The 72,089-nt window shown below is 40.5% G+C and overlaps 1 protein-coding gene across 1 annotated transcript; it reads left to right on the top strand.

Annotated features, from left to right (window-relative positions):
* The first annotated feature begins 38,126 nt into the window (after nt 1–38,126).
* LOC124556844 (dynein light chain Tctex-type 5-B-like) lies at nt 38,127–62,540 on the top strand. Its single transcript, XM_047130862.1, has 3 exons — nt 38,127–38,215; nt 49,084–49,266; nt 62,204–62,540. Exons 2-3 carry the CDS (start codon nt 49,085–49,087, stop codon nt 62,367–62,369), a joined length of 348 nt encoding a protein of 115 aa, XP_046986818.1. The 5' UTR covers nt 38,127–38,215; nt 49,084; the 3' UTR covers nt 62,370–62,540.
* The last annotated feature ends 9,549 nt before the right edge of the window (nt 62,541–72,089 follow it).

Here is a 72,089-nt window from a genome sequence, read left to right as displayed (position 1 = left end):
GTAAAAGTTTGAGTAGTGGCGAGGAGATGCGCAGCGACAGCAGATGTGTTTCGGGTCAGAGCTAGATGCCTGCAGGAGGCAGCCGGGTCGTGACAGCATCAAAGTAAGAATTGGCGCTACACACATAATAAGCTATATATTGAGCGAAACTCGGCACATACCTAGGGAAACTAGAAAGAATAATTAATAAAATAGGTTTTCTTTGGTTAAATAATGTCTAAAAGCTAGATAGAAATCCCATTGTTGATGCAATAAGCGTTTTGTGAAACTTTCTCGTAAATCCATGCTATAGAAGTTTTTTTTAGTTTTTCACATGTGCCTTAAAATTTTGAACAATAAATATTTTTTAGATAAAATTAGAGTTTCGTCTCACACCTTATGTCGTTTTCCGCATCCTGTGCTTGCATTGAACCAAAAGGTACATTAAAGTAAAGTTCCCATGAGTAAAGCTAATAATTTCATTTACAGAGTAAAATAATCTATATGCCATTGCACAGTTGGCAAATTATTCAGATCAGGACAGAATTTTTATTAAGTAATAAACAGGGCCAAAATGAGTAAAGTTATCTAGAATGACAATTTTATGCCATTGCACTAAGGCTGAGTTGAATGTCTGTTTTATTATCGGCTAAACGGGAAGGAGTGCACGAGCTAAGTCCACAGACGCAGTCAGATGCAGATTGGTGACTTTCATTTATTTTTACCACTAAACTTTCATGCAGTCAGATGTGTATTTTGAGTATTAATTTTCCAACAATATTTTCATGCAGTCAGATAAAGTTCAGTTCAGTTAAATACGCAGTCAGATGCAAGTTTTATTACAGACTACAGCACTCACATGCAGTTCAGTCTAGTTTAAATAGAGAAGTTTTATTAACAACACTTTCACAGTATACAAGTACTTACGAACAGTAGAAGCAGGTTTGCAGCGAGCTGATCGCTTAACCAAGTGCAACATAAAGTACCTGTGTAGTGAGTCATTTCAGCTGCATAGCTGACGGTAATATTTGTCAAGCAATTCACTGCAGAATTAATGTAATACCCGCACGATTATCTCTGTAGTAGTACTGTATCATCAGCAACTCGTGAATGGAGTACTAAGTTCGTTAAATCAGATTACTCAAGCTGATGCCAAATAAAGGGAAGCGACGACGCCACCACACTATCTTTACTTACGTAGGTAATCAGCGCTAGATTATGTGCGCCTTACCTCTACTATTATCATCACACAGTTGTTACTCGCAGTGGTTACAAGTTGCTGATGTTTCTCAAGAATAGCGGAAAGCGACTCATGAATGTGAAATTTCACTTGCATTACGCCTAGGACACAGAGAATCCTAAATAACACTAAGAATTACCCAGCGAAGGGAAGAGTCCACGTAATGTCTCGAGTTCTTGCAGTTTCATATTAATGTAGTTCCCAGTGGTTTCACGCTAACGGGTTCTCTTGGCTATCGGAATACTCATATGGGAATTATCAAATTGTAATTGCTAGGTAGCTCAACTACCTTAATAACACCTCATTTTGGATTGAATATGACTCGGAAAGCGACGTGAATTTGACGTTTCCGTCCGTCTCCTGACGACTTACTGAATCAAGTCTGAAGTGCACACACAGTTGCGTTGCCTGCCGCATGAATTCTGTTAAGTGTTGCGGCAGCTGGCAGTCACTGCTGAATACAGACATCTGCAAATATCTTCACTGCACTAGGGGAACTTGTCTTTGTTGCATTTTTTCCGTACCGTAATTAGCACAATAACTTAAGGCTCATTCTGTTGAAGAACTTAATGCCAAAAATAAGAATTTGCGAGCAGTAGTAATGCATGAAAGGAAACAGACTGTTGGACAAAAGAATGGAGAGCTCCCTACTTTTTGCGTTTCCGTTAGGGCCTGCGATGAGAATCTGGTGTCACATTATGCTTCAGAATTTTTTCACTTCATACTAAAACAAAAGCCATATGAGAAGAGGAAATGACTTATATGCTTCTCAGAAACTATAGTTTTTTGTGTTTATTTTCTCACTTCATACTAAACCAAGGCCCTTGATATGAGAGGAGAAAATGAAATATACGCTTCCTTGTGTGCTAATACTGCGTGCATGAAAGCTCTGCTGTTAATTTTTGTGTTTTGAATAAATTTTGATATCACCTCACACTGCTTTGCGAGAAGGTTTCTATTTTCTTGGGATTCAAATAGAGAGGTCATTTCATCACTGGTTAGTGTTCTGAAGACTAATGACATGATACCCATTCCAATTGCTCCATGGCACCTGTGAGTAGTCTCACGTTGGTTACTATAAGAGAATGTAGGCAGTGATGTCCACTCACTGCAGTCAGAGCCAAGGTGATTTCTTTCTTTTTATGGCGACGCGTCAGCTGCAGTGTCCACGCTCAGCCAACATAAACAAATCCCGGTGGCACTGGGCACTGCTAATCGCTGCACTTTTCGCGAGCCTTGACAACAAGAGTGCACTGTCTCTGCTGACGATGTTATGGAGTTCATACATCTTACTTACTTAACGTAATATACAGGACATGGGTTGGGTAAAAATTCAGTTTGTAACTTTCAATCGCATTAAAATATTTAGTTATATTTGATGCAATATTTATTGTTGCTTGTCTCTCTAATGTTAACAGTATTGATTCAGATTGTGCGTGAACACGAAAACACACACACACACACACACATTTTGATAGTGTACCCCACTCATGGTTACTACAAATATTGGAAATATGCAAAGTAGATCCTAAATTGATACAGTTCCTAAACATAGTAATGAAAAATTGGAAAACCACACTTAATATCCAAACAAATTCAAATAATATCACATCACAGCCAATACAGATTAAGTGTGGAATATACCAAGGAGACTCATTAAGTCCTTTCTGGTTCTGCCTTGCTCTGAACCCACTATCCAACATGCTAAATAATACAAATTATGGATACAATATTACTGGAACATACCCACACAAAATGACACATCTGCTATACATGGATGATCTAAAACTGCTGGCAGCAACAAATCAACAACTCAACCAATTACTAAAGATAACATAAGTATTCAGCAATGATATAAATATGGCTTTTGGAACAGACAAATGTAAGAAAAATAGCATAGTCAAGGGAAAACACACTAAACAAGAAGATTACATATTGGATAAGCACAGCGACTGCATAGAAGCGATGGAAAAAACAGATGCCTATAAATATCTAGGATACAGACAAAAAATAGGAATAGATAATACAAATATTAAAGAAGAACTAAAAGAAAAATATAGACACAGACTAACAAAAATACTGGAAACAGAATTGACAGCAAGAAACAAGACAAAAGCTATAAATACTTACGCTATACCAATATTGACCTACTCATTTGGAGTAGTGAAATGGAGTAACACAGACCTAGAAGCACTCAATACACTTACACGATCACAATGCCACAAATGTAGAATACATCACATACATTCAGCAACTGAAAGATTCACATTAAGCAGAAAGGAAGGAGGAAGGGGATTTATCGACATAAAAAACCTACATTATGGACAGGTAGACAATTTAAGAAAATTCTTTATAGAACGAGCAGAAACTAGCAAAATACACAAAGCAATCACACATATAAATACATCGGCTACACCACTGCAATTTCATAACCACTTCTACAACCCTTTAAATCACATAACATCAACAGATACGAAGAAAGTAAATTGGAAAAAGAAAACACTACATGGCAAGCACCCGTATCATCTAACACAGCCACACATCGATAAAGACGCATCCAACACATGGCTAAGAAAAGGCAATATATACAGTGAGACGGAAGGATTCATGATTGCAATACAGGATCAAACGATAAACACCAGATATTACAGCAAGTATATTATTAAAGATCCCAATACCACAACAGATAAATGCAGACTTTGCAAACAACAAATAGAAACAGTAGATCACATCACAAGCGGATGTACAATACTAGCAAATACAGAATACCCCAGAAGACATGACAATGTAGCAAAAATAATACATCAACAGCTCGCCTTACAACATAAACTTATAAAACAACGTGTTCCCACATACAAGTATGCACCACAAAATGTACTGGAGAACGATGAACACAAATTATACTGGAACAGAACCATTATAACAGATAAAACAACACCACATAACAAACCTGACATCACACTCACCAATAAAAAGAAGAAATTAACACAACTAATCGAAATATCCATATCCAATACAACAAATATACAAAAGAAAACAGGAGAAATAATTGAAAAATACATCCAATTGGCTGAGGAAGTCAAGGACATGTGGCATCAGGATAAAGTTGACATTATACCAATTATACTATCAGCTACAGGAGTCATGCCACACAATATCCACCAGTACATCGATGCAATACAGCTACATCCAAACTTATATATACAACTACAGAAATCTGTAATTATTGACACTTGTTCAATTACCCGAAAGTTCCTAAATGCAATGTAACATATACCGTACAGTTAAAAGGAAGTCACGCTTGATCAAGGTCCGCGTCACCTTCCATTTTTAACCAGACATAACGTCTGAGACAAGAAAGAAATAATAATAATAATCCCGTGTGAGGTTGTTAGATCCTCCATCGAGCGCCTCCCCAGGTGGCGGATAGGAGAAGATTCCTAGACATGGGTGATACCGAGGAAATCAAATACGTGGGGTGGACCAAATGCTACCACAATCCTCAACGGCTATTCAACCCGTTGAACCCAAAATCTAGACAGGTCTGAGTGAGAAATCACCGGTACTCTGGTCGCCGTTTGTTAGCTCGGCTGAAAATATTTGGTTCTAATGGCTTCAAGAACCTATCTGGTCCTGGTATCATCTAGGCCATACCAATGCGACACAAGCAAACAAGAACTGTGCAAGTAAATTCAACTTTACGCCAGGTGGTACACAACCCGCCCGTCGACAGATGACAATTGGACTTTCGGACTCTGGGGAGTCCAGGCTAGCACGGCAGAGAATATCGGAGATCTCTGGTAAACTTCACTGGAAGCAGAAAACATTCATTGAAACACTAAATATCAGCAGCGCGGGATTAGCCGAGCGGTCTCAGGCGCTGCAGTCATGGACTGTGTGGCTGGTTCCGGCGGAGGTTCGAGTCCTCCCTCGGGCATGGGTGTGTGTGTTTGTCCTTAGGATAATTTAGGTTAAGTAGTGTGTAAGCTTAGGGTCTGATGACCTTAGCAGTTAAGTCCCATATGATCTCACACACATTTGAACATTTTTTGAAAAACTAAATATCAATACACTGATCACAACATTCCCGCGCGGATTGGAGCGTCATGTGACGGACTGCGCGGCCCCTCCCGCCAGAGGTTCGAGTCCTCCCTCAGGCATGGGTGTGTGTGTTGCTCTTAGTATAAATTAGTTTAAGTAGTGTGCAAGTCTAAGGACCGATGACCTAAGCAGTTTGGTCCCTTAGAACTCACACACATTTAAACATTTGATCACAACAGGAAAACTAAAAAATCTCAAATAAGAAATCGACAGACCAAAATTTCTCATCCTTGCTGTTCAACAAACATGACTAACTGACAATGAAACCTTGAATTACGAAACTATCGCATCTTCCAGAGCAAAACACAACAAAAGATAGCGAAAGGCGCATCAACTTCGGCATGAAACTTCTCGTACACAGATCCATCATCAACTCTGTCAAAGTAATCACACCCATCAACAATCGACTTATGACGATGCGCATTCAGAGCCCCGTTAAAAAATATACACTCGTCAATGCACATACCTCCACCAACATCGAAAATAAGAAAAAACCCGAAAATGTCAAATTCTGGAACACATTCGAAAAAGCCATGAACAAAATTCACCAAGATGACGTGAAAATCCTAATGGAAGACTTCCAACGTTCAATATAGGACAGAAAAAACCTATATAAAAATCATTGTTAAAAATTCAGCGCACCGAAACAACGGCACACGTCTGATTGACATTTGCCAACAATTCAACCTCAAAATGATGTCTACCCACTATAGGAATTCGCCTTTCGAGACTCGCTAAAGTCAGATTTTTAGTACTCTTGTAGCAAAGCTATAGGCAGGCCGATAGAAACTCAGTCAGGGAATCGTAAGACAACGCATGAGCAAAATTCGTCTTGCTACTTCAGTACTCCTAAATGTCGGAGCGAAAACCTTATTGTACTGCAAAATTCATAATGCCACTTTTGTTTACTGCCGACATATTTTTGCTGTTGTGGATACATAATTTTATCTATGAACTTCCACATTTTCATAATACTTGAGTATGATACAGGACATGAAGTAAATACAGACCTTTTCGAAGTCAAAAGTTGATAATATCCCACTAATTCGTGTTAAGATAGGCACAATCACCTTATAGTCACTTAATGCTTTATTAAGATAGACTGCCGTCGTGATGTTTCTGTGGTAAGTTAAATTTAATTTGTATTAGTACAGTGAATATTTTAATTGCGTTTGCCATTAGTTTATTGAACACAACAGTAATCATCAAAGAGAAATTAATCAGCAACAGTATATTCTGTCACAATGTCTAAAACAATCTGACAATGCTAAAGTAGTTCACAAATTCTACGCCTGTAGAAACGTGCTGGTTCTAACGATGTAATTAAACCAGTGTAGTTTGAAGAGCATTTTCGTCTAGAAATCAATTGCCTTAATGGTTGATCGATCAAGAGCGGGAAAGGTAAAATTTTACGAGTTTACGATCAGATGGACCAGTGTCTGAGAGATGACTTCCCTGTCAATACAAGTGCATGAGAGATGACTTCCCTATCAATCTCCTGGATAGTTTTGTTTCTCAAATCAACAGGGTGCGTTATCACGCAGTAGCACACGTGATGTAGTTTTGTCGGTTGATTTTGATACACTACAACCGAAAGGTGTCTCAATTGTTGGCAACAAATTCCAGCTGTGATGGACACACCCTTGGGGAAGAATTCGTAGTGCAAAACACACTTTTGGAGACATCAGAATGAAAATATTATGTTCAAACTACTCTTTGCTCGAGTATGCGTTTTTTGGTGGGGCTCAGCGTTTCATTTCTTCTTAGGAAGTTAACGATAAAGGCATCATAACTGGTCACCAGTAACAATATTGCATAGGAATGCTCAATGAGCGACCTGATGACGTTCATGCAAAACTGCAATAATAGTCACTCCGTTGATTTTTGTTGTTCCGAATTAGAGCCTGCAGTACTCCTACACCAGACTTCTGAACCTTGCCTGTTCAATGCAAATGTCGCATGATGGTTAAATGATATCCATCACTTATATCAGTAGTCGAGATTCCTTAATGTGGAAAATCATTCATGCCAGAACAATCTTTGTTGAAACAATCTTTTTCTGGCGTATTTTTCCCAAAAGCAAGTACTCAACACACAGTTAAAATCTTTCGAGGTGCCTCCTCTGCATTCACCCCTCTGTTACACAAAAAGTAAATACTGTGTTGCAGTTATTACACCTTTTTCCACTTGCAACCCAATTTTAAAACGCTTAACCATAGTTCACGATTTTCAAGTATGCAAAATCCAGTGCTTAACTGCAAGTTGATAACTAGAACTTCAAATTAGAAAATGACAGTTGATAAATACACTGACAGCGTCGCGCCGCATTCACCTGGGCGGCGCCCGATTTCAGGCGGCGGGTGGCGTCTGGCCGGTGGCCGGTAGCCGCTGCAGCGCGAGGAAATGTTGAAGCGCAAGCTGTTCTGATCGTGACGTAGCCACGAGCTGTCCAGCCGGAAGTACTGTATGTGTTATTACTGATGTGTAGAATGTGAAGCGAATTGTCTTCTGTGTTCAATCAGACTCGTAAACTTAGACGATGGTCGAAATGTGCCAAAAAAATAAAAAAAAAGGTATGGTTGGACACGAACACGCGAATATAAGTTTAGAAAGCACAACGATTACGACTTCTTATTTTTTTGCGTTTTGGTAGGTATTGTTCGTTGCGTTTGGTCTGAGCGGACGTCGCAAGGCATCCGTTCTAGTTGATCGTTGATTCCTTTACTCAGTTTCTTTCTTCTTTTTTTTTTTTTTTATTTATTACGGAGAGCAAACAGCTGACCGAACACGCTGTGCTACCGTGCAGTACATTCACATAAATGTTCAACAATGTCTCCACCGAGTTCAATGCATTTAAGTGCACGTGTATGAGGAGATTTTGTTGCTCGTTTGTTTCACAGGGTTGTTCTTAATTTCGTCTATTGTATTCATAATGCGAGCAAGTAATGCCTATTATGTATTGGCTTTGTCCTCATGAGCTATGTCTTTCATCCATCCCCATACACAAAAATCCATTGGTGTGTGTGGGTGGCCACAGAAGTGTAGCACCACGACCAATCCATTTCTGGGAAAAATGTTCATTTAAATGTGTAGTAACGGATTTGGTGAAATACGGGGGTGCACCGTCACGTTGAAAATTCGTTTGCAGTCGCGTAGCAAGTGGAACATCTTAGAGCAAGTGTGGCATTTCTTCTTGAAGGAATTGTAAGTACGCCACGCCAGTTAGACATCCTGGGAAAATGAAGGGTCCAATAAAGTGTGTTGATTATACCACCCCACACATTTATGCTAAATCGCTGCTGGAAATTGCGTTGCACTGTAGCCTGTGGGATTTTCTCAGACCATACGTTATCGTTATATAAATTTTTTATACCATCTCAAGTAAACTGTACCTTATCTGTAAATAAAATGTAGCTGTGTAACTGCCGATTGCTATTTAACCAGTTGCACACCTCCAAGCGAAGGTCAGGATGTCCCAAATGTAAAAGATGCGCTTTTTGTTTATGGTAAGGATACAGATTATTGTACTTCAGTGTACAGCACACCTTAGATTGTGAAACGCCTAATCGTTGAGAGCTACGTAGTGTACTGGTACCCGGGCTACGTTGAACAGCATCTATAATATCCTCAGTATCGTCTTCACGTATCCAGCTCTAGTACTGACTATGAACGCTAGATAGAGAACGTGTCTCCCATAACATTCGAAATACTCCGCTAATCGTTCGTGCATTCGGAATCCTCCGAGTTGTATAGCGTACACGATATTCGTTAACTGCAGCCGTAGCATTACTATCACATTTTTCCATAAATAAACACCACATCTGCGTATTCATTTGTCGAAAATTTGAAAGGCATCCCTATTTCATAAATAATCTACAAACTACAACAGTTACTATGTGGTTTCACTTAAATACACTGCTGTTATGTTCTTTCACTGAACAATACAGAAAATTAACTCGTTTCAAGATTAGGAAACGACTGAAACAACTCACTAACGGTTGCCAACAATGTCATAAACGTTTCTACATTATAAATGGAAATTAAACAAATTTACTTGCATAATAATCTTTACTTCTCTGGATGTTCGGGAAAACTACTGCAGATACATGTCTGGGACATGTTTTATTAGATTCACCAGACCAATAGCGCGGGATTAGCCGAGCGGTCTCAGGCGCTGCAGTCATGGACTGTGCGGCTGGTCCCGGCGGAGGTTCGAGTCCTCCCTCGGGCATGAGTGTGTGTGTTTGTCCTTAGGATAATTTAGGTTAAGTAGTGTGTAAGCTTAGGGACTGATGACCTTAGCAGTTAAGCCCTATAAGATTTCACACAAATTTGAACATTTTGAACACCAGACCAATAACAACAAAATAAATGGTTCAAATGGCTCTGAGCATCATAGGACTTAACATCTGAGGTCATCAGTCCCCTGGAACTTATAACTACTTAAACCTAACTAACCTAAGGACATCACACACATCCATGCCCGAGGCAGGATTCGAACCTGCGACGGTAGCAGTCGCACGGTACCGGACTGAAGCGCCTTGAACCGCTCCGGCACCGCGGCCGGCTAAAATAAATGGAAATCGTGCTTTACTTTAACCTTGTACAGTTTTGCGATGGCTTCATATTATCGAAGTTGCTAAATTTCAGGCAAAATCTTTTATTAGCTGTAACTCCGTAACTAAACATTTGCTGACCTATGTTTATATGAACTTTTTTCTATAGTTTTACTTGCAGAATAACATATTAAAATAATTGTATATCTTTGTGAATCACCCAGTATTTTACTGGAGCCCATCTACATAGGGAGAAAAGTTCATCAAAATTAAAAGAAGAGAAATCAACGTAAGTGTTCGTTTTTCCTCTTGTCCTCAGTCGGCCGGTGTGACCGAGCGGTTCTAGGCGCTTGTCTGGAACCGCACGACCGCTACAGTCGCAGGTTCGAATCCTGCCTCGGGCATAGATGTGTGTGATGTCCTTAGGTTAGTTAGGTTTAAGTAATTCTAAGTTCTAGGGGATTGATGACTTCAGATGTTAAGTACCATAGTGCTCAGAGCAATTTTTGAACCTCTTGTTCTGTTCGAGAGTGGAATGGTAGAGAAATATCTTGAAGGTGGTTCGAAGAGCTCTTTGTCAGGCACCTGACTGTGAATTGCAGAGTAATCATGCAGATGTACACGTTGACATTTCCTTAGTTTTATATTCCACCAGTAGTTTAATCTTTTGGAGCTGTGTCTTGCTAGTGTTCAGTTTTAGTTTTACTTCTCTCTGTTGTTCGATACAATTGCAGGTTGTTTCTGACATCTATTCCTTTCTCTTTGGGTTCCTGAACGCAGTAATTTTTTTCAGCTCTAACTGTAAAGTATATTTTCACATTCTCCCAGTGTTCATCGATGTCCTTTCTTCATCTGTGCGAAGGCACTTAAACCACTTTGTTAGTTCCGGTTTGCACTCTTGGGTCCTACTTTCATTTTTCAATTTTGCAACATCACATCTCTTGCTTTGAGAGTGGAATCATTTTTTGATAGCGCTATCTTGATGCGAACAGGTGCAGTGATAAGATGGTGGTCATTGCCTATGTCTGCTCCCCTTCAGTGCCTCAAGTCTATGAGAAATGTTCTCCACTTTCCGCTAAAAGGTACATGGTAAGTTTGATTCTGAGTGTGAAAAATTGGAGACACCTATGATATTTTACAATATTCTTTATGAGGGAAGATCGTGTCACCAATAATTATAGAAGTTCATTACTGGCGCAGAAATCTACAAAAAGGTCTCCGTTATTATTCATGTTGCCCACTCCATGTCGTCCAATTACTTGCTCTAATCCTAGATCGTCTGCTGTCATCTTTGGATTAAAATGCCCATCGTAGTCAAAATATCTTTCCTGCTGGCGTTCTCAGCTATTTTCTAGAGTTCCACGTGCAAGTTGGCTTCAAACTCCTCACTAGCCTCTTCAGTTGGTGCATAACATCGCACTACCAATATATTTCTCCTTCTTCCAGTGATCCTTGTGAAGAGAATTCTTGAAGGCACAGGCTGTTGTTCTTCATTCCTTTACTTAGGAACGATCCTACTCCCTCCCACTGTAGATCATCACAATTTGGTTTTTCAGAATATAGAAATGTAGGCCCACTCATGGTCTTCATTTCTCCAAAATGTGTAAGTTGAGGTGCTTATGGGCTTCTTGAAGTAGCTTCAACAAGTTCTAAGACATCGCTTGAAGTCGTCCGGGATGTCATAATAGTCCAACGAAGGAAAATTAGGGTAAAAAATTGTGTAGTCGCAAATTTTTCTTCAGTGGTAGGAGGAAATGTCACGAACAACATATTAAAAATCCTGACCGGTAGGGTATGAGCGAAGGGCTGGTAGGAGAATCGGGGAAGGTTGTTGGAGTTTAAAGGTCACTTTTTGTAATGTTTTTCTTGAATAACTCAAAAAACGCGGCTTCTAGCGAAGATGTTTCTCAGTACAAATGTATACCACATTAAATTTCCTGCACAACAGGTCCTGTTCATCTTTTCTCTATGACTAGTAGTTTCGGCTTTGCAGTGGATGGAAAAATAGCATATAATTAAAAACTATGTTTTCATGGTATAAAATTAATCTTTACTATTAACTGTTGTGGGTTAAGAACAAATGTTAAATGTGTGTACCACGTCTAACTGCATAGAGCCGTATTAAGGGATAAATTGTGTTCTAATGGTGTAACAGGGTGGTGGGCGAGAGGGTGGAGGGGGGGAGGGGGGGAGGGGTTGGCAGACTCGTACGGAGTGACTTACAATGGCCAACGGTCAAATTGTCCTACGTGAGCGCGCAAGTGCGAAGCAGGCGAGTTGGCGAAGCGGACGCGATCAAATTGATATTTCCGGGCGAAGTGGACGCGGTTTGCAGTGTGTTTCTCATCTTAAAATGGCTGAAATTCTGATCAGTGCTGTTCAAGAACGGCGTGTATTGTGGGGCAAGAAAAATAAAAATTATCATAACCGTTTAATATCATACCGTGAATGGGAGGAATTTGCGAAAATAATTGGTACTACAAGTAAGCACATGTGTAAAAACATAGCCCGCCCGGTTGGCCGTGCGTTCTAACGCACGGGTTTCCAGGCGGGAAGGAGCGCCTGGTCCCCGGCACGAATCAGCCCTGCGGATTTGTGTCGAGGTCCGGTGAACCGGCCAGTCTGTGGATGGTTTTTAGGTGGTTTTCCATCTGCCTCGGCGAATGCGGGCTGGTTCCCCTTATTCCGCCTCAGTTACACTATGTCGGAGATTGCTGCGCAAACAAGTTCTCCACGTACGCGTACACTACCATTACTCTACCACGCAAACATAGGGGTTACACTCGTCTGGTGTGAGACGTTCCCTGGGGTGGGGGGTGGGGGGGGTGGGGGGAGGGGTCCACCGGGGGCCGAACCGCACAATAACCCTGGGTTCGGTGTGGGGCGGCGGAGGGGCGAAGTGGACTGCGGTAGTCGTCGTGGGGATGTGGACCACCGGTTGCGGCGGGGACGGAGCCTCTCCGTCGTTTCTAGGTCCCCGTTTAACATACAGTACAATACAATACAATACATGTGTAACATACATTTATTGAGCCGTGTTGTTTACTTTCTGTGCGCAGGATTTTGTTCAAACAATTTAAAATTTTTCTTCATTGCCAATATAAATGATACTGCAAGTAACAGCACATAACACATTTTTAAGCAGTGTAGTCCACATTCTTTGTACAGGATTTTGTTCAAAATACAATTTAAAATCATCCTTCACTTGCACAGCTGCTCGTGATGATGCATTGTATCTCGTTTGTAAATTGTCTTGTGCTGCATTTGGTATATTTCGGTACACATCTTGAGAAAATGCCTCCTCTAGCTCGTTTATTGATTCAAGATCACGGACGATGTTGTGTAATAAAGTTATAGCTTTAACAATATGTACTGCATTTTCCACACTAGTGTCGATAGGTTTATGTAAAATTCTAAATTTAGATGTTATAGAACCAAATGAGCGTTCCACCACCATGCTTGCCCGAGATAACCGATAGTTGTATATCTCTTTACCGTCACCTTCAGTCGTTGTTCTTTCTGGGAAGGGCCTCATTAAATATTCCTTTAGTGGAAATCCTGCATCACCTAGGAAAACATATGGATACTTGATAATGGATCCTGGCAAAAATTCTTCTTCAGGTAGTTTGTCTTCCCTTTTCTATTGCATGTCGGAAGGGGCATTCATCAAACACACTTGCGTCATTGTCTTTGCCGTAGGAGCCTACATTCACCATGACAAACCTGTAATTTGCGTAGGTGACGGCTAATAATACAATGGGAAAGAAGGATTTGTAGCAGTAATACATGGAACCAAATTTACTGTTTTTTTTTGTTTTTAATGCGAATGTGTTTTGCATCTATACTTCCAAGACAGTTAGGGAATTGCCATCTGTCCCAAAATCATTGTGCTATTTTTTAAAATCATCTTCTGTTGGCTCAAGCATGTGCTTCATTAAGAGTGTTGTCCAGATAGCTTTACAAACCTCTGCAACGATTGTGGAAATAGCCGTTTTAGAAATAGCCGTTTTAGAAATTATGTTAGCTTCACGTCGCGGCCATCGGCGGTTCATGGCCTTATCTCCGGCTAAGGACGTCGCGCCATTCAATAGTTCTTGCTTGCAGTTCTCTCTATGGCCACAACATATAACGGGAGTACAGACCTGACGCGACGGTCACTCGCTCTTGTTCGATAGCTGTGTTAATATCGAAGTGTTATTGTGTAAATCTTATGACAACCTTGGGCTTAGAACTTAGTTACGATTTGGATTGCACTGTGGATTTGTGAATTGTATTGTGAACTTAATTACGTAGCTACTTGCTATGGAGCAGTAGACGGTGCCTGCTTCAGTGTGGAGAATAAAGATAAGTAATCTTCTTGATCGCTGGCGCCTTACTTTGAGCCTAATCTTTTCTCGGCCATCAGATCTTGCGTCACAACCCGGTCACGTTCTGCTACCGATTCCAACCTATGTTTGCACTCCCGGCAGACATAAATTCACCATAGTATTCAGAGTGATATCCTGCCATTATGTGCCATTAACATCTTTTGCAATAGATCGACGGCCGGAGTGGCCGAGCGGTTCTAGGCGCTACAGACTGGAATCGCGCGACCGCTACGGTCGCTTGTTCGAATCCTGCCTCGGGCATGGATGTGTGTGATGTCCTTAGGTTAGTTAGGTTTAAGAAGTTCTAAGTTCTACGGAACTGATGACCTCAGATGGTAAGTCCCATAGTGCTCAGAGCCATTTGAACCATTTTTGAATAGATCGTCAACAAGCAGCCAGTTGTTATGATATAGAGAGATTCAGTCGAAAAGCAATTATAAATTACGTAGGTCAAATTTGCCAGAACACAATAACTGTGGAGTAAACGTCTGCAGCATCTCATCAGTTATTATGTCATTAAACGATCGCATTAATTTCCTACGCTTCTATGTACAAGGATGAATCAGTAGTATGGAGAGTTTGGTACTAAATTTGTCTCATGTTCGCTCAGCTCATATAGCGTATGGAAAGTTCCATTTTCACTGAGAGAGAATATACTGCTCGCCATTAATTCTAAACATTCAAGTCAACAATTCGTAGCGTTCCCCACTGAAACAGCAATTGTTAAAGAGACATGATAACAACCTTTTAGTACCGTTATGCTTTGAAGTCTTTATCTTTTTCAATTTTTACTTCGGGTGATGCGGCAAAGAAAAAATGGAAAAATATAAGGGACACGTTTGCAAAAGAATTGAAAAAAGTACCTAAGCCTCGTTCTGGAGCTGACGCCGACAGTGAACCGGTATATAGAGGCACTTCGCCATATATTGAGTCCATGCTATTTTTAAAAGATATTTTGACACAACGAAAAACAGAAGGGAACGTTCAGCCAGAACACTCGGCAGCGAGCACGTCTTCGGATTTTTTGAACTCTGCATGTGCTACTACTCTGAAAGCCCGCCCCCCGTAGCTGAGTGGTCAGCGCGACAGACTGTCAATCCTACGGGCCGGGGTTCGATTCCCGGCTGGGTCGGAGATTTTCTCCGCTCAGGGACTGGGTGTTGTGTTGTCCTAATCATCATCATTTCATCCCCATCGACGCGCAAGTTGCCGAAGTGGCGTCAAATCGAAAGACTTGCACCAGGCGAGCGGTCTGCCCGACGGGAGGCCCTCGTCACACGACACTACTTTGAAAGACGAAATGGATGTGAGGAACACAGAAAATGCCTTTGAAAGTGCTACTGTCAGCATCAGTTATGAGACTCTCAGTGACAGTGGTGTTGACGACAACGATGAGCCTGAACTTCAGGTTCCTGTATTTGAACAGTCAGAGCAGGCCATGCCCCAAGCAACAGGATACTTGTTTTGTAAATAAAACTGCATTTTCCTGCTGCTAGTTACTTTATTTATCCCATACGCGTTTCGCCTTCTCCTGTTCTAAGGCATCAGTGGGATCTATAACGATACAGTTTTGTTAGTTACAGATTATCAAACAGTTCACTTCGCGATTTTTTTGTAAGGAGTTGTCGAAGCTAAATACGCCACAGGTGCCACAAGTTGATCGTTCAGATCTTACAAATGTTTGAGAAATGTAAAATATTAAATACATACAGTTATGGGAATAAAGAAGTAAAAGGACTGATTTGTTATTTGTGTTCTTACCTTAAAGTCACCATCGACCGTTGCGGCCCCGGTAGCTGAGTGGTCAGCGTGATGGAATGTCAATCCTAAGGTCCCAGGTTCGATTCCCGGCTGGATCGGAGATTTTCTCCGCTCAGGGACTGGGTGTTGTGTTGTCCTAATCATCATCATTTCATCCCCATCGACGCGCAGGTCGCCGAAGTGGCGTCAAATCGAAAGACCCGCACCAGGCGAACGGTCTACCCGACGGGGGGCCTTAGCCACACGACATTTCATTTCATTTCAACTGAAATAGGTCGCTGGAAATTAGTTGAATTCAATGCCAGAACAGGTTTTATAGCGTCCACGATATAATCAAACGGTGTAGGTAACATTCGAGCATACTGCTTGGATAGCAAAGGTTGACATTTCAATTCTTCATACAAATGGTGAATATGCCTATCCAAATATATAATATTAGTTTCACTACTTTGTTGTAGACAATATTTCTTCAGTATTTGATACCTGAGATACGAGTTTTCCATTAAAAATATCTTCCTTCTGTTCATAATGAATGTAGTGTACTGAAAGGGCGGGTGTGCTGACACCAGAATAACGCGTCTGCTTCCACAACTATTCACGACTGAGCTGCAAGCTGCTTGCAGGCAGCGCGCTCGGCACCTGCGCCCTCGAATAAAAATACTTCAGCATCTTTCTCCATTCTGTAGTGAGATATTGCTATTATTTCAGCTTTAAAAACAATTTCGATATGTCAGCTACATTTTATACGCAGGAACATATCACCTAAAATTAACCAAACGTAAAGTAGCCAGCGACAGCATTTTTCACTGTAAACATTCTAAATTTGATGAGATAACTTACTTAGAAATTGATTATCACAATGACTATGACAAATATCGAAAAAAATTGACACTTCATCATCAAGCTGCGATATGATACTGTAAGATACGGAAAAATCAGATCTTTGCAACGATTAGTTTTCTTATAATCGAATGAGAAGTATTATATTGTGAAGAAATGGTTCAAATAGCTCTGAGCACTATGGGACTTAACTTCTGAGGTCATCAGTCCCCTAGAACTTAGAACTACTTAAACCTAACTAACCTAAGGACATCACACATCCATGCCCGAGGTAGGATTCGAACCTGCGACCGAAGATGTCGCGCTGTTCCAGACATGTAGCGCCTAGAACCGCTCGGCCACTCTGGCCGGCTGTTGTGAAGAAAACTCCCAAAACGGAAAGAATGGGTTTTTAATTTTTTAAAGGAACAGGAGAATCTCTACCGAAAAACTAACTACAGGAGTTGATGTAGCTTTGCTTGATTAACACACAGTATTTTTCACTGCAAGAAAATCGGAAAACACTTTTTTCTCTTGAACTGTTATCATTCGCCGCGCAGCTGACAGCTCACGTAGGACAGAACGACCGTACCGCACCGCTTCGCTGTGTGTAGCCTGTTCACGCGGTCCGGTGCCGCGCCGAGTTCGCATTTGACCGCTCACGTAGGACGTGGTGTATAAGAGATGCAGTACAGCAGAGCTACTCGTGCGAGCCGGCCTGCGCTCACACCACACGGTGAGCAACCTGTATCGCTTCAGGGCGGCTCATTAATGCTTTTCGTGGTAAATTTATTTTGAAGACTTGTATTAATGAGCCGGCCGAAGTGGCCGAGCGGTTCTAGGCGCTACAGTCTGGAACCGCGCGACCGCTACGGTCGCAGGTTCGAATCCTGCCTCGGGCATGGATGTGTGTGATGTCCTTAGGTTAGTTGGGTTTAAGTAGTACTAAGTTCCAGGGGACTGATGGCCTCAGAAGTTAAGTCCCATAGTGCTCAGAGCCATTTGAACCATTTTGTATTAATGACAACTTGGAATGAAATTCAACATAATGAGCAGTGGCAATTAAATTCACATCTCTTTTAATATTTTTATGCTTCAAAGAACAGAGGGGGAGCAGCTAAATATGAAACATGGTAATTCTTACGACTATTTCAGTCTTATGACGATTGCCATTTTAGGATGAAATTTCAATTGAAAAACTTATATTTCATTACCATTACACGTAAATGTTAAATATAAAAACACAGAATGTCAAAGAATATTACTTATTTTACTTTTCGTTAAAGGATCAACGTCTGGTGACATTTTATGAGTAATGCTAATTCGAAGCCAAGCTCTTAAGTCCCCAGTGAGCTTGTGTGGGCGGATTTCGTTCTCTTAATTACGCATAAAAGCAGCATGTACATGTAAGTCCAAACATCGACATAATCGTAACTGCAGAATGCTAAATGCGTGACAATTTACATTAAAGAAACATAAGTCGACGAAACTAGTCTTACTATGAAACTATAATCACCCAAACATTACATTGCAGGTGTATGTATGATGAATACTTTCTTCAGTCATATCGCTTAAAAGCGTTTTTCTTTCTTTATTTATTTTCCACATCAGTTTCTCTCTGTTCGCCTTCCATGTGCCCGTAATCTTTTGCATGGAAGCTATTGTAATGTAGTTGTAACCTCAACTTTTTCATTGTGTTCAAAGTTTTGAAGCAGATTGATAGAACACAACGTATCAAGATACCACCTCATACAATAAACATATAGACTAGGCACCCTGCTCTGGTACACTGATGTTAATATGTCTGACTGTTTTGAGGTTCCTAACCCTACCATTATGCTACTTTCCGCCCTTTAAAAACAGCTACTCTCTATTTTAAGGGGAGACGCACCCTAAAACTTCATTTTTTCAAAAGAGATTTACTGTTTCAATCTTTGGAGTGTTTACTCTTAGATCCAAAAACGATTTTGCTACATTCGAATTACAAATATGTCTAAGAAAAGTTCGAAATACGGACTGCATTAGGGGGATGTGGCACCCCGAGAGATACCAAAGACAATTTTTTATTTCTATCACCATCAAACAGAGCCAGCCCCACACCGAACTTGGCATAAACTCAAACTGGGAAAAACAAGTTGCAAGCTTTCTTAAATTATGCGTGCTCCTTGGACGTCAGATCTGGACTCTGAAGAGATCTGGAGAGATTGAATAAGAGTCCGTAACCGTTCTTTCCACCAACCTGTCGTCTTCTAAAGCTGCGTCCCTAGCGCAGAAGACAGCTCGTCGGTCATGGGATCTTCTTCGGCGGAGGCTGCTTGCTGTCAACTTGAACCTGTGATTGCGCATTTCATGGGATGCCACTTGCCCAGGTTAGTCTCCGTATCTACAGAGGGAAATATCTGTAGTACTGACAATGATGGTAGACGACGCTTCTCATTACTGTAGACCGCAGCTCGTGGCCGTGCGGTAGCGTTCTCGCTTCCCGCGCCCGGATTCGATTCCCGGCGGGGTCAGGGATTTTCTCTGCCTCGTGATGACTGGGTGTTGTGTGATGTCCTTAGGTTAGTTACGTTTAAGTAGTTCTAAGTTCTAGGGGACTGATGACCATAGATGTTAAGTCCCATAGTGCTCAGAGCCATTTGAACCATTCGAATCATTACTGTATCCTGTTTGATTATATTTATAATAATCACACATTTTATACTGTCTTTTGCCGCGCGGGATTAGCCGAGCGGTCTGAGGCGCTGCAGTCATGGACTGTGCGGCCGGTCCCGGCGGAGGTTCGAGTCCTCCCTCGGCCATGGGTGTGTGTGTGTTTGTCCTTTGGATAATTTAGGTTAAGTAGTGTGTAAGCTTAGGGACTGATGACCTTAGCAGTTAAGTCCCATAAGATGGTTCAAATGGTTCAAATGGCTCTGAGCACCATGGGACTTAACATCTTAGGTCATCAGTCCCCTAGAACTTAGAACTACTTAAACCTAACTAACCTAAGGACATCACACACATCCATGCCCGAGGCAGGATTCGAACCTGCGACCGTAGTAGTCCCGCGGTTCCTGACTGCAGCGCTTAGAACCGCACGGCCACCGCGACCGGCTAAGTCCCATAAGATTTCACACAACAACAATAGTGTCTTTTACAACACTCGACATAGCTTTCTTAATTGTACGGTAATTTTTATATCGGCTTTCGATATAGAGTACAACATGTCCGCCCGAAATAGAAATACACGTCCTGCCCTCCGGAACACCCGAAACAGAGTGAGTAGCTCAACCGAAGTACCTCGTCTCCCAGGCGCGCTAAAGCGACCCGAAGGTGTCCGAAGAACTTCGGTTGTAAGATCGTCACTCTTATGTTTCCCATAACTAGTGAAATTTAATAAACAAAAACGATGAAGTCGTGAGATTGTCGTACTGAAAACTGGGTTAAATACAATGAAAAGTATGTAAATAACTAATAAGGGAAGTTAGGCGCTTTGGCGCCTAACACCCGAATGTGCCGACCAATCAGAAGCAAGTTCAGTAAAATTGGCGGACCCTCCAACGGGACTGGTACCTACTGTACTATCTTACGCTTGTACCTCACCCCACTTTTGTACCATATGCTACTTCACCTGTATGAAGCTGTATAAAGGCGAGCTTCTAGCAAAATAAAATACTGGCGGCCACAGCCAGGAATATCACACTTTTCAGAAAACTGAAGAGAAACGATTGGCAGTCAGTCGTTGGAAATTAGTTCGTTTGCCTGTCGACTGTGTAAATATAAGTTTATGGAGTACAATGAAGTTCTGTTCAGTACAATCACAAGCTCCAAGGAAATAAGCACTGGCCTATGGTCATATATTCCTGCCACAGTGCCTCCTCAAGAAGACTGTGAGTAGGTTTCTGTTCACAAAAGCCGGCCGAAGTGGCCGTGCGGTTAAAGGCGCTGCAGTCTGAAACCGCAAGACCGCTACGGTCGCAGGTTCGAATCCTGCCTCGGGCATGGATGTTTGTGATGTCCTTAGGTTAGTTAGGTTTAACTAGTTCTAAGTTCTAGAGGACTAATGACCTCAGCAGTTGAGTCCCATAGTGCTCAGAGCCATTTGAACCATTTTGTTCACAAAATTCAAGAAAAAGGCTTCCATGATCTTAACATTACAAGGAGCCTTGTATAAGCAAGAAGGAAAAACGTTATAGCGCCGGTGAATTGTAATGGTTATGTGCCTTGTAGTAAAGTTCAGTTTTCCATTAAATGATAAAATCCGTTTTACGATAAGTTTGTTGTTCTAAGCTCAATGCTAAATTTATCATAAATATTAAGCAGTCTGAACGAAATTTTTGCAGGAAGTAGTCTTGATGTGTTTGCGTACTTCTATGCAAGCCGGCTGGTGTGGCCGAGCGGTTCTAGGCGCTTCAGTCTGGAACCGCGCGACCGCTACGTCGCAGGTCCGAATCCTGCCTCGGGCATGGATGTATGTGATGTCCTTAGGTTAGTTCGCTTTGCGTAGTTCTAAGTTCTAGGTGATTGATGACCTCAGATATTAAGTCCCATAGTGCTCAGAGCCATTTGAACCATTTGAACTTCCATGCATTAATATTATCGACAATATGATTTGTTTACTGTAGCATCACATTTATGTACTGCTAAAGAAAATTTAAGACTGAAATTAACACTGAAAACAAAATTATTAATATTTCTTATAAAATGAGTGCACAGAACCGTTGAACTATGTCTTGAGATTGTATCTACAAAATCTGCCATGTGAAGATTGTGCTTGAGTACCAAAAGATGTTTTCAAGAATACCATTAAAATCACGTTAAAAATTCAAAACTCGAAAACCAGTGAAGTTATGGACTTCTCAACTTGGGTGTTGTTACATGTTTACATAGTAGACACGATTTTAAAAGTTGGTTGCTATGGGCAAAGTGAAAGAAAATTTAATTTTTTGGGTGGAATTTCCCCTTAAGCACTGCGCCGTATGTACTGTATGTTCTTATCTAAGCCTTAACCGATCCTAATTATGATATTTCTCTGAAGGCAGCACACTGTTTGCACTTCTGCGCTATCAATCAGCCGTGCTGCGCTACGTAACGACGTCTGACCCATTTTACCGCGAGCACTCACACACAGGCGGCGAGTGAGGGTGACAGCTCTTGTTCGCCTAGACGTAACCTCCAAGATGCTTGCTGTAGTCTGTCACTAGAAATTATTTTTAAAATATGTTGAAAGCTTGCAAAACTGCAATCAGTCACTTTTTATGATAATTTATTTTGTCTTTGCTAGTTTCGTGCTGGTTTGCTCGTCTTCTAACGGAGGGAGAAAGTATGAATTTCACTGCGTGACATTTGCTTGCGTTTCCATTGCAAAGATCTTATATTCGATGTCTGGTCACACAGATTTTGGTTCTAAGAACCTCCCAAGGCGAATGCTGCGATTACTCCCTAGGAAAAGCTTGGCCTTTGAGAGAGTCTTCTCAGTCTTCATTAGGGAATATTTTACAAATTTCAACAGAAATTTAGCCGACTTTGTGTCGTTTCGAGGGGGCACCATGGGGAGGTAGTCTCTTTTCGTCCCCCAATTAAATTTATTTAAATATTTACATGATTTCCGATGATTACATTAAACTACTTTTCAGTACTTACAAATGCCTCATGTTATCTTCGTCATTGTAATTTCTGTGAGGAGGCCACACAAGTCAGAAATGATTTTAAGTTCCCATTAGTTTGGAGTTTCTTTAAAGCCTTTGCAATCGTTTTGTCAGCCTTCATTGCTGACTTTTTTCTTCTGTTCCCATCAATGTTTAAAATTAGTCGTTGAAACTGGTAGCCGTGGTACTGTGCATCTTCTCGAAGATTTTTCACTAAAGAGTAAACAGTCGGATGAACTTTTGATATTGATGGGTTTATTCTTCGGTTCCATCCTTCCGGGATGCTATTAATGGTATAGCGCCTTCCACTGCAATTCCACATTTCTCTTGGCATATGTTCCTTGTTGAGCCACTGGACCACAAAATAGTCATAAGTCCTGAAGTTTTTGGTCTTCAGGCGTGCTCTCTTGAACACACAGCCAACCATCATGCAATATTTCCAAGGGAAAATGTGCTAGAGCAGAACACATTCTTATGTGGCTGCGTATTTCCTCGTTTTCCTTGTAGGCTGGAACGAGGCCGCAACACTGAACTTTATTCCACAAACATTGATTAAAATGACAGCTCCAACCAATAATTTCTGTTTCAGGGAACAAACTGTTAGCTGCTTGTACGACGGCAATTTCGAAGTCCGTCATCAGAGATGCAGGGTTCAATCCAGGCACGTTAGTTTTAATAGCTTCAAAAAAACGTTCATATAGTTTCTCGATTTTTATTTGGCAACAAAGTGTAAACAACTGGAACTATCAAGCTCGGCGTGGAGTATAAACAGCTGTCAAAACTGCTTGCTCGAACTCTTGAACGCTCCATCCACAAAAAACGATTCGTAGCTTGATAAACATGTTTTTCCCTTTTCGCTGGCAAATACCACGCGGTCCCCTGTTATCATGTACAAGCAAAAAATTGCTACTTTCTTTCATCAGCAAACTATTTTCTTGGGAGAATATTCCTCCAGAATCAGTGGGACCTTGCGTAGTGCCCATATACACTGAAACGCCAAAGAAATCTGTATAGACTTGATACGTAAAGAGATATGTAAACCGGTAGAATACGGCGCTGCGGGCGGCAACGCCTATATAAGACAAGTGTCTGGCGTAGTTTTTAGACCGGTTACTGCTGCAATGGCAGGTAGTCAAGATTTAAGTGAGTTTGAACGTAATGTTAAAGTCGGCGCACGGGCGATGGGACACAGCATCTCCGATATAGCGATGAAGTGCGGATTTTCCCGTTCTACCATTTCAAGAGTGGACCGTGGATATCAGGAATCCGGTAAAACATCAAATCTCCGACATCCCTGCGGCCGGAAAAAGATCCTGCAAGAACGGGACCATCGACGACTGAAGAGAATCGTTCAACGTGACAGATGTGCAACCCTTCTGCAGATTGCTGCAGATTTCAAAGAGGCCATCAACAAGTGTCAGAGTGCGAACCATTCAATGAAACATCATCGATATGGGCTTTCGCAGCCGAAAGCCCTCTCGTGTACCCTTGATGACTGCACGACACAAAGCTATACGCCTCACCTGGGCCCGTCAACACCGACATTGGACTGTTGACTCGAAACATGTTGCCTGGTTGGACGAGTCTCGTTTAAATTTGTATAGAGTGAACGGACGTGTATGGCTATGGAGACAACCGCACGAATCCATGGACCCCGCATATCAGCAGGGGACTGTTCAAGCTGGTGGAGGCTCTGTAATGGTGTGCGGCGTGTGCAATTGGAGTGATATGCGACGCCTGAAACGTCTAGATACGACTCTGACAGGTGACACATACGTAAGCATCCTGCCTGATCACCTGCATCCATTAATGTCCATTGAGCATGCCGACGGACTTGGGAAATTCCAGCAGGACAATGCGACACCCCACACGTCCATAATTGCTACAGAGTGGCTCCAGGAACACTCTTCTAAGTTTAAACACTTCAGCTGGCCACCAAACTCCCCAGACATGAACATTGTTGAGCATATCTGGATGGCTTGCAACGTACTGTACAGAAGAGATCTCCACCCACTCGTTCTCTTATGAATTTATGGACAGGCCAGTGGGATTCATGGTGTCAATTCCCTCCAGCACTACTTCAGACATTAGCCGAATCCATGCCACGTCGTGTTGCAGCACTTCTGCGTGCTCGTCGGGGACCTACACGATATTAGGCAGGTGTACCAGTTTCTTTGGCTCTTCTGTGCATTTTCTCCTAATACGATGTAACGTTTGTTTCGCACTTCTGTGTGATGGTAACGATGTTACTAAGTCGTAGCTTCGGTTGAAGAGCTGCCCTACTTCTTCAACGTAAACTGATGAAACTGTAGCATGTGTTTCTGTTGTCCTCTTCTTTGCGATGACAAAACGTTTTCGCTCTTCACATGCTGCTTTATCCGGAATACAAACATGGCTGTCTTCTCCTAAAACATTGTTACTTTTTGTGGATAGTCTTCCTTTGCACTTATCCTTTTGAAAGTTTACACTACGCCGGTAAATCACTTCTTGCTTGTGTAGTCCGCTATATACCGGGTGATCAAAAAGTGAGTATAAATTTGAAAAATTAATAAACCACAGAATAATGTAAATAGACAGGTAAAAATTGACAATCATGCTTGGAATGACACGGGGTTTTATTAGAACAAAAAAAAAACGATGTTCACAAAATGTCCGACAGATGGCGCTGGACAGCAAAACGTCAGTGACTGCGCATGACAATCGTGTATAAAAGGAGCTGTAATGAGAGAGAGAATCAGATGCGCCAGCAGTCGCAGCCTGTTGACGTTACCTGAAAAGGCGCTTTTAGTGAAGCTGTATCATCAGAATGGGGAATGTGCTAGTTCAGCGTTACGATCCTATCGCCGTAGGAAGGGGATTCGAACGGGTAAAGGTCCGTTGACAAATGCAGCTGTGGCGAGAATGATTTTGAAGTTCGAAGCCAAGGGTTGTTTAGGCGATAGACCCCGTAGTGGCCGACCGAGCACAAGGCGTAATGCTGCTGAGACAGTTCAGGAAGAAATGGAGACTGTAGCGGGTTCGTCTATGCACGGGGAAGTCAGCGCTCGTGCAGTCGCACGTCGCACCGGCATTCCATACACTACTGTTTGGTTGGCACTTAGGCGTACCCTCCGATGCTATCCGTTCAAAATCCATCGGCATCATGAACTGTTACCTGGCGATTTAGTGAAGCGGAGGGCATTTGCGGTGTGGGCGTTTCAAAAGATGGCGGTAGATGAAGATTGGTTGAATAGCGTGTTGTGGACCGACGAAGCTTATTTCACGCTCCGAGGGTCTGTCAACGCCCACAACTGCAGAATTTGGGCTACCGAAAATCCTAGGACTGTCGTGGATACTCCATTGCACGACGAGAAAGTCACGGTATGGGTTGGATTTACCACATCTACCGTTATCGGGTTTTTTTTTCTTCGAGGAAATGCATGATTCTGGTTTTGTAACTGCTACCGTGACGGGTGAGAGACACGCCGATATGTTACACAATCGTATCATCGCCAGCCTGCCTGATAAACACCTGCTGGACCGTGCGATGTTTATGCAGGATGGCGCTCCACCCCATATTGCTAGATACGTGAAAGATCTCTTGCGCCCGTCGTTTCGTGATGATCGTGTGCTCAGCCGCCACTTTAGTCATGCTTGGCCTCCCAGGTCCCCAGACCTCAGTCCGTGCAACTATTGGCTTTTGGGGTTACCTGAAGTCGCAAGTGTATCGTGATCGACCGACATCTCTAGGCATGCTGAAAGACAACATCCGACGCCAATGCCTCACCATAACTCCGGACATGCTTTACAGCGCTGTTTACAACATTATTCCTCGACTACAGCTATTGTTGAGGAATGATGGTGGACATATTGAGCATTTCCTGTAAAGAACATCATCTTTGCTTTGTCTTACTTTGTTATGCTAATTATTGCTATTCTGATCAGATGAAGCGTCATCTGTCGGCCATTTTTTGAAATTTTGTATTTTTTTTTTTTGTTCTAATAAAACCCCATGTCATTCCAAGCATGTGTGTCAATTTGTATATCTCTATCTACATTAGTCCGTGATTTATTCAGTTTTCAAATTTATACTGACTTTTTGATCACCCGGTATATTGATGCCCGTTGTAAATCAGTAAAGGCTATCCTTAGGTGGTGTCGGTGAGCCGGCCGGAGTGGCCGTGCGGTTCTAGGTGCTACAGTCTGGAACCGCGAGACCGCTACGGTCGCAGGTTCGAATCCTGCCTCGGGCATGGATGTGTGTGATGTCCTTAGGTTAGTTTGGTTTAAGTAATTCTAAGTTCTAGGGGACTGATGACCTCAGAAGTTGAGTCCCATAGTGCTCAGAGCCATTTGAACCATTTTTGGTGTCGGTGAACTCCATTACTTCCACACCAAAACACAGAACACTACTTGCCAGTCAGAGATCAACTGCAGTTCTGAACTCTGGAAGAAAGCCACGCGCACTACGGACAGGGAACTTTGCGCAGGAAATGGGCCTTGGTCTCTCCCAGAAGACTTCACAGGTTGGGGCGGACAGGCCATTGTGCCCTACGTCTGGAACACCCTGTCCACAACCAACAGCGCCCTGGGCTCCGTACAAATGGCAACACATTTCCTCTCCGTACACCTGTGTCTCCGTGCAAGTGTCACAAATTCGTGAGCGGGTGGAGGGTAGAAGCGCGGGAGAAGATAGCTTGTCGAGTTATGGTTATGCATTTCCCTTCCTCATAGGTATGCATTTCCGCCATTGACAGGTTTGCAAACCGAAGAGGGAGCAGGTGATACTCTGCTCTGTCTCCCCTACATCACAAGAAGCAACTACAGGGTGTTTAAAAAAATTATTCAACCCTACGCAGCGTGACTTATGAATCACTGGCGACATAGTATGCAGACATGCCCACGTATGTTCAGTTTCCATAAAAGCGTTAACACTACGTGGAATACAGATAGAGTAAGAATCTGCAAAATGAATAGCAAGTGGCACTTGTGGTGGGGGAAGTTACTTTTCCCATTAGAACGATAAAGCAGCTGTACAGGATGACTAAAAATCTATTTACCGTCTAGCAGCGCAGAGCATTATGCAGAGACGTGCGTAGATTCGGTCCATATGCATTTCTTGCGTTAGTACTATTAGTAACTCTTACCTGAATTCCATGTAGAGTTAACACACTAGTGGAAAAGTGGGGGAATGGTATAATTTTGTAAACACCCTGTATTTGCTTATTTTGATGTTGTGGAGTAGATACAGAGGGGAATCACCTTTTAGCTCTCCAGTTTGCAGATCTATGAAGGAGGGAAGTGCACGACCGCAATCTGGCGACCTGCCTTCCCTCGCGCTTCTACCCTCCACCACCACGCCCTCCACCCTACTACACCCCCAGAACACAATTTATCCCTTAATACGGCTCTACTGCGGTTAGACGCGGTGTACAATTTTAATATTTGTTCTTAACCCAATTTATGTAAAACATTAATTTTATTCAATTAAAACACCGTTTTTAATTATATACTATTATTTGATTCCCTGCAATGCGGAAACGTAGTCATAGAGAAAAAATTATTGGTTTTTTCCTGTAGTAAATTTAATGTAAGTTTGTACTGCGAAACATTTTCGATAGAAGCCGCGGTTTTAGAGTTATTCAAGAAAAACATAAAATAGTGACCTTTAAACGTCCCCAACTCCAATGCTCACTCTCTGTCGGTCAGGATTTTTAGTACAAAGGGCGTTCAAAAAGTTTTGTGCAGTCGTCTCTATTTTTTTATTTTTTGTAGGAGGAGAATGAAATGTTTTGTGAACACACTTCGAAAATTTATCTATACATTGAGCCTACTCAATGTAGCCTCCATCAGCTGTGACGCATTTGTCCCAACGTTCTTTCCATGATGTAAATGCACTTTGTTAAAATGCTGGGGATTGACTTTTACACCATCGCTGGACACAGAAAATAAGGTCTTTCTCGCTATCAAATGTTTTACCGCACAGGTGGACCTTCAGACGACCAAAGGGGTAAGAATCAGACGGAGTAAAGTCCGGACTGTAGGGTGGATGAGGAACAATTTTCCAACCCATTTTCCTGATTTTGTCCTGCGCCTGAAGCTGTGGTCTGTGGGTCTTGATGGCACGTCGCAACTTGTCCAATGACAAACAGTAACGGTCCCGGTTAACTGTGGAGCCAGGTTCCAAAAAGTCAATGAAAATGACACCACACTGATCCCAGAAGAAGGAGGCAATCACCTTTCGGCCTGCTGTTCGTGAAATTCTTGGTTTCTTCTTCCGAGGGGAACACGGATGACGTCACTCCATGGATTGGGTTTTGCTCTCAGGTTCGGACAAAAACAACCATGTTTCATCCTGGGTAATGACGCCGTCAAAACACTGTTTCCACTCTTCAGTAAAGGCCTTCATGAGACCCTCGCACGCCGGCCGCGGTGGTCTCGCGGTTCTAGGCGCGCAGTCCGGAACCGCGCGACTGCTACGGTCGCAGGTTCGAATCCTGCCTCGGGCATGGATGTGTGTGATGTCCTTAGGTTAGTTAGGTTTACGTAGTTCTACGTTCTAGGGGACTGATGACCACAGCTGTTAAGTCCCATAGTGCTCAGAGCCATTTGAACCATTTTTGAGACCCTCGCCCACATTCTTCCTCATCGTTTTCATTTCTCTTGTCAGTATTCTAAGCACCCAACGTGTACAGATTTTTCTGTACCCTTGTGACTGTACCAGTGATACCACACTACCCAATGACAGACGAGTCATTTCAGCTAGCTGTCATGTCGTCACACATCTGCCATTTTGGATGATTTGATCAATGGTCTCCTTATTCACATCACTCACTGCCGTTGATGGTCTACTGCATCGTGGATTGTCCAGTAGAGAGAAATCACCTTCTTTAAACCTCTGCAGCCACCACTGGATAGTGCTGCGGTCTACTGTGTCCTCCCCATAAAGAAGGAACAACTTCCTGTGAATCGATGTGGCAGAGTCATCGCCGGTTTTGAAGAGGAACTCCATCACCGACCGTTGTCGCAACCTGACATCTACTTCACGGTCCATTATGGCTCACCTGTAAATAAAAGAAAACACTTTTATGTACCAACTTATAGCTAAATGTTCCAAGTATGTCCACAAAAAAATTTCATTCTCTTCTGCAAAAAATGAAAATATTATCGATGACTGTGCAAAACTTTTTGAATGCCCTTTGTATGTTGTTCATGACACTCCCTCCTAGCACTGCACAAAAATCTGCTAAAGTGCGCGTCATTTACGACGGTGGCCGAGTTTAGGTTCGTTCTGCATATCTGACGTCAGTCAATGAACAGAGAACGACGTTGCCAGAGCTCCACTGCAGTGCAGAGCACGGACGAGTCTCTTCAGTTTTAGAAACGTTCAGTCATAAATAAAGTAATTGAACAAAAGCAATGTCTTGATAGCAGACTTTCTTTTATAGAAAGTTTGAAAAAAGCATTCTTTATGCCAATTGCTTCATATTCTATTAATTAATTAAACCAAACAAGCAATTGTTGCTGTTGTGGTCTTCAGTCGAAAGCTTCTATTCTCTTCTTGTCCAAACTAGTTATCGTCCATGTTTCACTTCCATACATGGCTACACTCCATACAAATACTTTCAGAAGCGACTTCCTGACACTTAAATCTATACTCTATGTTAACAAATTTCTCTTCTTCAGAAATGCTTTCCTTGCCATGCCAGTCTACATTTTATATCCTCTCTACTTCGACCATCATCAGTTATTTTGCTCCCCAAATAGCAAACAAGCAATAAGCCTCCTAATTCAGGCGATAGTAAGGAAAGGTGTTTGTATCATTCTCACTAACCGCTTTTTCGCAATAAAGAACAGCGGTAATTGTTTATTTCATATTGTACTTCGACGAAACGTGACTAACTCAGTCATACCAACAGTGTTTGTCGGTATTTTGCGTGATATTTTAAAGTCCTCCAGGAGGTCTCTTGGATTATGAGCTGCATTAGCGTAATGGTTAAAGTGTTTAGCTGCTAAGCGAAAGGTCCTGAGTTGAAACCTTGCTCGGTGCTTGATATTTTCTTTATTTAAAAACAATATCGAAGTGTCTTACTTCATGAATTTTATTCGTTTGAATGTAATTTTTTGAAATTTCTAGTGTCAACTAAAATCGACAATACGAAAAGTATACGCTATGGACTTTTTTACCTCTGCAAACTCTTCAAAATTTCGTGCAATGATTTACTACATCTAATGCTGCACAATAACTGCGTTGAACATCGAAACAAAATTAAGTCATTTATGGGGGAAGGAATCGGTCAAGAAGACGTGAAAAATCAAATTTTGGGGCAAATATTTTTTGTGAAATCGAATGATTAAGTGTGTCAAAGGAGTCGAAACACCATGTGTCTGCACAGACGAGCAGTGCAGTGATGACAAAATTGCGCACAGCGCGGAATGCGGGGAGCACGTCTCTGTAGCAGCGAAAGGGTTAATGCGGCCGTGGTGACTTTACTTCATAAACTGCGCGCTCCCCCCTAAACGTAAGTTTGCGAACTATACTGTGGCGCTGCTTCTCTTGGCGCGTGCAACTGGCAACGCAGCAATCTCCCGCGTCTGGGCGGGCAATCGCGAACCGCCAAGATAAAAGAACTGAACTATAATACACAGTTTTTCCCCTTATTTGACGTTTTTTGGTCTTCCTTGATTGGGCTGTAAGACGTTTACCTCTCGACTTAAAATACTGTCATGGTCAGCGTTATGATGGTGCGAATAATGCCAGTGGATATTTCACAGGATTCCAAAGGTGAATTACTCATTTGGAGCAGAGCTATGGTTGTTCCTTGTTCGGTGCATAATTTGAATTTGGTAGTACAAGATGCAATGCAAGGTATTAGTTATGTGCAAGACTGTCTGATGATTATTCGTGGATTAATATCATTTGTGTGATATTTGCCAAAGAGGCTATGAGTATTTGAATTGCTACAAGAAAACAATGAATATGGTGTTGTAAAAAACATTCCCAGACTCACTTTGTTGCCATTCTGTCCCACAAGGTGGTGTGTGAGAGAAGAATCAATAAAATCGTTGGAAAGTAATTATGACATTCTCTTGATATTTTTGGAAGACCTGTCAGGCGAAAAAGGTGAAGTCGATGGGAAGGCTGGTGGATATTTTTCAAACCTACATCAATTCAGATTTCTTATTTTCCTAAAAATATTAATCTCAGTTTTCGGCAGAATTGAACAACTTCATTCTTCTTTTCAGAAGAAATCATTGTCATACTGAGAAGTCACTGTTTTGGTGGAAACTTTATTTACAAGTTAAGCTTCAAAAAGGGATGTATTTTTTGAGACGTGGAATGAAACCATGAGGAAAACGGAGGAACCAGTTTTGTCTGGAAATAAGATGATGCCAAAACGCTACGACGAAGGTAGTGATCCTTATACGTCATATCTATCAAACGCCGAAGAAAATGCATTGACAAATATTTTTTGAAATAACTGATGTGGCTGTTGATTCGCGAAATCGTAGATTTCAAACAACGGTTTTGGAACTAATTTCACAAACTGAAGCTTATGGTATCGACCAAATTGGTGCTGATCGAATTCTGTAGTTCTATTGGACAGTGTGTGATAAACAATAACTGACATTACGGAGGGACATGTTTCTACATGGGTGCAGAAGGAAGAAAGAAGTGGCCAACTTGTCAGACGTTACAAGTATTTTATGTACAGGAAACAGTGGTCCCATGTGTGAAATCCTCACATAATTTATGAAGTTTGTACGGATTATTTTAATTATACCTGGTATTTCTTGTACCTCTGAGCGGTCATTTTCAGCATTTAGACAATTGAAAATGTTTTCGCGCTAACAATGACCCGAAACAGACTGAATGATTTGGAATTCATGTTTATGAGAAAATGAATAGAATACTCCCATTAACAGAATTGCAAACAAATGCATAAGTTAAATGATGTAAGAAGGAATGCATTTTACATTGAAAGTTAACATGTTATGATGATTATTATTATTTGGTACACAGTTAGTCATTTTGTAGTTTCTGGTCACAACAAAATCTTTACATTCTTCTTTTTGCTGTACAATTAAAATTATTTGCATTGATGAAGATTTTGTCATTGTAATTTTTATGAATGTGGTATTTTCTCTTAGTAATGTGTTTATATCATTGCCTCTTGCTATCATTGTGCTTATAAGTTGTTTGAAGTATACAACACTTAATAATTACGATGGAACTAGCAGTTTATTAGTGAGTTAAAAGTCGGAAAGCAAACTAATTATTTTATACAGAAAAAATCCAGAACGATTTTTTCACTCTGCAGCGAAGTGTTCATTAATATGAAACTTCCTGTCAGATTAAAACTGTGTGCCACACCGAGAACCGAACTCGGGACCTTTGCCTTTAGCGGGCAAGTGCAAATCTGTGAGGACGGATCGTCAATCGTGCTTAAGTATCGCAGTCGCTAGAGCACTTGCCGGCGAAAAGCATAGGGCCTGATTTCGAGTGTCGATCCAGCGCACAGTTTTAATCTTCCAGGAAGTTTCACAGAAAGAATCATTTAATGTTACGATTACATATGTTGAGAATGTTCATTACAGCAACTTATTCTTATAGCCCAAATCCACTAGCGCGGCAGCCTTCGAATGGTTCAAATGGCTCTAAGCACTATGGGGCTTAACATCTGAGGTCATCAGTTCCCTAGACTTAGAGCTACTTAAACCTAACTAACCTAAGGACATCACACACATCCCTAAGGACATCACACACTTCCATGCCCGAGGCGGGATTCGAACCTGCGACCGTGGCAGCAGCGCAGTTCCGGACTGAAGCGCCTAGAACCGCTCGGTCACAGCGGGCCGCGGCAGCCTTCGGGATAGGGCCTGTCACAAAAGACATTGTGTAGGCAGACTCGTGGTCGTTGCGTCACTTTGATCCCAGGGTTCCCCTGGTACTCATTTCAGACTGGGTCAACCTCGGAAAGGTATGCTCTCTGGATCCATCCAATTACATTTGGACCTGGGTTTGAACCCGTGCCACTTGCGTTCAAGTCAGCTGTGTTACCGACTGAGCTAGGACAGCTTCAAATTATCCTACCAATATCGGTATATTTTACTTTGTCACAGCACACCCCTTTATAATACAGGTAGTGTTCTACAAAAAATTGTGATGTAAGGAAAGCACTGGCACCGTGCTTTGACACCGGTGCCAAAGACGGCGCGGTAGGCATGGTGCCATGATTTCAAATGAACCGGCACCGCTGTAAAAATGATTCTGGAATCTGTGAAACGTTTGCAAGAATAAAAACGTCTGTGACGTGAACATTGAACTTAAAGCGCTACTCCTTATTTAGTAAGGGCAAGAACACCAGTCGCCGGCCGGAGTGGCTGTGCGGTTCTAGGCGCTACAGGTTAGGTTAGTGGTGTTTAACGTCCCGTCGACAACGAGGTCATTAGAGACGGAGCGCAAGCTCGGGTTAGGGAAGAATGGGGAAGGAAATCGGCCGTGCCCTTTCAAAGGAACCATCCCGGCATTTGCCTGAAACGATTTAGGGAAATCACGGAAAACCTAAATCAGGATGGCTGGAGACGGGATTGAACCGTCGTCCTCCCGAATGCGAGTCCAGTGTGCTAACCACTGCGCCACCTCGCTCGGTCTCTAGGCGCTACAGTCTGAAGCCGAGCGACCGCTACGGTCGCAGGTTCGAATCCTGCCTCGGGCATGGATGTGTGTGATGTCCTTAGGTTAGTTAGGTTTAATTAGTTCCAAGTTCTAGGCGACTGATGACCTCAGAAGTTGAGTTTCATAGTGCTCAGAGCCATTTGAACCAAGAACACCAGCCAACGACGCCTGCTTCTCCATAAATACAACGAACAGTATGGAGGGCACGGGCACTTGCCGAACGAAGCAGTACTGTATGTGGCCACGTGACTGCCTCGGCTGCACGGCCGTTGTCTGGTGCCAACGGCATGGCACATACAGGACAGTGCTTTCAGATGCGTGCCCGTGTCAGTGGTAGAGCCGGGACAAATTGTTTCTGCAAGCTTCTCCGTCTTACAAAGTGCTGCCGGACCGTGCCACTCTATGATTTATTCTCTTTCGTTATGTTATCGATTGTCTTGAATTCCGTGTCAATGACAGATAGACGAAATCTAGCCCTTTGTGGAGCTATTTCACTCCAGATTATAAAAAGTAGTTCATAGCAGTGTGTGATACTTGTCAATCTTGTACATAGTTCAAATCGACGATGACATGTTTTAAACGGCATACGTTTCGTCGCTACCCGACTGTGATTTTGTAGCCGGCCGTGGTGCCCGAGCGGTTCTAGGCGCTACAGTCTGGAACCGCGCGACCGCTACGGTTTGTGGAGTACACGCAAGCTCTGAATCCTGACAATGAGTTCCCGTCAAAATATGATTTAAATCATTCGCTGATAAATTCTCTGTACGAGTCTTCTCAGCTTAAAGTACCAGTATACCTATGCTCTTGCACCTTCTGTCTGTCTAAAATACTTACTGTTGGGTGCGGCTTGTCCCGGCGGAGGTTCAAGTCCTCCCTCGGGCATGGGTGTGTGTGTTTGTCCCTAGGATAATTTAGGTTAAGTAGTGTGTAAGCTTAGGGACTGATGACCTTAGCAGTTAAGTCCCATAAGATTTCACACACATTTTTTCCTTACTGTTGGACATAACTTAATACGGGAAGTTTCATGGCTGTCACCGCCCATTTTATTTCGCCAGACACTATGATCACTCAGAGTGTCTTGTCAGATTGTTTCTCGTATTCAGAGATACATATTGCGGAAAATCGATGTGTTCAGTTTTAGCACATCACAAACGAACGGAACATCGACGAGAAAGTTGTAACTGTTGTGTCCGACAATGCTGCAAATATTGTTCGCGCAATCGAACGAGGTAAATGTACTAAATTTGTTCTTTTTTTTCGCTCATACGTTGTATTTAAAAGCGCAGTTTGTGTTAAAGCAGAGTGAGTTACCAGTTGTTCTGAAGAAAGTGAGGGTAACCGTGGAGTACTTCAAAAGAAGCACGATAGCAAAGGCAGCCCTAAGAAACTATTTACACCAAAACGACCTCCCATTAGAAAATCTCATCCACAATGCATCAGCTAGGTGGAACTCGACATTTTTCGTGATCGAACGCTTCCATAAACTTTCAAGTGCTGTGAAAAGTACGGCTGCTGCACTAAACGCTAAGGTTCCCGCCATTGCAGTGGAAGAATTGTTATTATTCGTGGCACGTGTGCAGTTCAGAAGCAAAATGTTCAAATGTGTGTGAAATCTTATGGGACTCAACTGCTAAGGTTATCAGTCCCTAAGCTTACACACTACTTAACCTAAATTACCCTAAGGTCAAACATACACACCCATGCCCGAGGGAGGACTCGAACCTCCGCCGGGACCAGCCGCACAGTCCATGGCTGCAGCGCCTAAGACCGCTCGGCTTATCCCGCGCGGCAGTTCTGAAGCCATTCGGAATAGTGACACGGGAAATGAGTGCAGACCAATATATATCGGCGTCGAAAGTGGTTGTTTTAAGGAAGGGATTACTTTCTTCCTGCCAGAAAATGATCGATTCAAAGAAGTTTCATAGCCTCGTAATGCAAGTTGTAACCTCTCTAGTGGTCAGTTTAACCAGGTACCTCGAAGACATTTAGAAGAGCAAGACATTTGCAGCCTGCACATTCTTGGATCATAAGTTCAAGAAAGAAAGCATTTTAACGACCTTCTTGATGCCAGAAAGATCAAAGAAGATGTCATCATAGGTGTAGCAGACCTAATTTTAAGATCCCATCCAGAAGAGAGTTTGCAGGGAACTGGAAATTCTGTTGCTACAGATACAGTCGCTGATGAAGATGAACTAGGCGAATATTCACCATGGGCTACCTGCAACGAGGACGTAGCTAGATGCCAGCAACCAAAAATTTCATCTGTATCTCAAGCTACTGAAGAAGTAAACAGATAAGCAAACTACGTATGTTTTTATTGTTGCTATTATTTCAATCACTTTAAAATATTCAGAATGATATTCTACTAAAACAGGAACTCGGTTATTGGACATTCAGATTAGAGAAATAATGTTTATATTATCTTTTTATAAAGACCCCTTAATAGCTAGGCAGGCAGATTCGTTAAATTGGTGGTTGGGAAGAGGCTATTTAACTTCCCGGAAGTTGTGTGTTCTAGTAACATCTGTCCATGTTGAACGAGTGTTTTCGAAAGCTGGTCAAATTTTTACTAATGTACGAAACAGACTGTCAGTGAACACAGTGAAAAAAAATTCTGTTCTTGAATGTTAATGGAAAACTTATTTGAGGGTTATTCTGAAGCATTTTGCATGTAAATATTAATATAAATTACGGTATATCTACGTGTAGTTCCTTTTTTTTCGATGCTCGATGCATATACGAACGCAGTGAATAAGTACGCATCGTGGCACAGACAGTGTGCTTTGACACAGAGACGCATTTGGAACTGGCACTACGTACACCATTGCCAGCAGATGCACTGGAATTTCCATCACTATAAGAAAATATCGGGAGTCCCCTGAAAACATGTACCACGTCCCGCCACTGATCTGCAATTTTGGAAAGTTGGCGCCCAGGCGTGGCTAGTTAAAATGGTTCAAATGGCTCTGAGCACTATGGGACTCAACTGCTGTGGTCATAAGTCCCCGAGAACTTAGAACTACTTAAACCTAACTAACCTAAGGACAGCACACAACACCCAGCCATCACGAGGCAGAGAAAATCCCTGACCCCGCCGGGAATCGAACCCGGGAACCCGGGTGTGGGAAGCGAGAACGCTACCGCACGACCACGAGATGCGGGCGCTAGTTAAAAACTCCCATTCTCTCTCTGTGTAGTTTACCCCAAGTGCATTTGAAATTCGAATTACTGTCTTTGTTTCCTATGCAAGCATGGTACTTCGCTTGCTCCCATCTTACCGTTCTGCTTTAACATACCAAGCGAACTTGTCCATCTCTTTAATGCTTTTCCGTTTCAAATATTTTTCCGAGTGTAACAACTACTACATTAAAATTCTCCGGTTTTTTTGTCCGTGGCCGTCACTTCTGTCCAAGTATATTACTAAGTCTCAGCAGAAACACCTGCAGTTTGACAGAATTCCGATGCTATCACGGTCATGGCCAGAGGAGAATTTCTCTAGAAGTAATAAAATGCATATCTGCAGAAAGTAGGGATGGAAGCGACAACTTGGTAAAAGACTAATCCCGAGAGTCATAATCTGCGCTTCAAACACTTTGGCACTGTTTGTTTGGAAAGTATCTGAATGCTTACTCCACAGAAATTTCTGATCTGCGTTTGGCGAAAAAGCAGCTTGGACGTTTGTTCTAAGAGTTACCGCTAAACTCACAGTCTGAAAGCAATTTCAACTTTGTTGCTAATTCATTAACAAATCTCAGAAAGAGAGCATTGCCAGCTGTGTAAGAGCCACTTCATGCCACTGCGATCTCACTTTTTCGCTATTCTCGAAAGAGTTATATAATATAATATTGAATCTATAGGTCGTTGTTATTGTACCTCTGCTTCCTGCGGTTGCTGCCTCTGGCGAAACCGGCACGAGCTACAGGCAGTGCGTCCGAATCGATATCGAACCGAACCGTTCCTTGCGCTGCAAGGTACGATCCAGTCGATTGGACTATACACGCCACAGTCGGTGCGAGCTGTCGCTGGCGAAACAGCGCATTTGCGCGGTGCATTCGCGTAAGGTAATTTCAGTTTTGCTAGTGGTAACCGTCATTTAAATAAAGGTAAGGCAAATAGTGTTGTGTCGTTCGTGGGTAAATACTTTTTTTCGTGTCAACTTCAGTACTAAACATCAGATTATATTGTTATGAAACAGACATAAACACACAGATTGGTTAGAAGGCAACAAAGCTTGTTAAACTCGATTTTTTTTAAACATAGGCTACGCGAAGCGTTACCATATGTGGGAGCCACGTTAACTGCTACAAAACAATTGTAGTACGAAGTGCATTAATTTGGTTTCCTTTCATGAATAGGGTTTTTGCGTATTATCCTCACCAGCACACATACCGATAACTGTTACAATGACGTGTTAACACTACTCCTAGAAAACTAATCCATGGAATTTTCATACTAGTTTTCCCAAAGATGGTAGGTGATTTCTCGTAGGATCTACCATTTTAGGATTTTTGTGAAACAATCTCCGACTCAAAATTGCATGTGATCCATTTGCGGTGCGCAGGGGTGGTCAACTTTGATGTGATCGATGATCTGCATCTGCTTATCATATCTACCATTTGGCGCATGGCGGAGGGTAGCTTTGTGGGGATGTCAACCAGCGAAATGTGGATGTGTCATAAACTTCAGTCTTTGACACCAGTAACATTTTTGTTCTTCCTCAAGGTGCGAGAGCATGTATATCCCCCCTGGAGTTACTTTCAGGGTTGCCAAGCTAGCGGAATTTCCGCAAAATTTGACGGATTTTACACACTGCCAGCAGGTGAAATTTTGCATTTAGCGGTCAACGGATATTTAAACGGATTTGTGGATTGATTTCTGCAACAATATTTTTCCGTTTAATTCAGTCTTTCCATTACACAATTTGAAATTATATTTAGCGTGCAAAATCCTAAACTGGCAACAATATGGCTCCAGCTAACTCGTAATAATCAAATTCGATGTAGTGTTTCCCCTACCTCAACACAACAGAACAGTCCTTTCCACTCTTAGTTCTTTGCTTTTAGCATTGCAATTAAAATTTACCGTGGACCGAAGTCGGCACAGTGCATTGAGTTGAATTGTTAATGTTTATGGTGCAGTTAATCGCGATGTAATCAGTGATTTTATTTCCTTTTTTATTGTTTGTCTCATCAAAATGTCGAATTAAAAGGACAAAAAACACACCCAAAAGTTTAGAAAAGAGTGGCTTAGCAACAGACAGTTGAAAGACTGCCTTCTTGAGATCCCCGCCGAACCTTCGAGTGTGCGATGTCGATTTTGCCAGTGCAGTTTAAATTCGCGTCCGTCGGATTTATTGAATCTTTCAAAAAGCATGTAAAAGCTGCGGCACGCTTTTCTTCACAGGGGCAGTTGAAACTAGATGCACATGTAGTTAGGCGGTCCAATGAAGTTTCTGCTGCAGAAGCTCATTATTTGGGGCTAAACATTGCGCAACAAGACCTGTGGATCACCTCTGCAGCCTTTCAAAAAGGTGTTCTATAGGTGCTGACCATGTCTTTCTGAAGCGTTTGCAAAGAAGCAAGTGTAGTGGTGTGATTAAAAACATTCTTTACCCACATTTCAAGACCAGTCTGAAAAAGGACATAGGAGGCGGATATTTCAGTGTACTTTTGGATGAATCTACAGACATTAGTGTCAGTAAATTGTTAGCTGTATGTGTGATATACTTTTCTGAGGCCCAAGGTCGCACTGTTTCCACATTCTTGGGAATGGTTGAGTTAGAGAAAGGCAATGCAGTGGCAGTAGCAAATGGTTTGAAATCTTTGCTCAACGAGTACTGCTTGAACATTCATTTAATGCACAGTGTGGGTACTGACAATGGAGCAGTTATGGTGGCCGTCAATAATGGTGTGTATCAGGATTTGAAAAGAGAAGTTCCTCATCTTGTCTTAATTCCTCATGTCTGCCATTCCGTGCGGCAGGCCGCAGCTGAAACTTTGCCCCGGAATTCGGAATTTTTGTTGTCAGAAACGTATTCATGGTTCTCCAAGTCTTCATCTCGTCAAATTGCTTATAGAAAGTTATTCAGTGCAATAAATGACGGAGCTAACCCATTGAAAACAGTTCAGAAGTCCAATACACTTTGGATGTCTATTTTAGAGGCTGTTTCTCGTGCTTTGTCTCAATGATTTGAACTAGAAACCCACTTTGAGACAACAGCGCTTCATGAGAAGTGTTATACTGCCTGAGTCCTCCATAATATGTACAGTGATGACGTAAACAAAATTTATCTTACTTTTTTGAAACCTTATTTGGAAGAATGTCAGTTTGTAAATAGGGAATTTCAGTCAAATTCTGCAGACCAATCACAGCTCCTAAACGCTGTTGTGTTTCTAAACAGTGGGCTCGTAAGGAGAATTGTACTAGGGTGTAGAGGCGATCTTTTAAGTGCATATGTTCGCAAATATAAGTCGCCAAGAATATACTTAGGTCATGAAGTCGAAGTCTTATTGCAGGATACGAATACTTCCAACAAAATTTCATCTGAGATTGAGACTGCTATACGGAAAAGATGTGAACATTTTCTTGTTTCCCTTGTTTCTGAGCTCCAACGCCGCTTGCCCCAAAAAGTAATAGTGTTGCGAAAAGTATCCTTAATTGCTGCAAGAGAATGCTCGAGAGTGATAAAAGAACCAATAGTATCGCTGGCTAAGGACTTGTCAGACAGCACAGTAACAAAAATTGATTTTCAGTGGTCCAAGCTCACCACTGTCCAATGGAAACAAATCAACAACATTGCGGCGTTCTGGAATGAAATTAGGTCATACTGAGATACCAGCGGTTTAAATCGTTTCCAAGAACTCTCAGATCTGGCTATTATGCCTTCGGTTTTACCATGGTCCAATGCAGAGGTGGAAAGGGCGTTTAGCTAACTAAATTTAATAAAAAACAGACTAACTACTATTATGGTGAACGCCATAATTACAATAAGAGCTGGTCTTAACCGTGTTGGTAAGTGCTGTCACGATTCACTGCTAGAGAAAGTTCTTAAAGAAATCGCCCACGTGAGACAGGATGGTTACCAATCCAAGTGCCTGCCAAATGTGTTTCTGTTGTACTCGTGATATTAATAAAGCAGTATAACTGTATTCCGTGGTATTAGAGTTTCATTAAGTACATTTCTCGCATGGAAGACTTGCACCTTCTACTGCTACTAATCATTTTCTTTCATGTTCCAGTTGCAAACAGAGCGAGGGAAAAACAACTATCTACATGCCTATGTACGAGCCCTAATTTGCCTTATCTTATCTACTTGGTCCTCACACGAAATGTACGTTGGCGGCAGTTTAATCGTCTGCAGCCAGCTTCAAATGCCGGTTCTCTAAATTTTCTCGATAGTGTTCCACGAAACGACGTCTTAAGTTTATGAAGCGTCTTTGTAATTACAAAGCTAGCAACCCGCCCATGAATTACTTCAGTGTCTTCCTTTAATCCGACCTGGTGGGTATCGCAAACACTCAAGCAATACTCAAGCATGGTTCATAACTACTGTTGTATACATAGTCTCATTTGCAGATGAACCACACATTCCCTAGATTCTCTGAGCAATAAACCAAAGTCGACCATTTGCATTCCCTACTACAATCGTTACGTGCTTGTCCCTTTTTATATCGCTTTGCACCATTATGCCTAGACATTTAATCGATGCGGCTATCAAGCGGCACACTTCTAATGCTGAATTTGAACTTTATGGGATTGTTTTTCTTACTCACCTGCATTAACTTAAATTTTTTTGCATTTAGAGCAAGCTCCCACTCATCACACCAACTACAAATTTTGTCTAAGTCATCTTGTATCCTATTACAGTCACTCAACAACAATACTTTCCCATACACCTCGTGATCAGCATGCATCTGCAGATTATTGATCCAGGTACAATTTATAACTGCTTACAATATATAATTATGAGCTGATGGACAATGCCTGACTAATGTTGATGGCACATGTTGTCCAACAGACAAAACAGTCAAATACCAATGATTATCTCTCAGTGAGAAACCTGGCAGCTGACAACACGTGCTAATGTGTGTAATGCATGGAAGTCAGCAGCAAGTCATAACATTGATTGACCATGTAATTGACAATGAATCTTTTGAATCAACTACACCTGTCAAAAATATATTGACATTCAATCAGATTGCAATGAATACATAAATCTAGTACAGAATAATGTCCCATAGATTTGTTAGAAAACCCAACTGAGGCATAATGCATCTACAGAGTATGTCTCCCCAAAACATTATTGCAAGTGATTTTTTTTAACCAGAATGTAACAAATACTCAACAGCCTTCAGTGTGAGATACTACAAGAATGGTGTGGTGGTTCATCGTGAAAAGCATTCAGAGAGCAAACTTTCCAAGATAAGTCACAAAATATTATATATATGAAGATGGTATCTGTTCTTTTGGACGTGTATACATAGTTAAAGCTCACCAGCCATTTGACCATCTTCTGTGCAGATGCACAAACAGTGCCCAAACTCTTAATGGGAATTGGCAGTAAAGCCGCGACTAATGAGTATGATGGGCAGGGTCTACATCTACATCCATACTCCACAAGCCGCCTGACGGTGTGTGGCGGAGGGTACCCTGAGTACCTCTATCGGTTCTCCCTTCTATTTCAGTCTCGTATTGTTCGTGGAAAGAAGGATTGTCGGTATGCTTCTGTGTGGGCTCTAATCTCTCTGATTTTATCCTCATGGTCTCTTCGCGAGATGTACGTAGGAGGGAGCAATATACTTCTTGACTCCTCGGTGAAGGTACGTTCTCGAAACTTCAACAAAAGCCCGTACCGAGGTACTGAGCGTCTCTCCTGCAGAGTCTTCCACTGGAGTTTATTTATCATCTCCGTAACGCTTTCGCGATTACTAAATTATCCTGTAACGAAGCGTGCTGCTCTCTGTTGGATCTTCTCTATCTCTTCTATCAACCCTATCTGGTACGGATCCCACACTGCTGAGCAGTATTCAAGCAGTGGGCGTACAAGCGTACTGTAACTTACTTCCTTTGTTTTCAGATTGCATTTCCTTAGGATTCTTCCAATGAATCTGTCTGGCATCTGCTTTACTGACAATCAACTTTATATGATCATTCCATTTTAAATCACTCCTAATGCTTACTTCCAGATAATTTATGGAATTAACTGCTTCCAGTTGCTGACCTGCTATTTTGTAGCTAAATGATAAGGGCTCTATCTTTCTATGTATTCGCATCACATTACACTTGTCTACATTGAGATTGAATTGCCATTCCCTGCACCATGCATCAATTCGCTGCAGATCCTCCTGCATTTCAGTACAATTTTCCACTATGAATATAGTGTGGGACAACAAGTTGTGAATGTGGGTCTCATGGGAGGCATGCCAGAGATGAGTCCCTGCAGTCCTTAGTGGCTCAGATGGATAGTGTGTCTGCCATGTAAGCAGGAGATCCAGGGCTCAAGTCCCGGTCGGGACACACATTTTAAACTGTCCCTGTTGACTTATATCAATGCCTGTATGCAGCTAAGGGTATTAATTTCATTTTGATTTTATACAAAATATTATCTCTACATACATCTCTTTTACTCAGAAAGGTAGCAAAATTTGATACAGCTGGACTAAAATGCATGCAGATTTCTTCAAAGAGTGCTAGTCCTGCACAGTATGCGTAACTTCTGTGCAGCTTGGAAGCTAGGTGAGGCTTGTTGAAGGAAATGAAGCTGTGAGGGGGTTAGTGAGTTGTGCTTGGACAGCCAAGTCAGTAAAGCACTTGCTTGCACGAGGACAGGGCCCAAGTTCCATTTCCAGTCCAGCACACACAGTTTTCATCTGCCAGTAACTCAACTGTCGGCTTACAGTGAGTGCAGTTGGTCTGACCTAATATGGTTGCCATGCCCTCAAGCATTATTACTGTATAAGTATATGCCAATTCCTGTGTGAATTAACTAATTTTTCCCATTATCCTGCAAATGAGCCAAAGGTTGCTTTTTGTTGCCACAACTGAATGTTGTGGTTGTTGAGTTAAATATGCTTGCATGTTGTTACTCCTCGATATTGAGGCAACGCTACTCCACATACTATTAATTTATCATATAGTCAGGTATCACTGCATTTTTACTTTTCATGAAGTTCACAAATTTATATTTCTGTGCAATTAGATCCACAGAAAACCTACAATGTCTTAATGGAGATTTGAACCTCAGTCTTCTGAATACTTAGCCACGGTGCCACCATGCTCGCAGAAAATTTTTTATATCTCCCTTTATCATTGATATCCGTGTCATATGATAACAGCCTAAAATTGAAAATGCTGTTATGCTCTAACTTGTTCATATGGAACACAAACAGCAGTTCACACTTCTTCGAGCCACATTAATAGGGGAAGAATGCCATGATAAATCACACAGCAGTGAAATCTTATTATTGCAAAACATTACTGGCATAAATCAGCATTCAATATTCCATGTGCAAGTAACATTGACTCACATAGTTCCATGGAAACTGAAAATTTATGTGTATAAACCATGTGAGCTGCTAACAGAATTAAGTAGATAAGTCTAGAAACCAGTAATTTGCAGTAGTATTTACATATAAATGACACAATAGTGTGAAATTATCTGAACTACTTAGAGGAGTAACTGTAGGGCCTACATAGTAAAACAAGTGTGTCATAAGGACTGCTTTCAACTTTGGTTCATTGTTTAGCCATGTGAAACTTGTGGTTTTTAAATAGGCGATATTAGAGCACTTGTAATAAAACTGCTACTGTCAATCAGGGTGACTTTTTACTTTTACGAATCACGGTATCTTAGTACCACTTATCACTTTTGTTTAAAATGGTTGCTGTTACACCTACTTGCATTACTTTTTACAAAAATTTACAGTTTTATACCTCTGTGCTTTCTAGGTCGTGTTTCAATTGTTCCTCCACCTTTTTACAAGTTCTCAGGCTTGTGATTATGCTTTAATTACACTGCCTGTGAAGAGAACCTCTGGTGATTTAAGCTGAACAATGTCAGATCTATACAAATATCCTGATATTACAAAGTAAACCTGCAGTACTGAATCAACACTGTTATTACTTCTTATTAACAGTATTACTTCTTATTAACACCTGATTTCCTCCTGGCATGATCGAAATTTACCCAGGGATTTAGATATAGGAAAAATACTATGTTTTTTAAGACTGGTCTAAAGTTACCCTACATGACAGTGTAACTTTGTAATAGCACAAAAAAAAAAAAAAAAAAAAAAAAAAAAACCTGATGGGGCATAGTCAGTGAACATTTTCACTTTCCTAAGCACTCAGTAACTGTAGATGTAAAATGTTATAATTTTCTGATGTTTAATTTATTTTTGTCCAGTATTTTCAGAAAATGTTACAAAGTTACTCCAGTGGACTGTACAGTTCGAGGAAAGCTAAAGGTTGCTGTGCTCGATTTCCAAAATAATCATTTGTGAAAGAATGTTACACACTAAATGTTACCAACAGTAAGTGTTTCGACCTATACCTTCACTGACAAACTGGAAGTCAAGAGTTCAAGGACAAGAGGGCAGATAATACAGCTACCGCTAACTCATATTGGTGCTACAAGACGTGTAACTTCAAAATTTCGCATGAATACATACCATTTTACATACTGTCTCTTCCCCAAGTGGAAATTGATTCAGTATTTCCTTCTCTGTTCAAAAGCAACTTTCCAGACATGTGAAGTCATTGCAATTGTGATGTGTGCTCCAAGCAACACATTCCGAATGTGCTTAATAAAACAGAAGAAAGTAACATTTTCTGTGCCTGGAAACTTGAATGACGCAGGAGATTGTCTATTCTAAGAGAAAATGTAACTAATTACCATTTTTATTAACCTTGTTTGATGTGTTATATTTGCTACTAATGCCATTGTTCAGAATGGGTTTCATTAATTGTTCTGCATTTTCATATATGCGCAGTAATGTGGGGGAAATATGTGCAGTAATGTGAAGGAAAGATCTGGGAAACCTCATAGATGATTTGGTAGTGCCTCATGGACCAAGAAGAGAAGCAGTAACCATATTCTGCTTCACTATTACTGGTGAATATTTGGCCACCCATCTAAATAAGATCTCCAGAATGTGTTCTGTGTCACAAGATTGGTTCCATCATGAACAAAAAGCATGTAAAAGAGTGTACAATTAATACAGACTTAAAACAACATTGTATTAGGAAGCAAGCAGCCAAATGACAATAAGTCAAGTGCCAGAAGATTAAGATGATAGTAATACTCTTGAAGTGGTTAGAATGAGATTGGCAAAATAACTCATTAGTCAAAAAAAGTGAGACTAGTTATTGACCTCTTTTGTGGACAAAGTTGACTTAAATTCTCCCACAAAAATTTGAACACTGATACAAATCATAAATTTATTCCTTTATAAATGACATGGAACTTTATCCCTTACTAAATAGCTGAGAACAAAATCAACTCATCGTAACTTCTCAACTAGAACCAATTTTTAAAGAGTATGTGAACATATGCCCCAAAACTACCTTGCTAAAGTAACTGAGTCACTTATGTTAGCTCAGATAATAGCTATTTTAATGAATGTAATATATTCTTCAGCAGTCAGTTTAGTTTCCTATATGGCTGTAAAAATACTACTACTGCTGCTGTCTTTTGCATTGTCACAGTCCAGAATAATGATACAGTTGTCTTTTGTACTCTGGTCTCTTAGTAAGTAGGCATATGTTTATCATATTCTTCCTACAAACCATGAAATTTATTTGTCTATTCAAAAGATCTTGAGCTATAATTAAATCTTAAGGATGCAGTTCATCTGAGTTAAAAATAGATTTACTTGTTCAAAGGTAGTAGTGCTGGTATGCAGACTGTCTCTGGACCTTTCCTTTTTCATATTTGTAATTACTATGATGATTTACATGACTCTGTATGAATCAGTGTGGTATCTGTTATGCACATGGCGCAATACTGCTTAATACATACTCAAACAAAGTGTAGTTAACAAAAGTGATTTTTCACTCCCTGGAAAAATATGAATAATTTTTAAAACTTCCTTACTATTATAGCTGTGTGCCAAACAAGGACTCAAACCCACACCATAGCTTCTTGTGAGCAGTGACCTACAGACGTCTATCATATCCACATCGCAGCTACAAATCTGCCATTACTTCTCTCTTCCCTTACTCGCTGGACTGGTAAGACTGAGAAGAATAAGGCAGGAAAAAGTTTAGTCATGACTCAGTGTCATCTACAGAATGAACCTTTCACTCTGGAGTGCTCATGCAGTTTTTGAAATTTCCTGACTGATTAAAACTGTGTACCTCATCAGGAGTCACACCCACAGCTTGAGAGATTTAAGAGGATGAATGTATACTGTGAGTTTTGACTGGATATCTCAGTTGGTAAGAGCATTGCCCACTGAAAGCTAGGGTCCAGATTCAAATCCTGCTCCATCACACATATTTAAATTTTCAGAATGTTTCACAACATTCTTCCACAAGTGTAAGATTCATCACAAAAACAGTCCATAGGCTGTGCCTAAACTTTGATCCATCATTTCCTTTCTCCCAGGGCTGCTATAGCTCTTGATTAAAAGTTGTTAGAGGTTGGAACTATGTTGTGGGTTTGTACACAGGATGCATGGGATCATGTGGCCAATATTAATCACGCTATGTTTCACTCTCCCCCCATTCATCCCATGAAAACACTAGATTCAGTAACAAACTGGATTGCAACAAATCAGAAAATCTTTTAGAGATTCACAGAGATTCAAAAGTACACTGAGATGAACATGCTAATTGTACTGCAAGGGAATAGCATGAATGTGCTGTTAAATGTAGAAACTGGTAAATGCAGCAACTAGTGACTACCTAAGTATGACGTATCTGCACTTTGATCTTCCAGTCACATATTTATAATGGTATAATGTTGTAGACATATTCTCTTTACTTCAGTTACATTCAGAAAATACAAGAAAATGTGGTCAGAATAACATGAAATGTTAATTCTAAGAAACACTGTCTTATCCTTTTTATTAAGGTGAAGACTGAAAGATAATTCTGGCTATAATTTCTGATCTGGTTTTACCATTTTCCATGTTCTTTATGTAAGGATCAAAATTTGTTCTCCTTCTGCTGTGTTACAATTTTATTTCCAGTGAAATCACTCTTCTGTGACTCACCCATATATCTTTTTGAAAGTCAGATATCAGTTGCTTCTCAGTCCCATATAAGATACCTGCAATTATCAAAGTCATACTAAACTACACCATTCACTACACCTCGTGTTTTACACTCTAATAAATTTTGAGCCTTCATATCTAGGTGACTGCATATAATTATGAGACCTCTAGTAGAATCTAATATATTTGAGCATGAAGAAAGATATATTAAAATGGAAGTAACTGTAAATAATACTTAAGAGTAAGACACAATTTAACCACTGCATCTCAAATGTCAGAAATAGACAAAAATTTGTTCACTGATTTCAGGCATGTGCTTCTTTCATAACATTACATAGGTAATTAGGGGCCAAATACACAATAGTTCTCTGCGATGTAGAGGTCAAAGACATACATTTAACTGAATTTAAGTTTAATCCAAAGAACTGACTTAACATTGCTCGGACTACCATATTACAGTGCTAAACCAAAATATTAATTTCAAGAGTTCCTCTGAAGATGCTCTTCAAAAGCATAGAAAGAATTGCCCATCAGAAAGTTCTTTAATTCAGTCTTAAACTCCACCACATTATCAGCATGACATTTAATGTTCTCTGACAGGTTGCTGAACAAGTGTGTAACCACCATGTATCTGTCTCCTTTCCATAATGTTACTCCTTCGAAGTCTGCAGACTTTACATTATTAATGTCTGCTGAATGTACTATATGTAATTTGTAACGTGACGATAGGGGCCGACTAACTGAAAATTTTACAGCATGTCTACGTATCAGTTGGCTCCACGACGCCCTTTCAACATTGAACAGGTGATAAAAATTCTCCATGAGGTCATGGAGACCCACCTATCCACAGTAAAGTATGAGCCTGCTGCCTGTCCACAGCTCTGTGCCCACATCACAAGGAATGTCAGGGAGAAAGTGAAGGCCATGAATTTTGACAGGTAATTACATTCTTGAAAGTTATTACACATTATCTTAAGCTTAACTGAGCATCTTAGGTGTTCACAGATCAAGTAGAGAAATCACAGCTATGCATTGATTGAGTGGGTGGATGATAAGTAATACAACAGGCAAATCTTTAAAGAAAGAGCACTTCAGAAGGATATGTATTGCACCAGTGCAAAGATTCAATAATTTTAATTTTTCATATTATTTCACAAACTGTTTACTGTGTAACATTTGAAATCTGCAAATGTTAGGTGGCATGACCATGCTCAACAGAGGGGTAAATCCTGAGGGTGAAGAAATTTTTGTTAGCTGATTTTGATTGGCAAAAGAATAAGAGGTGGAGGCATATAGTTCATGTTCGCTGCATTGTACTGCAGTACACCATATAAATTTCTTAAGCTCTCTGCAGAGGCTCTTGGAATGTGTGCAGAGGGCACTTGCTGGTGGTCCAGTTTTCAACTAGTGTTCTTTTGTGGCTGTGTAAGAGGAGCAGACTTTCCTATGGTACTGAGATGTTTCTTCTCCAATCACCTCGATTGACTAATGTGGTTCATTTTATTTGGTCCTGTTTGATTACATTATGTAGAATTTGCATACTTGTAATACTGTATACTACAAGCCAGCTTACTCCAGTGTCTTGATATTTAGCCTACAAATTAAAAACAAAAAATTGGAAAATATGATAACTAGCAAAGTTATGTAGTTTTATTTGTTGCTACACATTCAGGTCTAAAAGTTTTTTAGACATTATCTCCATAGGTGACTGTAGGACATATGTACAATACATTGCTTTATATAGGACACATGTACAATACTTCGCTTCATAATTATCTGCAGTTTTACACTAGGTCTTAATGTTATTTACAGATATCCTTTGACAATGATGCCTACAACTGGTATATACATATCATAGAACATATAACTTCTTTATATACTCGTCTAAAATGCAAAATTCTTGTGACACTAAATAATCACTGGGAATTTTCTATGAGGTCTGCACACTTGTACTGCCCAATAGACATGTCAACAAAAATTTTATTAGGTTAACACTAGAGTATCAAGGACCTTTTTCACTAACTCTCAAACTGTGTATCATATTTCTCAGCTGGTTTGGATTTTTAAACTCCAATTCTGCAAAATGCAATGTACTTCTCTTTCTGTTTACCCAAACATGTTTCGATACCTTCTGTGTCCGTCAGTTTATTACTGTAAAATATCATACAACGTTAATGTTTGTTTTTCTATTTTAGACTTAAACACAATTAAATGTGCATTTATTTATTTTGTTTCCATTGCCCCCTGGATTTACATTACTTCTGAAAACTGAATTTTGAGTGGTTGGCTTGTTTCTATGCTTGTTGTTATCACTTCACAACATGTCATCAGCTTGTCTTTACTTCAAGTGGCATGTAAATGGCACAGGAAGTTCTTTTTTCCACCCAATACTGTCCCATACTCCTAAATTATTTACATTATACAATAACTTTCCATTACCGCATTGACAGAGAAGCTAGTCTGTTCTAAATATATAGATTGAAAATTAGTTTTCTGTCATTTGACCCATGTTTTAGGGTCTGCTAAAATTGTTACAAAACTCATAGTGTAGCCTTCATACCATATAAACTTGATTTTGAGCATATGATACAGTTAAAGCTGGTTGAGAGTTTGAATTAAGCTTAAAGCTGTAGCAACCATATGCTGTTAAAATGTAAAGCTGAGGAGAAACCTGTGAAAAATTTTCTATTTAAGACTTCATCTAAATAATGAAAGGAGCAGAGGTAACAACTCACCATGTAATTGAGCTATTGAGTCATCAGTAGGTGCATAAAGACGCGAACATTGCTAAGTGTTTGGATAGTGTTCTTCTTTGTAGTTACACACACACACACACACACACACACACACACACACACACACCTGTGTGGCTTGGCTACTTTGTACAGGCACTGCAGCTCAACTGGGTTGAGGGGCTAGATCAGGTGGCTTGGGTAAGGCCAGAAGAAAATTTAGGCGGGGGAGAGAATTCTGAGAGAGAGCTGGGAGTGAGATGCAGCAACACTGCAGGATAGGAATGTGGCACTAGAGAGCTCATTGTTGTGCAGGCAGGGGGAGTTGTGTGTCACACACAGTGACATGTATAAGTGGACTGGGAGCGTGTGATAGAACAGAGGAAGAGAGACATTAGTAACAGTAGAGTTCTAGTGTATAATGAGTGAAGTGCAAGTGATGGTGGGTATGAGGCAACCAAAAATTTGGAGAATTCTACCCTGTGTAATGACTTCTGTTCATGTACTACACCAGTTGTTGGTATGACTCTATCTGTTGTACAGAACTGAATGTAGTGTCTTTTGTCAAAATGAAGAGAAATGTCACTATCATGTAACCACTTAATAATTATTTGAAAAGCCTCATTAACAATTTCTTCTGTTGCTTTTTCTCTAATGAGATTTATTATAGCACTAGTATCGTCTGGAAAAAGCACCAATTCTGGTTGAGAAATGTTAAGTGGAGAGTCATTCACATATACAGGGTGATTTAAAGGTCATGTCCCATCTGATAAAGTTTACATTGGTGATTTGAGTCTTGGCCCATAGGACAAAGTCATAATTAGTGGAGGGAGCAAAAATACAAAGAGACGAATGTGTGCTACAGATATGCTTTATTTATACATGATGATCTGAAACTTAAAAGTACAATGCAGCTTCCATCCCTGGTCAGCTGCTCACACATACCTCTAATGCACAAGGTGTTAAAATTGAACAGCCGTTCTGCAAATGACACATCTGGCAGACACTGCCGGTGACCGTAATGTTGCTGTTGGTATTTCTGTACGGGCTCTGGTGATTGCCCTGCAGATCAATTAATGTTTGTGGTATGTTAGTGTATGTTGTGGTCTTGAGGTGCCCCCAAAGGAAAAAGTCTGACACCAAGTCTGGTGACCTAGGCGGCATTTCACTGGACACCATGTACCAATCCAGTGCCTGGGAAAAACCTCATCCAGGAATCAGTAGATGTTTAACCTGAAATGTGGAGATGGCCATCCTACTGAGAGAAAAACATACATACATATTTGTTTGATTCGAGAGGCAGATCATCCAAATAGGGTAGTAATGTTTGCTCAAGATGATGTAACATGTAAAGCATGCAGCATTGAGTGTTCCGTTAGAAAATATGGGACAAATGAGAATATCCCCATGTATGTTACACCACACATGTAACCAAGGTTTCAACACAGGCTCCAGCATAGCAAACCAAGGGGTAGCCTATGAGTGACAGCAAGATGTGGATTGTTGTTTGTCCAATAGATAGTGTTATGTCTATTCACCCTCTCATTCAGATGGAAACTAGCATTGCCAGGGAAGAGGTCCATTAATGTGCACATGTTTCTTCAACCTTTTACAGAATTACCTGTCAGTATCTTTATCATGGAGTTCTTCGACAAAGTGGATTCAATAGTGATAGAAATGATTAGAGGACAATATCCTGGACATGGAGGCTTGGCTGACCCTGCATTCCTGTGCCACTTTCTTTGATGACCGAGTTGGATTCGCTATTAAATTAACTAGTGCAACTGCTAATTGTGTACCCTTGTTGCTGTGTGTGGTCCTCCAGGAGGTCCTTCATTGTGAACATTGCCCATAGACTTGAACCATTCCATTAAAAGTTCAATGATTGTGTGATTAGACTTGTCAGTTTTGATGTCACCTGTGGTATCTTGCTGCTGCCTCCCTTCGTCTCATGCCTGCTGTGTGGATGAGAACCATTTCTGCCTTCTCCTGATGTGTGTACCTTGTTGTGTGATAATAATAATAATAATAATAATAATAAAGATTTTATTGTCTTTAGGCCATTACAGCAATTGACAATGTCAAATGAAGTTACAATTTATAATACAGTGTGATAAGGTATTGACTACTGAAATATTTTAGCTTATATTACAATAAATGTACAGTGGGTCATCTGTTGGATTACTGCATTTTACAGTTGAAGAATTCATTGATATCATAGAACGGGTGGGCAATAAACCATTCATGCAGTCTTTCTTTGAATGTATGTTCAGGAAGATCCTGTATGGCATGTGGCAGCTTATTAAATAGCTTGTGCCCTGTGACTTCATAGCTATTGATTTTGATAGTCTGTGGTAAGGCGTGTATATGTGTTTGATGCTTCTTGTGTTGTAACAATGTACATTTTCTCTACGTTTCACATCTTGTAGGTTCTTCTTCGTAAAGATTAAGACATTGTATATATAGAGGTTTATTACAGTCATAATTTTTTGTTTAGTAAATAAAGGTTTGCAGTGAGCCTTATGTGAAGAATTTGTAATTATCCTAATGGCTTTCTTCTGCAATAATAGGATGTCATGTATATGACTGCAGTTACCCCACAAGATAATGCCATAGGATATTATACTCTGGAAAAATGCAAAATAAGATGATCTGATGTATGTTTCAGGTACACAATTTCTGAGTTGTCTTAATAAATAAATTACCCTAGATAGTTTACTACTAATATAGTTTACATGTTGGCCCCAGGATAACTTTTCGTCTAAATAAACTCCCAGGAATTTAACAGAACTAGGGTCATCAGATAGTGGCTTGTCTCTTAGAGTGAAGATTATCTGCTGAGTTTTATTTTCATTTAGCAGGAAACTATTTGCTCTGAACCAATATGCTGCATGAGTGAGTGTATTTTCAGCACAGGTTTTAAGATCATTAAGACTGTTACTGCTATGGAGAAAAGTCGTATCATCTGCATACAATACAGTGGTGGATCTAATAAACGAGGGGAGGTCATTGATCATTATCAGAAACAGGAAGGGCCCCAGTACAGATCCCTGAGGCACACCTACTTTAACATTTTCTATGTTTGACATTTCCTTACCAACACAAACTGCCTGTTTACGGTTGTTGAGATAAGCTTTTAATAGTCTGAGACTGTTTTCTTTGATGCCGTAGAATTCTAGTTTCTCTAGTAGTGGCATGTGCTCAACACAGTCGAAGGCCTTGCTTAGGTCGCAGAATGAGACCTGAGCAAAGCCTTTGTTCTCAAAAACTTTGAGGATGTAACTGACTACCGTGTTGATTGCATCAATGGTCGACAGATTCTTCCTAAACCCGTATTGTGTAGCATTAATTATTCCTAGATTCTCAAAATGAGATGATAATTGTTGATACATGATGCATTCTATTACCTTGGAGAATGTGGGTACTATTGAAATAGGCCTGTAGCTAGATGGAGAGTCTTTATCTCCCTTTTTGTATACTGGGACGATCCTAGACAGTTTTAACTCATCAGGAAAATATCCCTCAAGTAAGCACTTGTTTATGCAATGGGTTAAGGGGTAGAGAATGCAGTCACACACTTTTTTTTAGCAGGTTGGATGATATGCCATATATATATAAGCTATCAGGTGATTTCAGTTGTTTTATGACCCCTTGTACATATCTAGGCGATACTTCGGAGAGGGTTACCATGCTTGTATTTAGTGACTGTCTACCCCAATTTTGGGAGAGTAACTCTGATGGACTAATGTCTGGTTTGATAATTGCGTCTCCTATTTCTTTCACTGAATTAATAAAAAACTCATTGAGTGTTTGTGGTGGGATATTAATTTTGTCTTTTTTAGTATCTCTGGCAGCACTGTTAATTACTTTCCAAGCAGTTTTGCATTTATTGGTGGAATTATGTATGCTGTTGGCATTGTAGGTTTTTTTGGCTTGCAGGATGGCTTTTTTGTATTCATTCCTGCATCCCACATAGGCTGATTTGGCACAGTCAGACTTCATACTATTGTATATGTTGTACAGTAACAAAACTTGTTTCTTTAGATCTGTCAGCTGTTTAGTGTACCATATATTTTGTCTGTTTTGAGATCTGGATTTGTGGCTGCTGTCCATTATTTTGATTTTCTTTATGGGAATACTATGGTTAAATAGGGTCAAGAATGCATTAAAAAATCTATCAAATATTATTTTGGCTGGCAGATCATTACTTGATGTGTAATGTCCATCGACACTACAATGGCCAAACCAGTCTCTGTCAGCAAGGGAATTATGAAATGTGTTAATTTTATCCTCAGTTATGGGTCTGGTAATCACAACTGTTGGGACAGGTCTGTTTGCATTGCTCCTATTTAGGGGAATTTTACTTGCATAATTTAGAGATACGGAGTCATGGTCAGAGAATGGGAACACTACAACTTCGCATGTGTTTTCAGTGGTCTTGAAGTTTACAAAGATGTTATCTAAATATGCTTTGTTTCTTGTGGGCCTGTTATTAACATGATGTAAATTGTATTGTCTTAGCAAGTTTTCCAGATCTGCAACACTACCCTTACATTTAGTAACATCAAAATCAGCATTCAAATCACCTGCTATTGCAATATCATAATGTAGCCGTTTAATATTACTTAATTCACTCAATAGCATGTCCATTTTTTCTAAAAATATGTTAATGCTTCCCTTTGGTGATCTGTACATGGATACTACTATTAGCTTATGACTATTAATGATTATACCCGTAACTTCAAAGTGCTGTTCATCACACAAGGAATTTAGGTCTAGTTTGGTTATTGTACAATTGAGTGACTGGTTGGAATAAATTGCCACACCACCTCTAATGTGCTTTTTCCTACAGTAGCTATTTACTATACTAAAATTGTCAAATTTGGCAACTGCAAGTTCATTCTCATTCGCCCAGTGTTCACTCAGACAAAAAATATCAAACTGGTTATCAAGTCCAAACTCATTTATGATAAGTTCTTTATCTTTCAGTCCTTGAACGTTAAGGTAACATATTTTAAGATCCATGCTCTTATTGCTAACACACTGAACACTATGGTGATTGGTTTTCAAACGTTTTCAGGGCTTATCTTTTGGATTTCTGCCTCTTGTTGCCTTTTACTAAAAAATTGTTCACTTGGAGTGGTAGCACATCTACTGTTGTATACCTACTCTTCCCTCCTTGTGATGATATTGTAGATGAAGCTGCTACTAGAGGAATTTATGTAACTGCTGTTATGGTGTCTGGAGGCACTGTTGTGGCATCTGGTGACTGAGGAGATAAGGTGGTTGCTTCTTCTTCTGCTGCTGTTGAATCTTGCTGGTGAAGTGTGATAGGTACTGCTGCTGCTGCTGCTGCTGCTGTAGGCATTGTTGTGGCAACTGGTGACAGTGGAGATTTGGATGTTGCTTCATCTTCTGCTGCTGTTGAATCCTGTTGATGAAGTGTGGTAGGTATTGCTGCTGCAGCATTTGTTATGTGTGTAGGTACAATTGCTGCTTCCACCTCTACTTCTACTGCTGCAATAGAAGTAACTATTTCTTCAGGCTCTGCTTGCGTCAAGCAAGGAACTGGAAGAGCAGCAATTACTTCTTGGTTGTCAGATGCTTTCAGTATCATGCTGATGTTTTGGCACAGAATCTTCTTGCCTCTGTTATTAAGGTGCATGCCATGTCTCGTGTAACAGTCTCTTTGCAAGGAGTCCATACTTATAAAATAAGCATTTTGGTAGGCCCTGCAAATCTTTGAGTATTGCCTGTTTGCTTTTATGATTTCCACGTTCACACATGACCATTCCGAAAGGTCATGCCTATGTGGAATTCCGACTACAAAAACTGATTTCTCTCCTGTTGAATTTAGTATTGCTTTAAGGTTTCGTGTTGCACTCTGGAGGTCGTTTTTATATACATTATTGGCTCCTGCTATGACGACAATATGACGATCATTTTCAGTTTCTATGTTTCTAACGAGTTCTTGGATGGGTGCACCTGGTTTGACAATACTAGTTGCTTGTATACAATGACTGTAACGTAGTATTTTTGCGATCTCACGTCCATGGCTATCAGAGAATATTTTCACTTTGAGTTTGTCTTCACGTTTATTGCGGAAGTTTCTGCTCATGTGCTTGTCACTATATAGATTCGGCGTGTTGTTGTCGTCACAGTTTTCCGTGGATTCCACATTCACTACACTGCAGAACAGCACCACATGATGCAGCTATGGTAACTGGTGTCTATTTAATATTCTTCTGTCAAACTATTTTCATCAGTGGCCTTACAGACAACTGACCATTTGATACTGCACATTGCATGCAACTAATCATTTCAGCGATGTAGTGGTGGTGGGCCATTCCTCCATTAATACCAAACGTGTGCTATTACACATGACTTTTGAAACACCCTGTGAAAGCGATAGGACTTGACCCAAAATTGAATCTTGTGGGACTCCTTTTGTGATTTCTCCCCAGTCACTAAAATTGTCTCTCTTTTCTACATTGTTTGAATTATTCAACACAGCTTTTTGCATTCTGTTTAAGTATGACTCAAACCAGTTGTGTGTAAAGCCACCAGTTCCAAAAAACTTAAATTTTTCTAAGAGAGTAATATGATGTACGTAATCAAATATCTTGGAAATATCACAAAAAATGCCAACTGGTGATGTTTTATTACTTAAGGCTTGTAACATTTTCTGAGTGAATGTAGGGAAGATTTCAGTACCTGGCAGATGATGTACGTAGAAACAGATGATGTTTCTTGGTTGGTCTTTCAATCTAGTGACCAATTTTAGAATCATATGAAGGAACATACACAAGACAGTGCCGTAATCAGCTTCCAGCATTTTCTACTGCTTTTGCTGCTGTGAGAAATGAGGTTGTGCCTTGTGAAGCATTTATAAATATTATGAGCTCTACATATTTAAGTGCTGCATAATTTATTAAAGCTATTTTGAGGATATTGCTAATTATTAAGTTACAGAGTTTTATGGTGTGTAAAATTCTGTTTTTTAAACTAGTTAATAATGTATGAACAATTAAGCCATACTTCATTATCCGTGTACCATCTTGTACCTTGAAACAGAAGATCTCTATACCTTAGCGCACAAGACATTTGCAAATTAGCTGAGTTCTGTCTCCAAAATGGAATTTTGTGTTAGTTGTTATTAGCTTCCATTTCAAAATGTTTTAACTTTTAACTCATTTTCGATAATACTTCTTCTTAATTTGATTTCAGTTACTGATTATTGGTATGTAGTAAATTAATAATGAAACTCACAGACTATTAAATATAATACTGACAAGATATCTCGACTGCAACACTTTTCAACTTGAATAGAATATTTGGCCCTAGGTATATGACTATTTTGTGCCTTGACACAGGTTTTCACATTTGGAAAAATCTTACATTTCCAGAGTTATATTTGTAATTTCAGAAAAAAGAGTGCACCACACATAAAGTGAATGCTGTAATTTTAAAATGGAATAAGAACATATATTAAACTTTTATTACAGGGCAGGGATGTAGTGTTCACCTTAGTGTTGAATCTGTCCATGGTGTTAAACACAAATGACTTGAGGACGTACTAGGTGATAGAGCTAGAATTCTGTGATAAATGAACAACAGACTGCACAAAGATCGCGAACTGATGATATACACTCCTGGAAATGGGAAAGAGAACACATTGACACCGGTGTGTCAGACCCACCATACTTGCTCCGGACACTGCGAGAGGGCTGTACAAGCAATGATCACATGCACGGCGCAGCGGACACACCAGGAACCGCGGTGTTGGCCGTCGAATGGCGCTAGCTGCGCAGCATTTGTGCACCGCCGCCGTCAGTGTCAGCCAGTTTGCCGTGGCATACGGAGCTCCATCGCAGTCTTTAACACTGGTAGCATGCCGCGACAGCGTGGACGTGAGCCATATGTGCAGTTGGCGGACTTTGAGCGAGGGCGTATAGTGGGCATGCGGGAGGCCGGGTGGACGTACCGCCGAATTGCTCAACACGTGGGGCGTGAGGTCTCCACAGTACATCGATGTTGTCGCCAGTGGTCGGCGGAAGGTGCACGTGCCTGTCGACGCATGGATGCACGCCAAGACCGTAGGATCCTACGCAGTGCCGTAGGGGACTGCACCGCCACTTCCCAGCAAATTAGGGACACTGTTGCTCCTGGGGTATCGGCGAGGACCATTCGCAACCGTCTCCATGAAGCTGGGCTACGGTCCCGCACACCGTTAGGCCGTCTTCCGCTCACGCCCCAACATCGTGCAGCCCACCTCCAGTGGTGTCGCGACAGGCGTGAATGGAGGGACGAATGGAGACGTGTCGTCTTCAGCGATGAGAGTCGCTTCTGCCTTGGTGCCAATGATGGTCGTATGCGTGTTTGGCGCCGTGCAGGTGAGCGCCACAATCAGGACTGCATACGACCGAGGCACACAGGGCCAACACCCGGCATCATGGTGTGGGGAGCGATCTCCTACACTGGCCGTACACCACCGGTGATCGTCGAGGGGACACTGAATAGTGCACGGTACATCCAAACCGTCATCAAACTCATCGTTCTACCATTCCTAAACCGGCAAGGGAACTTGCTGTTCCAACAGGACAATGCACGTCCGCATGTATCCCGTGCCACCCAACGTGCTCTAGAAGGTGTAAGTCAACTACCCTGGCCAGCAAGATCTCCGGATCTGTCCCCCATTGAGCATGTTTGGGACTGGATGAAGCGTCGACTCACGCGGTCTGCACGTCCAGCACGAACGCTGGTCCAACTGAGGCGCCAGGTGGAAATGGCATGGCAAGCCGTTCCACAGGACTACATCCAGCATCTCTACGATCGTCTCCAAGGGAGAATAGCAGCCTGCATTGCTGCGAAAGGTGGATATACACTGTACTAGTGCCGACATTGTGCATGCTCTGTTGCCTGTGTCTATGTGCCTGTGGTTCTGTCAGTGTGATCATGTGAATGTGTCAATAAAGTTTCCCCTTCCTGGGACAATGAATTCACGGTGTTCTTATTTCAATTTCCAGGAGTGTAGATAACTTATGGGTGAAGGATAATTTTAATACTTGCACTGAATTCCTCCAAAATATGATGTCATGAAGACAATACCATGAAATTACACAAAGCAAATAAGCTTTTATGTTTCAGTATCAGTGATAATGGAGATTATTATTCAAGTGAAGACCAGAGCATTCAGTTTCTGTATACAATTTTGATGAAAGCCTTTCATCTGTCATTATTCTTAGCAGTTTAAAATGTTTTTACCATTAATAACTTTAGAATATTTCTAATAAAATTGTGATACATAATTATTTGCAGAGTAGAAACCGTTAACAGCTAAGTTTCTCATCATTTAAATTACTTTTTTTAAGCTTTATGAGATTAGTTAAATTTGAAACTGTCCATATACAAATACAAAATGGAATTAAATTTCTTGGCCTAACTGACAAAATATTATACACAATTGTTTTAATCCCACCAGATGTGTTAATGGATCATACAATGTAATTATTTGTATGTCTGGTGAGGCAGTGTGGAACTCTACATCTGGCAGTGCCAGGTCACCTGACAAAATACCCACATATGACTTAAGGACTGCTGCAGACAGCCATGGCCTCTTTTGTCAACCAGTGGATATTTACAACAGAATTTCCAGCATATGTATTGATGATAACCCTGTGCTACATGGTTTCCTCCTTCACTGTGATGTGGACTTTGTTGTTATCTACCAGTAGCATTTGGCAAATGCATAGATTTGCTTGACTGCCTAATGCAGGACTGTCTTCACTCATTATTCAACTGACTGTGGTGCTTTCAGTGTACGAACTGATGGTATATGGAAGCACCAAGAGTGTGACTTATATCAGAGTGTTTCCCAGTCAAACCTACAAACAATGTTCTCCACCACTGACATTTGAGTTATTCATCGAACATTCAGATTACTGTACTGACTGTGTGGTATCCACCTCAAGAAGTCTTTTGTTTTGTGTATTCCCAGAAGAGTAGGGAACTATTACTTTCTGTGCCTTAAATGTGAATCAGGTGCACTCAATAAAATATTTGTTGTCAAAGAAGCAGACTTACAATAACAATACGTGTTCAATGTTAACAAACATCCATTTATGCATTCACTGTGTTTTTTGAAGATAAAAACTCCAGGTGTTTTTTTAAAATAAATACTCCAGTTTTACAAAGGAAAACCATTTCTTTTCCCCTGGTGTCAACCTTCTCCAATGCTCCAGTCCATCTTGGATAATTTTAACTTAAGGCAAAAGGTAATGTATTAAACATTGTCTTTTTTATAGCCTGATGTATCATCACATGCTTGTGGTCACAAGAAACTCTTTAAAACACTATTTCCAGCAGACACTATTAGTGAAAGTGGGAAAACATGCATTTTCCCTATTTCCTAGAATTTTACTAAATGAAAAGAGAGTTTACCTGCAAATTATGCAGCTACATTAAAATACCTGTCTAGAAAAAAATGTTTAAGTGCATTAAGATGCATCCATAACAAAGATCTGAACTTTTTGCCTCATTACAGTTGTATTTATAACATTTTAATACTGTACTTACAGGAGTTCATTTAGCGAACAGTCTGATTACAAATACTGCAGCACATTGTTTTACTTTAAACTCAAATACTGTTTTATTACAAAAAATTTCTACTTGCCAATATTTTTATAATGTGTTGCTTGTGTGCTGTAATATGACCTTTTTGTTGGTAACATTTAAATGCATTAATTAGCAGGGGTGGCTAAAGACCAAAGTGAAACAAGCCATCTTTTGAGTGCCAGTCTGAGTGGGGCACCAGAGGCATTCAAGTGCAAAATTTGTATGTAGCACGTGTCACAATTAGTACCAAAAACTGGCACGGGTGTAAGTGTATGAGGGAAAATGGGAGGGGGGGGGGAGGGGGAGAGGCACTAAATGATAAGTCACTCATGTGGAAAAATGTTCTGGAACCAGACCTGTTAGTCAGTATATGTTCTAAGGAATTCATTTTACGTTTTAAATGATAATGTATGCTTCATTTCCAATTGCTTATAAATATGGTAATGAATAATGTATATTTCATTTCCACTTACTTATAAATATGGTAATGAATTTGTATTCTACTCACTTTTAAGTAATTTGTTCACAGGTATAAAATAGTTGTAACATGCAGCATCTTCCAAAAGGAAAATCAAGGCCTGCATGTTGGACTTCGATGCTTATGGGATCCACAGCATGACAACTATGTTTCTGAATCATATGAAACAACACAGTTCATTGCTTTGACATGTGTGTATGGCATCTACCATGATTAATGCTTTCCATAGCTGTGGAAGTGATGAGCAGTAAGATACCATTAATGGAAGCAAACTATAACATCAAATGAATGTGCAAAAGTTTACTGGATGTGATATTCAATTCTCTCCATAATGGGAATAAAAGGCTGTAACAATTATGTTAATATATTGATAGGAGATTACATTTTGCAAGGGACTTGTATAAAAAGGCTGCCAAAAAGACTGTTATGTAGTTTTTTAAACCTTCAGAATTAAAATAATTTTTAAGAAACTTTTTTCTTGCAGTTTACTTCCTGACAAAGCTAACTGTCATCCCAGCACCACCATCCCTACATCAGAGAGAGGGGGTGAGGATAGACCACCTACATTCTGGTGTTGTTAGAAGTTGAACACTTATCATGGGCCACATGAGTAAATGTTCACTGAACTAACTCTTGAGTTGCTTCAAGAATACAAAGAGATCTTCCCATTTATCTATGCTGCTCATAACATGCAGCCAACAGTATATTTGTAGTTATGTTCTATGGAGCTGTGAGTCTGGAACTGTTGGATTGGGTTGTTTTGGAGGAGACCAGACAGCGAGGTCATCTGTCTCATCGGATTAGGGAAGGATGGGGAAGGAAGTCAGCCGTGCCCTTTCAAGGAATCATCCCGGCATTTGCCTGGAGTGATTTACGGAATCATGGAAAACCTAAATCAGGATAGCCGGATGCGGGATTGAACCATCGTCCTCCAGAATGCGAGTCCAGTGTGCTAACCACTGCACCACCTCGCTCGGTCTCTGGAACTGTATTTTCTTGATTTAACCATATATGATAATGGATATTCTTCACTTCTGTGTTTTCCATCTGACATTCTAATATCTACAGATACAGTGTCCATCAGGGCAGGTGTTAGTTACTGGTCCTCATAGGCTTTTTTGTAGCATGTTTCGTCACTTTTTCCAGACATCTGTTGTAACAAAACAAAAAATATTACTACTAATTTTGTAGCCCTGAAATGCTACACATTGTGAGCACAAATTTAACTGTTTGTAAAATTCAGACTAAATTCACTAGGATTTCATTATGGGTGATAAGTCAATAGCCCTAGGGATTTAAAACATTTTCTGTTGCAAAGTCCGTGTACTGAAGAAAAGAAAGCATCTCTTCTTTGATTGATATATGAATTTCTGGTTTTCTTTAATCAGCTTCTATTTGAGACATGAAGCATTAGTGAAGATAGCAATACTTCTATGTAACCTTCCAAAGATATATTTAACCTTGATTTAGTATCACCCATTTCTGGATTATCCTAAGCTGTACTTTCACTATGAAACCCATGTCAGTGGCTGGATGCACAACCATTAAATGTGGAATAGTCTGCTGGGCTGTACCACTGTACAGTAACACTTTATCAGAAATGATTTCCCCATGCATTATGTGTCAATTCTCATGTTATTTAAATAAACCATTCCTACATGAAGTGTCCTCATTATCTTCCTCTCTGGAGTAGAATATTAAAATTCCCCTCACCATCATCTCATTTCCTTTCTTCTGTGACATGTGTACTGCTGTCTTAAAATACTTTAATGCCTTGAAAGCTCATTTTGTTCCCTTTTCCTTCAGAACTACAACTTATCTCTCGTGCTTGTCATTGAATGTAAATTTGTTAACAGCAAATGCCTCTCCTGTATGTGAAGGCATCTTTGAATATGGTCTATCACTACACTAAAAAAAAGTGGCATGTTGTATGTAGCACTTGAAAGTTCCTGTACCTTGTCCTGTGATCAAGAATAGTTCCTGGCTTGACTAGGCCTACATTTGGCATTGTCAATCAGTATAATATAATTAACACTTAAAATAAATAAAAGCACTCAGCAACTATTGTGATATGTTGCATTAGCACATTATTTTTGAGATGACCTGTAAATGCCTAACAACTAAAATAACATGAATCATAACATAGATCAGATCTACTGCATTTACTTTATAGTTGATCTTGCTATAAAATTACAAACAGCAGGTAGAACAAACTGGTTGATACTGTTCTTCATATTTCTGCTATAAAATTACAAATAGCAGGTAGAACAAACTGGTTGATACTTTCCTTCATATTTCTGCAGTTTAATCATTTCAGTCTCTTTACCCCAGTTTACATGTCTTACTCTACTGATATTCTGCAATGTGTTTTTCTCTCTCTATGGCATATGCATTATTATAACAACTCCAAACATTAAACCAGCTTATTATTTTTCTACTACCTCATTAAAATTACATTTATTCTAATTGCCATAGCTTTTTACTTAGAATATTATATGATCCACAACAACACTGATTGGAAATAATACTAATCCATTATGATGCCATGTTGGCTTATATTTAGTCTTAAATGGATTGTGTCACATTTCCAGAAATGATTAATCTCTTCTTGTGGATTAATGATTTCTACTGATTATAGTCGCTTATTTTTTCTCTCTATTTTTAGTAACTGATGTTAATGACATAAGCACCACTTTAAAGCATGGAGCTAATGGTTGTCTAAGGATGATGAGTCATTTGTTACAAATTATATACTTACTTTTAAGGACTCTGCAGAAAAGTCCTGTCACACACTGTTTGTGTGAAGTAAACCATCCTGTCCCTTCATAGTTATTCTTGATGTTATTCCTTCCAGTTCATGCAATAATTATAGAAATAAGGAGGTAGACGTAAAAGTAATAAGAATTATTCAATTAGACATGGTGTAGCACAGGTTTCTGTTCTGTGCTATGGTTGTTTCAAATATACACAAGTCATCTCCTTCTTGCCAATATAAATGTTCCACAACATGTTATTAGTATCACCTCTATTTAGTCTTCTTGATGAAAATCCCAAATGGAGTCTTAGATGTTTCAGGTTGCATCTGCCAGCCTTCATCAATTCCCCTTCTGAATCTCTAACTTCACCAGGACTCTGTGACCATCAGCATATTGTAGTCACTCTGCTGCATCATGCCAGTTTGCTCCTTTACAATTCCTGTTCATATCACATGAATTCTCTAACACAACAAAATTAGTGCAGACTTAAACATGTCATCTTAGTCCTTAACTGTGTCTTCTCTGGACTATTCCTCCCTATATTTCACCTTAACGCTACTTGCATTTATGCACAGGTTTTTTGTGGTTATCCATACATAGTTCACAAGTGTCCAGTGAATTAGTCTATAAATTCTGATGAAAGTTTTGACAAAAATGGCATTAAGTGCATGGCATTGCTTCTCTGTCTGCCTTAGTATAAATCACTTAGTGAGAGCTATAATTTCTTATGAATTTTTTGTGATATATCTTTGATAACTGATTAATTGATTCTTATTTGGTCATACTTGACTACATTATGGACAGAGCATTTACTGCTAATGTAGGACGAGTTAACTTAGTCAAATGTGTTAAATGTTTAACCTACATGTTACAGTTAAAAACAAAAAATTGGCAAATGCAATAGTAATTTTGTACATGCCTCTGTCTTTATATTCACACCTTAGAGTTCTTTAAATACTCTTGAAATCCAGCGACTTCAGCACAGATATACAGTCAAGAAAACAAAACTATTTGCATGTCTTTATAATCTTGGATTGTTCATGTACGCACAAAATGTAACACACACTTGTAACAGCAGCATTACGACATGTAACACTCTTTTAGCACTGTATTTGTTCCCTTCTTATTGCAACAATTTTACTTATAGACCTGTAGTTCCCGATAATTACCACATATCGTTTTATAAAAGGTGAACTTTAATAAAACTGACAAACTGCAGGGACAGATTCCTTACTGGGGTTGGAGGAAAAAAGATCCTAAGAACATGTATCTGGAAATGCATCACTGCCATGGTAGATGGTACTGATGAATGAAAGTTCCTCTTACCATGTGCCTTGTGTTCCTTGTGTTTAATTGCGCGAGGTAATTTTCGGATAGTATTCCAGATTTTCTCTCAGTTGTTCTGCCACTAATGCTGCTCAGACGGGAGGTCGGTAAAAGGAGCCAATTATTAACCTAGCTCGGTTGTTGAGTATAACCTCCACCCATAATACGTCACAGGAAAAATCCACTGCTATTTCACTACAGGATAAACTACTACTAACAGCGACAAACACGCCACCACCGGTCGCATGCAATCTATTCTTTCTAAACACCGTCTGTGCCTTTGTAAAAATTTTGGCAGAATTTATCTCTGACTTCAGCCAGTTTTCTATACCTATAACGATTTCAGCTTTGGTGCTTTCTATCAGCGTTTGAAGTTCTGGTACTTTACCAACGCAGCTTCGACAGTTTACAATTACAATACCGATTGCTGCTTGGTCCCTGCATGTCCTGACTTTGCCCCGCACCATTTGAGGCTGTTGCCCTTTCTGTACTTGCTCGAGGCCATCTAACCTTAAAAAAAACGCCCAGTCCACGTCACACAACCCCTGCTACCTGTGTAGCTGCCTGCTGTGCGTAGTGGACTCCTGACCTATCCAGCAGAACCCGAAACCCCATCACCCTATGGCGCAAGTCAAGGAATCTGCAGGCCACACAGTCACAGAACTGGCTCAGCCTCTGATTCAGATCCTCCACTCGGCTCTGTACCAAAGGTCCGCATTCAGTCCTGTCAACGATGCTGCAGATGGTGAGCTCTGCTTTCATCCCACTAGCGAGACTGGCAGTCTTCACCAAATCAGATAGCCGCCAGAAGCCAGAGAGGATTTCCTCCGATCCATAGCGTCACATATCATTGGTGCCCATATGAGCGACCACCTGCAGATGGGTGCACCCTGTACCCTTCATGGCATCCGGAAGGAACCTTTTCACATCTGGAGTGACTCCCCCGGTTATGCACATGGAGCGCACATTGGTTTTCTTCCCCTCCCTTGCAGCCATATCCCTAAGGGCCCCCATTACGCACATGACGTTGGAGCTCTCAAGTACCAGTAAGCCCACCCTCTGCGACCGCCCGGATCTGCAGACTGAGGGGCAACCTCTGGAGCAGGACAAGCAACCATGTCTGGCCGAAGATCAGTTTCAGTCAGACACAGAGCCTGAAACAGGTTCATCAGACAAACTGGAGAGGCCTTCCGTTCAGCCCTCCGGAATGTCTTTCACCCCCTGCCACACCTCGAGACGACGTCCCACTCTACCACGGGTGTGGGGTCAGCCTCAATGTGGGCAGTATCCCAGGCAGCCACAGCTGTAGTCCGATCGGGGGATGCATGGGACGAGCTGGCCGTCCCTGACAAACCCCCGTCCAGCCCCCCACAGTGATGCCTATTGCCAACAGCCTCAAGCTGTGGGACCAAAGCCAACACTGCCTGAAGCTGGGAGTGAAGGGATGCCAATTCAGCCCGCATCTGAACACAGCAGTCGCAGTCCCTATCCATGCTAAATACTGTTGTGTAAAGAACGTCTGAACTAATCTACAGAGAGCACAAAAAATTCATCACAAAATTTAAACAGTTATTAGAATGCAAGACTGACTAGTAAATGTGGTAATACTGCTACTTGCGCACTGCTGACACACTGCTCGGTGGCAGAAGGCTAATTGTATTGTCAGTAATGTACAAAGACTATTTGAAAGACACAAACAAATGACAGACGACTCTGTGACTTTACACATCACAGATATCAAAATGCAAATCTGCCCCTGCTGATTACAAAACTACACAATTATTTGACGGATTTAGTTAAACAAGTGCGCTAAGGACACTCAAACAAGTTTTCAACTTGACTACTACACTTATATGAACGCTAAATAAGCCACTTGCAGCTACTTGCGCACTGCTGACACACTGCTCGGCGGCAGAAGGCTAACTGTTGATGTGTTGCAAGCACAACGTGAATATAGCTAAGGTATACCAAACATGATAACCACTGCACCACAGATGAGTATATGACAAACAGTCATTTATTGCCAGGATATCTCAGTATACAGAGGCCATGAGAGATAGTGTCCTGGCACTCAGTCCGTGTGATGGTTTCAATATGCTGTCCCAATGAAGTGATCCAGTTCCAGCTGGACCACTTACCAGTTCACACAAGTCGAATTGTTCAGCAATGGTTTTCACAATAATCTGACATCAACCTGACTGACTGGCCTGTTTGATCACTGGACTTGAATTCCATTGAAAATTTGTTGACCAAAATGAAGCTTCATATTAACTTACACTGGCCAACACCAATCTCCGTACCTAGTTTTGGATGCATGGGAGAGTCTTGTGCATGATGAGACATATTTTCAGAGGCTGACCATCCCCATGCCAAATCAGATGGGGCAGGTAATTGATGCAGTGGTCAGTGGATCTCATACTAGCCTCATCCCTGGTATGAAACTACACTTTAATTGCAGCATTTGATACGACTGTTAATTGGAAATCTATGTGAAATCATTGTACATTACATTTTATTTATTGAATTCATACTATTTAACACTTAATATACGTAAATTTGGAAAAAAGCTCAAACACATCAGTTTGAATAGAAATGATGTCCTAGTACGAAACAGAGAAAATAATACACCCATTTAGGATCAAAGAAATGTAACTACAAAAACAGTGTTTTGAGATAATTCAATTTAAAAGTTTTGTCCAAAAAACTGAGTACTTTGTAATAGTTTTTCACAAACCTTTCTATGGTAAATAAAAAGTATACTTCATTGACTGTTTTTTCTACTAGGTGTTATATATTTTAGTGACTTGATGGACACTAATGAAATGTTTAATGAAATTATGCACGCAGTTACATTTGTCCGATCCTTAACTTAATGGCTGCTGCTGTATAACATATTAAAGTCAAACAAATAATATGCAGCTTTACACAATATTATCATATTAAAGATTACTGCAGTTGTGTTAATAATGTCTTTATAAATACAGATTACATAGAACAAGCTAAGCGAATGTGTGTCAGTGCTTTAATGAGTAATATAAGCAAAAGAACTATTTTCCAGGAAGTTTATTATCAGTCTATGGTGGAGAATACGTAAAAGCCATTATTATTTTCACTTTGCATTATTTGTCTGCAGTATCATTGAACTTACAATAAATAATTTACAGGTAACAGAAATAATAATCTTGTTTTCTAATCTTCATGTAACAAAAATAAGAAAAATCATTTTAACGAAACACAGTGCTCCCACACCCCTGTTTTTCTGTTCGTGGATTACTGTTTCAAAAATAATACCACACTGACATTTAAACGAGACAAAATTAGTAGTTTACATGAAATAGCTAACGTGATGAACTAGCAACAGCCGGCCGCGGTGGTCTCGCGGTTCTAGGCGCTCAGTCCGGAACCGCGCGACTGCTACGGTCGCAGGTTCGAATCCTGCCTCGGGCATGGATGTGTGTGATGTCCTTAGGTTAGTTAGGTTTAAGTAGTTCTAAGTTCTAGGGGACTGATGACCTAAGATGTTAAGTCCCATAGTGCTCAGAGCCATTTGAACCATTTTTTGAACTAGCAACAATAATAACAGAGATAAAACCAGAAAATAAACATGAGTGTCTATTCCTGCGATTCTTCCACGTTTTCCTCATTTTCTATATCATTAGCAGCATCGAGTCCTTGATATAATGTGTGATACCTAGGTGGTATAATACCCTTATTACATAAATCTATAAGATCTTTTTTTCTTTTCTTCACTTATGGAGAGAGGACTCTTATATTCTGGGCACAGAGTATAGTCTTCAGGTCCTGAATTCAAAGAATTTCATAGGCCAGGTCTTTTCTTGGTGTTCAAAACTTGAAAGTCACGGTCATTGTAGGAATACTTGAAAAACATCATGTCAGGCTGATCATTCCTATATTGCAACCAAACCATCTTAAGCCATTTCACAGATTCTCCATTCTCAACAGTTTTCCTATTCTGAATTATTTTCTTCTGAAGATGGTCGAAATCTAAAATTTGAGTGTTATCCATTTCTGTCACTCTGTACTTGTTGGAAGTCATTCTTACAATTGTATACCAGCTAATGGGATCAAAAACATCCACATGTTTAAATTTTCGTTTGATGCTTCATACACCGAGTCTACTTCCATTTGTGCATGTCCAGGCTCAAAAAAGCATTGGTCGATAGTTGGAATGTCCAGTCCATTCAGTGCATGCAAACATGTAGTGCTCATGTTGGCATTGCTGTTCTGGCCATCACATGTATCAGAAAACAAGGTTATCACTTTTCCTTGTGCATGTTTTTTCAAAAAATCCCCTCAGACATGAAGCCACCTTTATGGGCCCCTTTTTTGCTGTTGTCTTGTCCCACATGTAGCAATCTGTTTTGTTTTCTCCTACACTAAGAACTGTGTTGTACATGGAGAGCTTTCTTTTATAGAATACTGCCTTTGCATTCACTTTAGGGCAGTAAAGCACAGCTTGTAAGTCAAATTCAGCTAGCAAAGATTCACCCCTTCTTGTTCTTTCTCTCTTAATGTTCTTAAATTCTCTTGCCATTTCTTTCCTTTTCAGATGCTCTTCCTGTTCCCTTTTAAAATCTTTGTCTTTCTTTTCCTCAACCGAAAGGTGCAAAACATTAAACATTTATCACACATATCTTTTTATAGGATTTCAGATTAAATTCCTTTGTGAATATCTCCCTATACAGCCATAATTTCTCGATTGTCTTTCCTTCCTCATAGCGTTGTTCCCGATATAAATCATACATTATCTTAATAGTCATATCAGCAGGTAAATAATCTGCTGTACACTCTTTCCTCTTGTAATGAGAAGGAAGGGTAGGAAAACTCTTAATGTGTTTCCTTATAGCCTCTTTACTTTTTTCGGATCTCTTTATACCTGGCTCATGGCATCCTCTTCGCTCTTTCTCAATTACATGATCTTCATCTCTTTTTTTTAATAGTATTTCTCACAAAGGTTTCAGAAATGCCAAATGTCTTGAGAAAAACCTGCATACACACTTGAATCTTATCAGATCCCTTTATTAGATAGAATTTCTTGGTCCTCTTCCTTCGTGAGCTTTCCGATTTTGTCTTCACACTTCGTTTCTCTTCTTCTTCCACAACTTATTTACGTACTGCCTTTGTAGCTCAACTGACCCAAGATCCCATTAGGCTCTATGGATATTTTGTCTGTCTTGCTCAGTAAATTTACTGGTGCACTCTCATGGACATTTAAAGTGACCTTTTGGCTTCACATTTCTTGCAGGAACTTCGGAATTCTTAGTAGAAATATATGCCCTACCATGCTGTCGATTGATTTTTCTTTGATTTCTTTTCCATTCCTCTTTAACCGCTACCCTATTTCATTTTCTTCTTTTGTTACTATTCTCAGTACCAGCATTGTCATCGGAAATTTCTCCTTCCTGATGGTAATGATTTACTTGTGCACTAGTTGCATCCTCAGCATTTTTGTGACATTCTTTCCAAGCGACGTTCCATGTTCAGTACTGCTGTCTGTAACAATAACATTACAGGTATTCAGAGGAAGAAAACAGAAAATTAACTGAAACTGCTATAGTGTCTAGTAATTGTTGGCTACTCACCAGAATCTGTCGTGTTGTCCAGTTCATAGGAAGGATCATCATCTGTATCTGAACCAATGACTGTCCTGACCCTCTCCACATCATGTTCTTTCTCAGTTATGAATTTAAACAATAATAATAATAATAATAATAATAATAATAATAATGACAATGGCAGTAATAGTAATAATAATAATAATAATGGCAACAGCTGTGATAACAAAATAATAATAATAATTATTATTATAGTATTTACTGCCAAAATATATACAC

Source organism: Schistocerca americana, chromosome X, assembly GCF_021461395.2.
Source record: "Schistocerca americana isolate TAMUIC-IGC-003095 chromosome X, iqSchAmer2.1, whole genome shotgun sequence".
NCBI lineage: Eukaryota > Metazoa > Arthropoda > Insecta > Orthoptera > Acrididae > Schistocerca > Schistocerca americana.
This window is presented reverse-complemented; position numbering and strand designations above follow the sequence as displayed.

Excerpts from the sequence above, each read along its gene's own strand:
- LOC124556844 (XM_047130862.1), top strand. The coding sequence starts at position 49,085 with ATGTCTACGTATCAGTTGGCTCCACGACGCCCTTTCAACATTGAACAG. Across the intron at positions 49,267-62,203 it reads AAGGCCATGAATTTTGACAG|GTATAAAATAGTTGTAACAT; the intron begins GTAATTACATTC and ends ATTTGTTCACAG.